The sequence below is a fragment of the Haliotis rufescens genome, unplaced genomic scaffold, assembly GCF_023055435.1.
Source record: "Haliotis rufescens isolate VD_foot unplaced genomic scaffold, xgHalRufe1.0.p SCAF_20, whole genome shotgun sequence".
Taxonomy (NCBI): Eukaryota; Metazoa; Mollusca; class Gastropoda; order Lepetellida; family Haliotidae; genus Haliotis; species Haliotis rufescens.
This window is the reverse complement of record NW_025963891.1, coordinates 3124561-3182681: the sequence shown is the minus strand read 5'-3', so window position 1 is coordinate 3182681 and position 58121 is coordinate 3124561. Positions and strand designations below refer to the sequence as shown.

At 41.9% G+C, this 58121-nt stretch overlaps 1 protein-coding gene across 5 annotated transcripts; it reads right to left on the bottom strand.

Moving 5' to 3' along the window:
* Positions 1–3932: 3932 nt before the first annotated feature.
* LOC124142708 (neuronal acetylcholine receptor subunit alpha-10-like) lies at positions 3933–57887 on the bottom strand. 5 transcript variants are annotated; one of them, XR_007222511.1, is made up of 9 exons: positions 40630–41024; positions 32705–32780; positions 30254–30468; positions 24424–24533; positions 22865–23319; positions 19751–19837; positions 7762–7877; positions 5691–6914; positions 3933–5562 (listed from the first exon to the last, which is right to left on the bottom strand). XR_007222511.1 is itself a non-coding variant. In XM_046511299.2 (8 exons), the coding sequence occupies exons 2-8, from the start codon at positions 32757–32759 to the stop codon at positions 6468–6470; spliced, it is 1485 nt and encodes a 494-aa protein (XP_046367255.1). In that variant the 5' UTR covers positions 32760–32780; positions 57755–57887; the 3' UTR covers positions 3933–6467. The 5 variants fall into 5 exon arrangements, 4 of the variants coding, with proteins under 4 accessions (XP_046367255.1, XP_048256712.1, XP_046367254.1 ...); XM_046511299.2 differs by lacking the exon at positions 40630–41024 and adding an exon at positions 57755–57887 and having other exon boundaries at positions 3933–6914; XM_048400755.1 differs by lacking the exon at positions 40630–41024 and adding an exon at positions 47675–47987 and having other exon boundaries at positions 3933–6914.
* Positions 57888–58121: the final 234 nt, after the last annotated feature.

Genomic DNA, 58121 nt, shown 5'->3' with positions numbered 1-58121 from the left:
GAACACCCTGGCAGTGAATCCTAGCGCTGATCACTGACACACAGCCACGGAACACCCTGGCAGTGAATCGTAGCTCTGATCATTGCCACACTGCCACGGAACACCCTGGCAGTGAATCGTAGCTCTGATCACTGCCACACAGCCACGGAACACCCTGGCAGTGAATCATAGCGCTGATCATTGTAACACAGCCACGGAACACCCTGGCAGTGAATCGTAGCTCTGATCATTGTAACACAGCCACGGAACACCCTGGCAGTGAATCGTAGCTCTGATCACTGCCACACAGCCACGGAACACCCTTACAGTGAATCGTAGCCCTGATCATTGCCACACAGCCACGGAACACCCTGGCAGTGAGTCGTAGCTCTGATCATTGTAACACAGCCACGGAACACCCTGGCAGTGAATCATAGCTCTAATCATTGTAACACAGCCACGGAACACCCTGGCAGTGAATCGTAGCTCTGATCACTGCCACACAGCCACGGAACGCCCTTACAGTGAATCGTAGCCCTTATCATTGCCACACAGCCACGGAACACCCTGGCAGTGAATCGTAGCTCTGATCATTGTAACACAGCCACGGAACACCCTGGCAGTGAATCGTAGCCCTGATCTTTGCCACACAGCCACGGAACACCCTGGCAGTGAATCGTAGCTCTGATCATTGTAACACAGCCACGGAACACCCTGGCAGTGAATCATAGCCCTGATCATTCTAACACAGCCACGGAACACCCTGGCAGTGAATCATAGCCCTGATCATTCTAACACAGCCACGGAACACCCTGGCAGTGAATCATAGCCCTGATCATTGTAACACAGCCACGGAACACCCTGGCACTGAATCGTAGCCCTGATCATTCTAACACAGCCACGGAACACCCTGGCAGTGAATCATAGCCCTGATCATTCTAACACAGCCACGGAACACCCTGGCAGTGAATCATAGCCCTGATCATTCTAACACAGCCACGGAACACCCTGGCAGTGAATCATAGCCCTGATCATTGTAACACAGCCACGGAACACCCTGGCATTGAATCGTAGCCCTGATCATTCTAACACAGCCACGGAACACCCTGGCAGTGAATCATAGCCCCGATCATTCTAACACAGCCACGGAACACCCTGGCAGTGAATGGTAGCGCTGATCATTGTAACACGGCCACGGAACACCCTGGCAGTGAATCATAACCCTGATCTCTGCCACACAGCCACGGAACACCAGGCAGTGAATGGTAGCGCTGATCACTGCCACACAGCCACGGAACACCCTGGCAGTGAATCGTAGCGCTGATCTGTGTCATGCAGCCTGGGAACACCCGTCACTTGCTCTGGAATGGCAAAGTAGATAATGGATCTCTGCGATGACGTGTTCAACATTGATTAAATGTTACATGAAGGCTGCGTCGATTGTGCGAATATAATAGCCTCAGGTTTCAACGGCTGCATACTAATCAAATTATCTGTATCCTCTTGTAGAGTAGTAAACTGCGGAGCGTTCACAGACAAGAACTATGGGTGATGAATACTTGGTTGTGTTTGAGCTTTATGAAGACCGCTTTTTTCTAGCGGTGTGTCACTTATGAGTCAAAGGGAGGTAATTCAAAACTGACAGTGTCGGTTTATAGATTATAACTTTGTTGAGGCATAATAGCTAGATGGACACATGAACGAAGGGATGGATCAGTGGGTGGGTGAATAGGTGAGTGGGTTGGAGGATAGGTAGGTACATATATAGACATCTGTCTCTGAATTAGAGGTTTGAATCTATCAAAAACCTTTGGGCCTTTTGCTTCTTAGGTCACTCAATGTTAAACACCTATATCATTAGTTAAGCTCTCTCGTCGTTATCTCAACAGTCAGTTCCAAAATATCGAAGCAACGGTTAGGATTAGTTATTGTAATTGCGCGGGTAACCATGAACATATTAAAACTGTCTATTTGAAATTTTATAATGAATCGTCTTATCGTGAGCTACTACTATGCAAGTATATGATTCACACACTTACATGTAGATAACGTGATTTGTGATAACCCCTGTCTCTGAACTGAAATCAGAAATGTTCTTACTGACGATAAATATGCAGCGGCAGCATGGACGTATGTAAGTTTCAGTGGCGTGCCTGTGCAAATCCGTTCTAAGAGATCAATATCCTTTGAAGATTCCACGATATTCCCACACAGGCATTGAAGAAACTCAACGTTTTCCGTTTAACTCTTATCTGTCACATGTCTATTCCTGGTTCAGTTTTATATCAGTTCTATTCCGACCATTAACGCTTTCTTATCAGCTGTACTAAAAACATATTTACACATTTTCAATTGTGATTTGACAGCATACATGGCAGGCAGAATGTCATTAACGTAACGTGGATTAGATATTACTAATGATAAATGTTGGGTCTAGATTATATTGATAGATTGCAAACGTAATGATGTTGGTGTATTTTCATTGTCGAATGTACAGCTTTCGGAACTCTTATTTACATAGCATTGCAACAGCGTTGTGTTTGACGTGTAAGAACAAATTCAACATATCTACAACTTAACTGCAATGTCAGTGACCACTGTTACATTGAGGTGAGGTGAGGTGAAATGGGGTTTAACGTCGAGTTCAAGATTATTGCACTCATATAGCGGTGTGTGTGTGTGTGTGTGTGTGTGTGTGTGTGTGTGTGTGTGTGTGTGTGTGTGTGTCTGCTTGTACTATTTCGGACAAATGCTGATGGTGGCTTAACATGAACACCCAATTCAGACACAGTATACTGACTCCGAGCTGACCAGTCCTTGTTTTAGCCCACGAATGCCGACCGCCAGGCAGGGTAACAATAAGTACAATTTTTTAATGCCTTGTGGTTTGACGCGGCCGTCTTTGGATCTTGCCTCCTGGGATGATAATCTTTGACTTTATATAGGTGGAGATCTTCACACTACGATGTTGGCGACGTACTAGTCCACTGTAGACGCTAGTACGTCATGCAGTTTCGCAGGTAGTGTCTCCACACGTGCATACTAGGTGTCCCCGTGAAGAATTGTCTAGAATTGGTCTTCAGCCACCCATGCTTGTCGTAAGTAGTGACAAACAAGATTTGCTGGGCAGGCTCATTGACTTGGTTGAAGCATGTCATCGTATCCCAATTGCGTAGGTCGATGCTCATGATGTCAATCACTGGGCCGCCGTTAAACATCAACCATTATTAGCTGTACACAAGATCATGTACATGTCCAAGAGGTACATACACCATGTTTAAACTGACACTCAAGACGCCTTGCATAAATCAACACCTTCTGCGGACAGAACACGCCAGAGGGACACAGACAGACACGGGTGGGGGGTCTGGAACACCCCATCACTGTTTGTAATATGTGAAGTATAATTGCATCGGGTGATGAGACTCGGTCACTATTGCGTCATCTTGCTTTGGTGGCAAGTCCTTTTCTCATGATTTCGACCACCGGTTTGCAGGTGTATTATTCACAGGAAGCTTGATGGAGCTGTAGTATTGCGAGCGTTAAAGAACATTCACTCACCAACAAAGCAGGTTGACAGAAATAACATACATCGGCTAACAAACCAACATATCAACTCAAGAAACACACCTATGTATATGTTTGTCAGCTCGTGCTCGTGGGTCTCATGAAAGAGTGAACGTCAAAGACTTGCGTCGCCATGATATACAAACGAATACTGTTCAAGCAACGCTTAACCAAACTCACTCACATATGCACCAGCCACAGTTAACGGAACTCTCAGGAACTTAAATATTCTGAAACAGACCATCACGTCAGTATCTCACAGACATGATACAAGACACAGCTGTGCCAAATTTCAAGGTGTTGATTTCACGCCGGCATCGCTGTACTGGTCATTGAAGCTGAGCGGAACATACCCCCTTAGGCGGTATAAAAAACACAAAAGATTATGAATGAAAACTATAGTGTAATATACACATTATCATCTCATAACGAATGCGTATGAAAGGTTAAGTCGTGCTGACCATATCACTTTTTAATATGTTGCTGTTCTCGTTTGACAAAGCTGTCAGAGACAAACGCAAGCAAGCCATGGAAGAGCACTATAATGAGTTCTATAGCTGTATGGTAGTGGAATGCAAACAGTACCCCTATAATATAGTATACTCTGGCAGAAGAACACAAATCAATAGTTTAACAATGTACAAAAAAGAAACTCCCACGTACAAAGGGTTCATACCATATGTGTTAGTCAAAATAATCTTCTAATGGGTAGAAACAGACAACCGTTGAGGGAAACAAATATATAAATGTCAACCAGATTTGTCTTGAAATAAACCAGAGTACACATGTGAGTAAAAAAACGTTTTATGCCGCTTTCATCAATATTTCAGTGATATCACGGCGGGGAGGCAACGAATGGACTTTACTACCGTATGGGAATGAAACCCGGTCTTGGGCTTGATGAGACAACGCTGAACCACTTGGCTATCTCGACCAACCCCTGAGTACACATGTAAGCGTTGAGCCTTTATGCGATACTACTTCCCCACCGACATCACGACAAATCATCTATGCAACAACAAATACCGTCTTCTCGTGATTCTAAGTATGTCCGATACATATATAACGCTGCATGTTTATATCAGTGACAACTGACAAAAGGTCTCAATCTTGAACTATCATAGTGAAGGTCAATGTGAAACTGTGACATCATGTGTAGGTGAAGCTTCTGCAATTGGCATAGCTTTCCTTGATTTGTGGAAAAAAGTGGAAAATACATTTACATGATGGCTTACCAAGTAACCATAAAGAAAACACATAGTTTGTATTTACATATATGTACATACATAGTTCAATGACAATAACATCACAATGTCCGTTCTAGAAAAAAACCATGTAAACACGCTTCAAAAGCTTAAGGGTTCTATTTATACATATTTAAATTAAACAGACTACATTTTGTCCTGAAGTCATACTTCTAAATCTAAATTAGGATTTGACCAGTATCAAAACTACAAATGTCGTTGATTTTTCCCCGCTAAATAAGGGTAACAATGCATCAATCTGTACAAGAAAAACACACACCATGCACCGCTGACGTCATTCTTTCACTTCCAGGCATACAATCAGACAAATCATACCTCGATAACGGGTAACACAACGGCCTTACGTGCCGCATACAATTAAATACTGACAACATATTTGCATAAACCATTCTGTGCAATACGGTCTATTCAAGACAGAGAACTATCCAGAATTAAGTAAACATAAACATGCCAAAAAGTAGTTTCTCCGCTATGCATAGTTAATAATATTATCCCAAGTTGGTCATAGGAGATTTTCCTGCACCAGACCCATGAAATTGGGCGGTTTTACTGTGAAGAGTGCACAGCGTTCTCTGTAAAACGATTTGAACAATTTCTGTGTCTTCATTGATGTAAAACCCGTTCACGCCTGTTCTACACAGCCAAAGCCCACGTCCTGAATGCCACCCACTGCACTATCAATATTCACAATCAACACGCCCCGTCTCGCAAAGCCAAGTTAGCATTCTACGAGTCCCTTACCGCATTCAACCTTTGAATGTCTGCAGCCACTGAACCACCATTCACAGTGTGGATTTCCTTACCACACATTCAACCGTTGAATGTCTGCAGCCACTGAACCACCATTCACAGTGTGGATTTCCGTACCACACATTCAACCGTTGAATGTCTGCAGCCACTGAACCACCTTTCACAATGTGGATTCCCTTACCAAACATTCAACCGTTGAATGTCTGCAGCCACTGAACCACCATTCACAGTGTGGAAGTCCTTACCTCTAAACTATCATTCATGACCTTTTTTGCGTTGTACTGCAAAACAAACATTCACTGAAAGAATGTCCCCTATCACGCAACTTACATTCAGATGTTGGATTCCTGTCGTACAGCCAACATGCTGAATTCTCGCGTCACACAATCACGCCCTGAGGGCCCCATAATACGATCTAACATCCGACTTACTTTGCCCTACCACACAAAACACCAATCTCATTCTGTGTGTCTCTTCCTACCCAACCACGATCCGATTAACATTGCCCAGCCACAAAAAATATCCTTATCAATCCCAGTCTCGTCCCAAACAACCAGCACTCGCGCATAACATGTCCCACTGCACATATCCAATATTCTCACTACGCATTCATACAGATAAGTGCTGATTTGAATTAGACAAGCATATTCTTCAGTTGTTTGTGTCCATCATGGCTCAATACTGTATTCAAACGCCTTGGCTAGTAACAACAAAGATGTGCGTTAACGTAAACACCTGTTCTTTCCTGATAAGCAACAGTTGGAAGGTCTCTCTTTCTAAATGTTTGTGAAGACCGGCTAATATCTGCCCTGTGTTTGTGCAACCATCATATCATCATATGAAGGGTATGAAAGTGACCGCCTGAAGACAATACCACAAGAGCCTCGCATATTTATCATAAGCGTCTTATTCCTGTATATTAAATGCCTCTTTAAGTCTTGTGCTCTGGTAATCAGCACTGTAGACAATAGATGGCAAGATGACAGCCAAGGAGGTTACTATTATAAGGAAGTAAACGACAAAGATAATTCTGTCGAGGATCAAAGCTGAAGCCTTCCATTCTTTCACCATACTTTCGCGGCGATCTTTGTCCGCCAAACGTTGTTTGTGAGCACGAATAAACTCTCGAAGTTCTCCAAGTTTGGCGTCAATAGAAGCAATTGGACCTGTGGCATGGGTGCATTTTAGATGCGTAAGCACTTCAGTTGAAGCCATGGGATCTTGGCTCCACTTGGTGTCCTCCTCTCCAGGGTTACTGGTTGTTGCCGCTGCCTCCTCTCCTCTGTCCTTCTTCTGGAATGGTCGAACAAGGTCTTCCATGTGCAGCACCTTAGCGCATACATCAAACAGAACCTACAACACACAGCGTTCTATAAGTCAGCGCGTTCATCTCCTGTAATACAGCACTTAGGGACAAGAATGCATAATGCCAGACGCCTTCTGCCATTTTGGTGTTAAAGGGATTTGCACGAGCTCATTTCTAAGTAACGGTTTCCATGTTTTTTCAGACGCCATTTTTGCCGCCTCGCTAAAATGACAGGGGGGTTTGGGGGCTTGCCCCCACTCAACAGCTTGAGTAAAATGCTTTCGTAAGTAAATGTTATCATGTTTAATTACCAAAGTAGATACAAAATACAACGTGTTCACTAAAATGTGGCTCCGACGGATCTCACTGATGAGGTCGTCGCACGCCATTATGGAACTTCTATTTTCGAGTGTTTTTTCGATGTTGAAGTCCAATTTCCGACGTTAATGCATCGCTTTGATATTCAATTTCAAGGTTTAATCATATTAAACCATACAAGTGCAAGAGGTGTCATTTTGTCTGCTTAGTTTTAGCTTTATCGCCCTATTTATCAAATAGTGATGCTGTTGCGTGCTGGCGGATAGGTGTTTGGTATAACGCATTTGTACCCTCTTAGGATCACTGTGGTATACTTCACACCTTAAGAATGAAATTGAGGAAAAATGTATAAAATGTCAAGCCACAAGGCTTCATGTTCAGATGACGTAATGAAGCAATCTGTGACGTCACAATGAATGACGACATATCATATAATGCTCAACAACGACTCAATGTGCTGCCATTTCACCACGTGCACATTTATTACACGCGAGGATTCTACCCTTGGTAATATATTTAAGGATCAATTTTACAAAATGTGAATTCACAGCGTGACAGTGATTCAAAGCCACTCACCGCCTTCATGGGAGGAGGAATGTTTGCTCTCTGACCATATGCCGCCCAGTTGACCACCAGCACATTGAGGAATGATGATAGGGTGATGATGATCATGTTGAGGCAGTAGTAAGTACCTGTAACATCAGCAGTTTGTACCAGTTACGCATGTGTTTATGAATACCACAAACAGGAGACGTTGTAAAACGGAATAATAAACTTGAATAAATTGTGCATTACAAGCCAAAGTAGTATAAGCCAAATGTTCATAGCAAAGGGCGAGTATCCCTGGACATTTAGAGTTACCATTTAGAGAGACTATTTGGAATTAAATATATCTTCGTAATTTAGTAATATGAATTCATAGATATGCCGACATCCACGCACGCGACACCTAAAATGTAAGTATGAAACATCAACGCGAGAGAATAATAAGTCGCCATTATATGTCGTGAAGATTGTTTGTGCGCAAAAGCAATATTGAGATGAAAATTATATGAATGGATCACTGTTCAGTGATGACACAAGGTGTTCACAATAATGTTTAGCAAACCCTGCTCTACCGGTAGCATCCCGCCACTTAAACCATTTGCGAAAAAAGTGCTAGAAACGTTTCAAACTGCGTTCAGCTTTCACTGCTCCACTACCACATCTTGTACTCCTCCACAAACACACCCTGTACTCCTCCACTAGCACATCCCGTACTATTACACTACCACATTCTGTACTCATACACTACCACACCCTATCCTCCTCCACAAACACACTTTTTACTCCTACACTACCACATCCTGTACTTTTCCACTACCACACCCTGTCCTCCTTCACAAACACACCCTTTACTCCAACACTTCTCCATCCTGTCCTCCTCCACTACCACATCTTGGACTCCTCCTCAAACACACCCTGTACTCCTCCACTAGCACATCCTGTACTACTACACTACTAAATCCCGTACTCCTCCACAAACACATCCTATCCTCCTCGACAAACTCACCCAACACTCCTGATCTACCACATCCTTTACTACTACACTACTACATCCTGTCCTCCTCCACAAACACACCCTTTACTTCTCCACTACTACACTCTGTCCTCCTCCACAAACACATCCTGTCCTCCTCCACAAACACACCCTTTACTTCTCCACTACTACACTCTGTCCTCCTCCACAAACACATCCTGTCCTCCTCCACTACCACATCCTTTACTACTCCTCAACAGACACATCCTGTCCTCCTCCACTACCACATCCTTTACTACTCCTCAACAGACACATCCTGTTCTCCTACACTACCATATCTTATACTCCTCCACAAACACAACCTGTACTCCTACAATACCACATCCTATCTTCCTCGACAAACTCACCCTATACTCCTACACTACCACACCCTATCCTCCTCCACAAACACATTATTTACTCCTACACTACCACATCCTATCCTTCTCCACAAACTCACCCTATACTCCTGATCTACCATATCCTGTACTCCTCCACTACCACATCTTGGAATCCTCCACTAGCACATCCTGTCCTCCTCCACAAACACACCCTGTCCTCCTCAACTACCACATCCTTTACTACTTCTCAAAAAACACATCTTGTACTCCTACACTACCATATCTTGTACTCCTCCACTACCACATCCTGTCCTCCTCCACAAACACATCCTGTACTCCTCCACAAACACATCATCTACTCCTACACTACCACACCCTTTACTCCTACACTACCACATCCTTTACTCCTACACTACCACACCCTGTCCTCCTCCAAAAACACATCCTGTCCTCTCAACAAACACATCTTGTACTCCTACACTACCACATCCTTTACTCCTCCACAAACACATCCTCTCCTCCTCCATAAACACATCCTGTTAGCCTCCACAAACACACCCTGTACTCCTACACTACTACATCCTGTACTCCTACACTACCGCACCCTATCCTCCTTCACAAACACATTTTGTCCTCCTCAACAAACACATCCTGTACTCCTACACTACCACATCCTGTACTCCTACACTACCACACCCTTTACTCCTTCACTACGACTTCTTGTACTCCTACTCTACCACATCTTGTACTCCTCCACAAACACACCCTGTACACCTACACTACTACATCCTGTCCTCCTCCACAAACACACCCTGTCCTCCTACACTACCACATCCTTTACTACTCCTCAACAAACACACTTTGTACTCCTACACTACCACATCCTCCCCTCCGCAACAAACACATCCTGTACTCCTCCACAAACACACCCTGTACTCCTACACTACTACATCCTGTACTCCTACACTACCGCACCCTGTCCTCCTTCACAAACACATTTTGTCCTCCTCAACAAACACATCCTGTACTCCTACACTACCACATCCTGTACTCCTACACTACCACACCCTTTACTCCTTCACTTCGACTTCTTGTACTCCTACACTACCACATCTTGTACTCCTCCACAAACACACCCTGTCCTCCTACACTACCACATCCTTTACTACTCCTCAACAAACACACTTTGTACTCCTACACTAACGCATCCTGTACTCCGCCACAAACACATCCTGTCCTCTCAACAAACACATCCTATTCTCCTACACTACCACATCCCGTCCTCCTCCACAAACACACCCTGTCCTATTCCACAAACACATCCTGTACTCCTCCACAAACACATCCTGTCTTCCTACACTACAACATTCTGTACTCCTACACTACCACACCCTTTACTCCTACACTACCACATCTTGTACTCCTACACTACCACACCCTGTCCTCCTACACTACTACATCCTGTACTCCCACACTACCACATCCTGTACTCCTACACTACTACATCCTGTCCTCCTCCACAAACACACCCTGTCTTCCTACACTACCACATCCTTTACTACTCCTCAACAAACACACTTTGTACTCCTACACTACCACATCCTCTCCTCCGCCACAAACACATCCTGTACTCCTCCACAAACACACCCTGTACTCCTACACTACTACATCCTGTACTCCTACACTACTACATCCTGTCCTCCTCCACAAACACACCCTGTCCTCCTACATTACCACATCCTTTACTACTCCTCAACAAACACACTTTGTACTCCTACACTACCACATCCTCTCCTCCGCCACAAACACATCCTGTACTCCTCCACAAACACACCCTGTACTCCTACACTACTACATCCTGTACTCCTACACTACCGCACCCTGTCCTCCTTCACAAACACATTCTGTCCTCCTCAACAAACACATCCTGTACTCCTACACTACTACATCCTGTCCTCCTCCACAAACACACCCTGTCCTCCTACATTACCACATCCTTTACTACTCCTCAACAAACACACTTTGTACTCCTACACTACCACATCCTCTCCTCCGCCACAATCACATCCTGTACTCCTCCACAAACACACCCTGTACTCCTACACTACTACATCCTGTACTCCTTCACAAACACATTTTGTCCTCCTCAACAAACACATCCTGTACTCCTACACTACCACATCCTGTACTCCTCCACTACCACACCCTTTACTCCTTCACTACGACTTCTTGTACTCCTACACTACCACATCTTGTACTCCTCCACAAACACACCCTGTCCTCCTACACTACTACATCCTGTCCTCCTCCACAAACACACCCTGTCCTCCTACACTACCACATCCTTTACTACTCCTCAACAAACACACTTTGTACTCCTACACTACCACATCCTCTCCTCCGCCACAAACACATCCTGTACTCCTCCACAAACACACCCTGTACTCCTACACTACTACATCCTGTACTCCTACACTACCGCACCCTGTCCTCCTTCACAAACACATTTTGTCCTCCTCAACAAACACATCCTGTACTCCTACACTACCACATCCTGTACTCCTACACTACCACACCCTTTACTCCTTCACTACGACTTCTTGTACTCCTACACTACCACATCTTGTACTCCTCCACAAACACACCCTGTACTCCTACACTACTACATCCTGTCCTCCTCCACAAACACACCATGTCCTCCTACACTTCCACATCCTTTACTACTCCTCAACAAACACACTTTGTACTCCTACACTACTACATCCTCTCCTCCGCCACAAACACGTCCTGTACTCCTCCACAAACACACCCTGTACTCCTACACTACTACATCCTGTACTCCTACACTACCGCACCCTGTCCTCCTTCACAAACACATTTTGTCCTCCTCAACAAACACATCCTGTACTCCTACACTACCACATCCTGTACTCCTACACTTCCACACCCTTTACTCCTTCACTACGACTTCTTGTACTCCTACACTACTACATCCTGTCCTCCTCCACAAACACACCCTGTCCTCCTACACTACCACATCCTTTACTACTCCTCAACAAACACACTTTGTACTCCTACACTAACACATCCTGTACTCCGCCACAAACACATCCTGTCCTCTCAACAAACACATCCTATTCTCATACACTACCACATCCCGTCCTCCTCCACAAACACATCCTCTACTCCTCCACAAACACATCCTGTCTTCCTACACTACCACATCCTGTACTCCTACACTACCACACCCTTTACTCCTACACTACCACATCCTGTACTCCTACACTACCACATCCTGTCCTCCTCCACAAACACACCCTGTCCTCCTACACTACCACATCCTTTACTACTCCTCAACAAACACACTTTGTACTCCTTCACTACTACATCCTGTACTCCGCCACAAACACATCCTGTCCTCTCAACAAACACATCCTGTACTCCTACACTACCACATCCTTTACTCCTCCACAAACACATCCTCTCCTCCTCCAGAAACACACCCTGTACTCCTACACTACCACATCCTGTACTCCTACACTACCACACCCTGTCCTCCTTCACAAACACATCCTGTCCTCCTCAACAAACACATCCTGTACTCCTACCCTACCACATCCTGTACTCCTACACTACCACACCCTTTACGCCTTCACTACGACTTCCTGTACTCCTACACTACCACATCTTGTACTCCTCCACAAACACACCCTGTACTCCTACACTACTACATCCTGTCCTCCTCTACAAACACACCCTGTCCTCCTACACTACCACATCCTGTACTCCGCCACAAACACATCCTGTCCTCTCAATAAACACATCCTATTCTCCTACACTGCCACATCCCGTCCTCCTCCACACACACACCCTGTCCTCTTCCACAAACACATCCTCTACTCCTCCACAAACACATCTTGTCTTCCTACACTACCACATTCTGTACTCCTACAATACCACACCCTTTACTCCTACACTACCACATCCTGTACTCCTACACTACCACACCCTGTCCTTCCCCACAAACACATCCTGTCCACCTCTACAAACACACCCTGTCCTCTTCCACAAACACATCCTGTACTCCTCAACAAACACATCCTGTCTTCCTACACTACCACATCCTGTACTCCTACACTACCACACCCTTTACTCCTACACTACCACATCCTGCACTCCTACACTACCACACCCTGTCCTCCTCCACAAACACACCCTGTCCTCCTACATTACCACATCCTTTACTACTCCTCAACAAACACACTTTGTACTCCTACACTACCACATCCTCTCCTCCGCCACAAACACATCCTGTACTCCTCCACAAACACACCCTGTACTCCTACACTACTACATCCTGTATTCCTACACTACCGCACCCTGCCCTCCTTCACAAACACATTTTGTCCTCCTCAACAAACACATCCTGTACTCCTCCACAAACACACCCTGTACTCCTACACTACTACATCCTGTACTCCTTCACAAACACATTTTGTCCTCCTCAACAAACACATCCTGTACTCCTACACTACCACATCCTGTACTCCTACACTACCACACCCTTTACTCCTTCACTACGACTTCTTGTACTCCTACACTACCACATCTTGTACTCCTCCACAAACACACCCTGTCCTCCTACACTACTACATCCTGTCCTCCTCCACAAACACACCCTGTCCTCCTACACTACCACATCCTTTACTACTCCTCAACAAACACACTTTGTACTCCTACACTACCACATCCTCTCCTCCGCCACAAACACATCCTGTACTCCTCCACAAACACACCCTGTACTCCTACACTACTACATCCTGTACTCCTACACTACCGCACCCTGTCCTCCTTCACAAACACATTTTGTCCTCCTCAACAAACACATCCTGTACTCCTACACTACCACATCCTGTACTCCTACACTACCACACCCTTTACTCCTTCACTACGACTTCTTGTACTCCTACACTACCACATCTTGTACTCCTCCACAAACACACCCTGTACTCCTACACTACTACATCCTGTCCTCCTCCACAAACACACCATGTCCTCCTACACTACCACATCCTTTACTACTCCTCAACAAACACACTTTGTACTCCTACACTACCACATCCTCTCCTCCGCCACAAACACGTCCTGTACTCCTCCACAAACACACCCTGTACTCCTACACTACTACATCCTGTACTCCTACACTACCGCACCCTGTCCTCCTTCACAAACACATTTTGTCCTCCTCAACAAACACATCCTGTACTCCTACACTACCACATCCTGTACTCCTACACTTCCACACCCTTTACTCCTTCACTACGACTTCTTGTACTCCTACACTACTACATCCTGTCCTCCTCCACAAACACACCCTGTCCTCCTACACTACCACATCCTTTACTACTCCTCAACAAACACACTTTGTACTCCTACACTAACACATCCTGTACTCCGCCACAAACACATCCTGTCCTCTCAACAAACACATCCTATTCTCATACACTACCACATCCCGTCCTCCTCCACAAACACATCCTCTACTCCTCCACAAACACATCCTGTCTTCCTACACTACCACATCCTGTACTCCTACACTACCACACCCTTTACTCCTACACTACCACATCCTGTACTCCTACACTACCACATCCTGTCCTCCTCCACAAACACACCCTGTCCTCCTACACTACCACATCCTTTACTACTCCTCAACAAACACACTTTGTACTCCTTCACTACTACATCCTGTACTCCGCCACAAACACATCCTGTCCTCTCAACAAACACATCCTGTACTCCTACACTACCACATCCTTTACTCCTCCACAAACACATCCTCTCCTCCTCCAGAAACACACCCTGTACTCCTACACTACCACATCCTGTACTCCTACACTACCACACCCTTTACGCCTTCACTACGACTTCCTCTACTCCTACACTACCACATCTTGTACTCCTCCACAAACACACCCTGTACTCCTACACTACTACATCCTGTCCTCCTCTACAAACACACCCTGTCCTCCTACACTACCACATCCTGTACTCCGCCACAAACACATCCTGTCCTCTCAATAAACACATCCTATTCTCCTACACTGCCACATCCCGTCCTCCTCCACAAACACACCCTGTCCTCTTCCACAAACACATCCTCTACTCCTCCACAAACACATCTTGTCTTCCTACACTACCACATTCTGTACTCCTACAATACCACACCCTTTACTCCTACACTACCACATCCTGTACTCCTACACTACCACACCCTGTCCTTCCCCACAAACACATCCTGTCCACCTCTACAAACACACCCTGTCCTCTTCCACAAACACATCCTGTACTCCTCAACAAACACATCCTGTCTTCCTACACTACCACATCCTGTACTCCTACACTACCACACCCTTTACTCCTACACTACCACATCCTGTACTCCTACACTACCACACCCTGTCCTCCTCCACAAACACACCCTGTCCTCCTACATTACCACATCCTTTACTACTCCTCAACAAACACACTTTGTACTCCTACACTACCACATCCTCTCCTCCGCCACAAACACATCCTGTACTCCTCCACAAACACACCCTGTACTCCTACACTACTACATCCTGTATTCCTACACTACCGCACCCTGTCCTCCTTCACAAACACATTTTGTCCTCCTCAACAAACACATCCTGTACTCCTACACTACCACATCCTGTACTCCTACACTACCACACCCTTTACTCCTTCACTACGACTTCTTGTACTCCTACACTACCACATCTTGTACTCCACCACAAACACACCCTGTCCTCCTACACTACTACATCCTGTCCTCCTCCACAAACACACCCTGTCCTCCTACACTACTACATCCTGTCCTCCTCCACAAACACACCCTGTCCTCCTACACTACCACATCCTTTACTACTCCTCAACAAACACACTTTGTACTCCTACACTACCACATCCTCTCCTCCGCCACAAACACATCCTGTACTCCTACACTACTACATCCTGTACTCCTACACTACCGCCCCCTGTACTCCTACACTACTACATCCTGCACTCCTACGCTACCGCACCCTGTACTCCTACACTACCACATCTTGTACTCCTCAATAAACACACCCTGTCCTCCTCAACAAACACATCCTGTACTCCTACCCTACCACATCCTGTACTCCTACACTACCACACCCTTTACGCCTTCACTACGACTTCCTGTACTCCTACACTACCACATCTTGTACTCCTCCACAAACACACCCTGTACTCCTACACTACTACATCCTGTCCTCCTACACTACCACATCCTGTACTTCGCCACAAACACATCCTGTCCTCTCAATAAACACATCCTATTCTCCTACACTGCCACATCCCGTCCTCCTCCACAAACACACCCTGTCCTCTTCCACAAACACATCCTCTACTCCTCCACAAACACATCCTGTCTTCCTACAATACCACACCCTTTACTCCTACACTACCACATCCTGTACTCCTACACTACCACACCCTGTCCTTCCCCACAAACACATCCTGTCCACCTCTACAAACACACCCTGTCCTCTTCCACAAACACATCCTGTACTCCTCAACAAACACATCCTGTCTTCCTACACTACCACATCCAGTACTCCTACACTACCACACCCTTTACTCCTACACTACCACATCCTGTACTCCTACACTACCACACCCTGTCCTCCTCCACAAACACATCCTGTACTCCTCAACAAACACATCCTCTCTTCCTACACTACCACATCCTGTACTCCTACACTACCACACCCTTTACTCCTACACTACCACATCCTGTACTCCTACACTACCACACCCTGTCCTCCTCCACAAAGACACCCTGTCCTCTCAACAAACACATCCTGTACTCCTACACTACCACATCCTATGCTCCTACACTACCACACGCTGTCCTCCTTCACAACCACTTCCTTTACTCCTACACTACCACATCCTGAACACCTCCACTACCACATCATGTCACCTCTGTACTACCACATCCTGTACTCCTACACTACCACACCCTGTCCTCCTCCACAAACTCATCCTGTCCTCCTCAACAAACACATCCTGTACTCATACACAAACACACCCTGTATCTCCTACACAAACACATCCTCTACTCCTACACTACCACACCCTTTACTCCTACACTAACACATCCTGTACTCCTACACTACCACATCCTGTACTCCTACACTACCAATTATTGTACTCCTACACTACCAAATCCTGTACTCCTACACTACCATATCCTGTACTCCTACACTACCAAATCCAGTACTCCTACACTACCAAATCCTGTACTCCTACACTACCAAATCCTGTACTCCTACACTACCAAATTCTGTACTCCTACACTACCAATTATTGTACTCCTACACTACCACATCCTGTGCTCCTACACTACCACATGCTGTCCTCCTCCACAAACACTTCCTTTACTCCTAAAGTACCACATCCTGTACTCCTACACTACCACATCCTGTACTCCTACACAAAACACATCCTTTATTCCTACACTTCTACATCCTGTCCTCCTCAACAAACACACCCTATACTCCTTCACAACCACTTCCTGTACTCCTACACTACCACATCCTCAACACCTCCACTACCACATCATGTCACCTCTGTACTACCACATCCTGTACTCCTACACTACCACACCCTGTCCTCCTCCACAAACTCATCCTGTCCTCCTCAACAAACACATCCTGTACTTATACACAAACACACCCTGTATCACCTACACAAACACATCCTCTACTCCTACACTACCACACCCTTTACTCCTACACCAACACATCCTGTACTCCTCCACAAACTCATCCTGTCCTCCTCAACAAACACATCCTGTACTCATACACAAACACACCCTGTATCTCCTACACAAACACATCCTCTACTCCTACACTACCACACCCTTTACTCCTACACTAACACATCCTGTACTCCTACACTACCACATCCTGTACTCCTACACTACCAATTATTGTACTCCTACACTACCAAATCCTGTACTCCTACACTACCATATCCTGTACTCCTACACTACCAAATCCAGTACTCCTACACTACCAAATCCTGTACTCCTACACTACCAAATCCTGTACTCCTACACTACCAAATTCTGTACTCCTACACTACCAATTATTGTACTCCTACACTACCACATCCTGTGCTCCTACACTACCACATGCTGTCCTCCTCCACAAACACTTCCTTTACTCCTAAAGTACCACATCCTGTACTCCTACACTACCACATCCTGTACTCCTACACAAAACACATCCTTTATTCCTACACTTCTACATCCTGTCCTCCTCAACAAACACACCCTATACTCCTTCACAACCACTTCCTGTACTCCTACACTACCACATCCTGAACACCTCCACTACCACATCATGTCACCTCTGTACTACCACATCCTGTACTCCTACACTACCACACCCTGTCCTCCTCCACAAACTCATCCTGTCCTCCTCAACAAACACATCCTGTACTTATACACAAACACACCCTGTATCTCCTACACAAACACATCCTGTACTCCTACACTACCACACCCTTTACTCCTACACCAACACATCCTGTACTCCTCCACAAACTCATCCTGTCCTCCTCAACAAACACATCCTGTACTCATACACAAACACACCCTGTATCTCCTACACAAACACATCCTCTACTCCTACACTACCACACCCTTTACTCCTACACTAACACATCCTGTACTCCTACACTACCACATCCTGTACTCCTACACTACCAATTATTGTACTCCTACACTACCAAATCCTGTACTCCTACACTGCCAAATCCTGTACTCCTACACTACCAAATCCTGTACTCCTACACTACCAAATCCTGTACTCCTACACTACCAAATTCTGTACTCCTACACTACCAATTATTGTACTCCTACACTACCAAATCCTGTACTCCTACACTACCATATCCTGTACTCCTACACTACCAAATCGTGAACTCCTACACTACCAAATCCTGTACTCCTACACTTATACTCCTCCTGTATTCCACCACGTACCATTTGTCATATCACTAAGACACGTTTCTGTTCTTCCATACTTTTTCTTATACAAGTGCCCTTTCACAATATGACAAAAATCAATAACAAAGTTGAAAGATATTTAAAGCTGATCATCTGAAGCTAATAACGAAGTACAAAATTACCGTGCTCTGTGCGATGATATTTTGTGCGAAACCAGCTAAATATAGATCCGTCTGATTATTGTAATGCTAATTAGGAATCGGCTTCTACACATCAAACTACATCGGGAGTTTGCTAATATCGGTTGAAATACCAATTTCCATCCCAGCGCGGGACACACTCGCTTCGCGCTTAATGTCGACGAGACACTGCTGTGAGGAGCTAACGGAAATATAACTGCTCCTACGCATTTGACAACGATGGTTTCTCTCTCATCTGGTGTCCTGTTTTAGTTGGTGGTGCTTATGGTAAATGTTCATATACAGACATTTGCAATCGCAACATCCTAATGTTATAGTTGTAATCAACGTATAAAATACAGGTAACTGATAATAAATCAAATCTATTCAATTGCATTTCCGGTCATCGCAGACACGTTGGAAATTCGTGTCAATACGTCACCTATCAAGGGCATGCTGGATGTGCCGGGTGGAAGGTTCTTCTCCAAGATTTTCAGCAGAATGAAGAAGGCAATGAAGATAGTTAAACCTGAAAATGAAGCATAACACATAAAGATTAAAACAAATATATACTACGTGACATGCTTAAGAAAAAGTGCCAAGGCACTGTAGCTCACCTGGGAATGTAGTCAACAGTGTAAAGTTGACACCGTCGATATGTAAATCTTTCTGCATATATACGGATGATAAGGACCTTTCAGAGCCAGGTATGCACCTCGGCTGTTATAGTGGTATACAGAAAGTCGGATTCGAACCAATGAAACATTGGGGGGTGTCATTGGTGGGAACATGCTTGTGAAGTTTCGATTTCATTGATGCGGTGATAATGGCAATGGCGAAATCATGAGTATCTTGATTTCCGAACTAGAAATAACGACGCCGAATGATCAAGTTGATTCTGTTTCAGGACTCAACATATTTTCATGATTTCGGAATAGAGAAATTATGTTGTTTCCGTAAGTAGAATCAAGGGGCTATGAAGGGGCGAGTTTTCCATAACCATGCAAAATGACATATAGTAGCGACAGTTTTACTTTCACAAAATGCACATTCAGAATTGCCAGTTAATTTCTAGCTCATGATCAACTGCAAAAACAATAGCGTGACACCATAACGATTAAAAAGAAGGAAATGTTTACGACGCATGACGGGACCACCAAGTCAAAGTGAACTTGACGTTAAGTCAGATTCGCTAAAAATACATCGCCCAAAATACCTCGAACGTACCTGACTGACATTCACAAAAACACAATCTGAAAATTGCTATTGTTGTACAATTGGTATGGATACTCAATACTAAATTGATTAGATCCGGCTTGCATCGTCTCAAGCAAAAGGATTGAAGTGATTGTGTTTCATCTTCCGCTGTGGTTCATTTTTTCATATAGAACAAAACTAATCACTAGTTCTTCCCTCACCAAAGCCCGGATCACACCTCAACTTCTTTTGGATGCAGATGTTATTATCAGGAGTAGACTACTCTATTTAGCTAATCCAATTACCCCCCTTTACCTTCACAATCTGCTCTAAATGAGTCGACCTGGAGACTGCCTCTTTACAAAAAGAGCAGAACCTTAAAGGCATATTCCCATTGCCAAGTCACAAAACTATATTTCAATTGTGCAATATTAATAGTTTCCGTATTTCGCAAACTGGGTCGAACTCAAACTCGGATTGAGCTTTAAAAGTTCATGTTTGCAGCAAACTTGCCCCAGATCGCCGTAAAATGTCAGCATTTGTCAAACACTAGGTCTACACGTCACGAGTTGCCGCTGACTGCGCTTCTTCACGAGGCAAAGGCGTTAACTGACTATAAAAGTCTAGTTTCCCCTCTTGCCGAACTAGGCTTAGATTTTGGCTGAACTAACGAGACTATGCACAGTCCAATCAATATCGCGTAACGAACCAGACATCCGGTTTGTCAGTCGACTGCAGGATTTGCAAAGCATGTGTACCGCCCACTGGGCGTCGACAGATATTTTGCAAATATTTTCATGTTTTTCATCAAGGTGTGAGGTAAGACCCGTTTTATTACAATATAGATCTTGATTATCGATCGGATCGTCTTGAAGGAAATGCAAGTGATATAAGAGGTGGAATGTGATTGGTCAAAAGGAGAGACATAGAAGGGGCATAACTGAGTAATAGCCACTGGTGGTGCTACGATCGAGCCTTCAATTATTTACAGGTGGCCATCATGTATATTTTAATATTGCTAAGCGAGGTGTTAAACAACAAACTATCAAAATATACGCCTACAGATGCCGCAAATTAAGCTTAAATGTCTACTGGCTGCAGAATGAACGTAAACGTCTACAGTTTCTGCAGATTGGCCTTTAACAAGTACAGTTTCTGCAGATTGACCTCAAATGTTTACAGTTTCTTCAGATTGACCTCTAACGTCTACAGTTTCTGCAGATTGAGTGAGTGAGTGAGTGAGTTGGGTTTAACGCCGCTTTTAACAGTATTCCAGTTATATCACGGCATGTCAGCTTAATGTGGGAGGAAAGCCAGAAGTGATGCAGGTCTCAGACGTTTACCTCTTCGGTGAAACCCACGGGTATGGTGCTGACAAACCTAGAAACATAGTCAGGGCGAACCGGGATTCGAACCCACAATCATAGGTTTCTGGCATTCCCAAGGGACTCTGCACAGCGAATCGTGGCGCCTTTGACGACTTTGCCACCCGTGCCCCCTTCTGCAGATTGTTTTGACCTCACACGTCTAAAGTTGCTGCAGATTGGGTGTGCATTGCTCATTCCAAAGTTGCTAAATTTGCCTTTAAATGTCTACAATTACTCCAGATTGGCCTAGAACGTCTACCGTTGCTGCAGCTTGGGTCCACATATGGTGGTCTGCAGTTGCTGAAAATTACGTGTTAATGTCTACAGTTGCTGCAGGTGTAACTTAATGTCGCCGCATGTGTTATCTTAAGTGTTGTGATTTCCAAACATAACGGAGACTGCCCCAGGTTGGTTCTGATTCCGCACATCTGATTCCGCAGAAGAACACGCCTTCACACATCGAGTTGTCACTAAAGTTGCGCATTAACAAAATGAAATGTTGTTCCAAATAACATATAAGCCGAGAAATCACATTTGCATTGTTTGAAATTCCTCATCTATTCAAATATCCTTGGTATATTTGCAAAAAATATATTGGCGTACATGTAGAAAGGAACACTGGAAAATCTACAGAAAGCTTCAGATAGTCAACAGATACTAGGGCGGTGAGGTAGCCTAGAGATAAAAGCGTTCGCTCGTCACGCCAAAGACCCGGTTTTAATTCCCCACGTGTGTACAACGGGTGAAGCTCATTGCTGGAATATTGCAAAGAGCGGCGTAAAACCATACTCACTCACTCACTCAACAGACAAGTTTATTCAGGCGTGGGTAAGCTTGACTTGGAGAACACAGGAGTTGAAGGATTGTAGCTGAATGATGGCCGCTAAATATGAAAACTGGTTATTTAACTGACATTTATGGAATGCAGTTGCTTCATACATACTATATTTCATTCGTATCCCCCATATTGGAGAGAAAATTGGTTTACACACCTAACATCATCTTTGCGGGTGATTCCGGGGGAATCCAGAAGAGGATGAGGGTGATGGAGGTGAGAAGGACACACGGCAGAATCAGGATGTAGTTATACAGGGTGGCTCGTCTCTGGAAGATCAAGGTGAAGGTCAGGTCCACGTAGGGCTCAGGGCAGCAGCTGTAGAACTTGACGTTGCGTTTCGCAGGGACGTCAATGATGGTCCAGGCGTTGCTGGTCACGTACTCTGTAAGATCTATATAGTCTTTATCTTCGTTGAAATGAACTTCAAGCTTGTTACCGTCATAGGTCCAGGATCCGAATTTCAAAATACACGACTGAACATCAAATGGAAAGGTCGTAACGTCGATCTGACAAGAGCTGCGGTACACAGCCTGGGGCATCCACTGAACTCGGCCATCATGGTGGAACACACACAACACCGTCCGCTGTTCTTGCAGGCGGTAGTCAGCGCTAGATGCAAGAACAATGCAGATAGTCAGATATACACATGTGTACATTGATGGATGAGTGGGTGGCAGGATGGATGGATGAGGGGTGGAGTGATGGATGGGAGGGTGGATGGATGGATATTTGGATGATGGATGGGTGGACAGAGGATAAATGGATGACTGGATGGGTGGTAGGTAAGTTGGATGGATGAGGGATGGATGAATGAGGGATGGATGGATGAGGGATGGATTCTTGATGATGAGGATGGATTTCCTGATGATGAGGATGGATTTATCGATGGGGGTGAATTGATGGATATTTGGATGTTGGATTATGGATGGGTGGACGGAGGATAAATGGATGGATGGGTGGTAGGTAGGTTGGGTGGATTGGTGGATGGATGTATGAGTCGGTGATAGGGTGGATGGATTGGTAGACTGAAGATTCATAAGCAATATTAAGCGTTAACCCTGCCTTACTCCCTGCCTGTAAGATATGCGACCTTTACGGTAGAGAATTCTTGCAACAGAAAAATGCCTGTCACACACTGAGAATAAGAAACATCAGCAGTAATTCAGGTGGAATGGCGAAACCTACTAATCCCTCCCCCTCCTGAGCATGTCTGGGGTTCTTGTTAGACTCTAACCAGGACGTCTGCACAGTGTAAGGGTGATTTGCTTCCGTGTAACACAGATACAGCCATTCACTTAAATATAATGTAATAAGTGACAGAGATTCAAGCGTATGCACGTTACCATTTTGCATTTCAAAGTAAGATGAATGCCCTTGTATTGTAACTGCATCATATTATGACATTATCAATAAAAAAAGGTTTACAGTTTTTCAATAAGATATTTTAAATTAACTGGATTACATGAAGTTACATTTGCCTGACACAAACTGACAGTGACAGGAATTAATCCCTTTAGCAATGTTTGGGACTATGTCGTATTAATCACGAGGAGGTGATTGGGGTGAGGGCGATGGGGTTAATCTGTCCAAACAAATATTCATGATGGTACACTAAAAGGTTATCCTGTGATCCAGTTCATCAACTGGAATAAGGGGGTAGATAGATTCCAGGGAGATAACCCCTTACATTTGATGCTGCATGGTGGGACTTACTAGTTGTACAGCTTGATGTCTGGCAACCAGACTTTGTTCCAGGGTATGCGCACCTTGTCGACGCCGCCATATTCGGTCATGTTCCACGTTGCCTGCTCATCTTTCCACCACTGGAACCAAGGACCATCACTGATCTATATGTGGCATTATTACGTCACCGCTCAACATTCGGAGTAAAGGACGGTCACTGGCACTGGTATATATAGTTATAACATGTCATGTCTCAACACCTTGAGTAAAGGGCGGACACTGACATTGGTATATATAGTCATAATATGTCATCTCTCAACATTCGGAGTAAAGGACAGACACTGACAATGATATATATAGTCATAATATGTCATCTCTCAACGCTCTGAAGGACGGTCAGTGACACTGGTATATATAGTTATAATATGTAATGTATTATCACTTTGAGTAAAGGACCGTCACTGACACTGTTATATATAGTTATAATATGTCATCTCACATCACTTTTAGTAAAGGCCGGACGGTCACTGACACTATATATATAGAGTCATAATATGTCATCTCTCATCACTTTGAGTAAAGGCCGGACGGACACTGACACTAGTATATATAGTTATAATATGTCATCTCTCATCACTTTGAGTAAAGGCCGGACGGTCACTGACACTATATATATAGAGTCATAATATGTCATCTCTCATCACTTTGAGTAAAGGCCGGACGGACACTGACACTAGTATATATAGTTATAATATGTCATCTCTCATCACTTTGAGTAAAGGCCGGACGGTCACTGACACTAGTATATATAGTTATAATATGACATCCCTTAACATTCTGAGTAAAGGACAGCCACTGGAATTTGTGTATAGCCCACCACTGATTATGTCAAATTCACTACAGTTGGACACCCGGCTCTTCCTGTTTCAGTCACTTCAAGTCGTAAAGGGAACGGTTGACAGTGAACGTTCGTGTCACTGCTGTCTGCAGTGTAGGTTAACTAAGATCACATTACAGTCTAATATAAGTGTTCCAAAGTCTTAAAGTGAAATATATGGAAGCCTGTGTCAGGTTGTGAAAGAAACGTCATAACTGATGTTGTGGTATGGAAACAAAGTAAACGCATCTTGTCTCATCATGTCAAACTCCAAACATGGACAAGACACATTGTGAATATTGCTATAATTCATCAGTATCACAAAGATTCATCAAGGATATGGTAGAATTGTCAACAAAATGCTTCATCGGAGTTGATTAAAACCTTACATTTAGTACATACCTCATACCACCATAAATACCACGGACCTTATACCACAAAAATACAACGGACATTATACCACCATAAATACAATGGACTATGTACCACATAAACACAACGGACCTTACACCACATAAATACAACGGACCTTATACCACATAAATACAACGGACTTTGTACCACATGAATACAACGGACTTTGTACCACATAAATAAAACGGACTTTGTACCACCATAGATACAACGGACTTTTTACCAGATAAACACAACGGACCTTATGCCACATAAATACAACGGACTTTGTACCACATAAACACAACGGACCTTATACCACATAGATAAAACGGACTTTGTACCACCATAGATACAACGGACTTTGTACCACATAAACACAACGGACATTATACCACAAAAATACCACGGACCTTATACCACCAAAATACAACGGACCTTATCCCATATAAACACAACGGACCTTATACCACAAAAATAACATGGACCTTACACCACATAAATACCATGGACCTTATACCACATAAATACAACGGACTTTATACCACCATAAATACGTGTAAAATGTCGTGGCTCACTATCAGGATTAGACAAATTCCTCACAAGCTCCTTATTGAAACAGGGCGATTTGGGGACAATCATAGGATGCACAGATTATGCAATCGAAGAAGTCTTACTTCATATTTGTATGTCCGACGCAAAACGATCAACGAAGTGAATATATTACTCCGATTATCAATAAAAGCCTAAATGACAACCAATGACATGAGTACATTGCGTTATCTTTCAATGTCATCCAGAATCGAAAATGATAAAAATCGTCTCTCGTGTTCAATGAATTGTATGATATGCGCCTGCCGCCTCTTAATGTTGATTTTAATATTGATTGCCTGGTTTATGGGATTGTTTGTACTCTGTTCCCTTTCTTGCAACAGAGATCTGAATATGAATATCTTAAGGCCCATAAATGCTGCTCTCAGACGAGGATGTTAAACTCCAAAGGGTTTGATGTGTCTCAGTGCGTGTTCCTATTTGAAAGAAGTTAGAAACGCGTCTATGTTTTCAGAATCATGCCCAAGCTTGTAAAGAGCATCCCAAGTATATTTAGAGGTATAACAATCACGTAACGTTTTTATGTTTTGGTATTTTTTCATATGTTAATACATCCGCCAGCCTACCTAAAAACATATAGCCATCACAATATATGTTAAAACAGTGTTATGTTTTGGTAGTTTATGCATGCAAAATGCATCCACCAGTCTGTCCAAAAAAATATAACCATCAAATGCAAAAGTTATAACAGTGTTATGTTTGGTGGTTTATGATCTAAATGACTATGAGTTGACGCGGGAGTGAAGAACCCGCAACAGTGAAGCATGTTGGTCACATCTGCTATCTACATCCAGTCAGTCAGTCGGTACATTAACTTTATGCGTCATATGTTCTCTAGGGAAGGCAAGTATATCACCCCACTTCTTACTTAACACATGTTTATGTATACATGTATGTGGCTCTGTATTAATTTGTTCCGCCATGTGAAGTTTCTTTCAACTTTACTGGTACAAGAAATGAATTGACACGAAAATATTCGATGGTAAGAAAATACAGGAAGCAATATAATTTACAGCTCTAAATAGATTTATCAAAGATTACCAGTGGCGAAGAGTGACGAGGTAATACATTCCATATGCAGATTACGCATAACTTAGAATAAAGGGCAATTACGTGTTCGAAACGTCAACACCAGAGAGTAATCAGTCTCGCTTATCTGCCGAAGCGAATTCCATTGGGCGTAAAAGGCAACATAGTGATGACAAATATTTCCGGGACATGAAGATCAATCACCATGTTGCACATCACTTACATGCTATAACTTATATATCATTATGAACATACTATACCTTGTATATCATTACTTTCACTTGTATATCATACTTTATATTCCGTAAGTTGTATATGATCATGAACATACGGTCACTTTATGATGTCACATTCATCACTACATACCATCAATTTTATGCCACCAATGATATTGCATCTCTTGTATTGCATCACATGTATATCCTCCGTTACTAGCCAATACTAGTTTCTCATCACTTTCGAACAACTCCTCTATGTCACCACTTACATATCATCACTTACATGTATACGCTATCACTGGTATATCATCACTGATACTAGATCAATTGTATGTCACCACTACTATTCCATTATTTGTATGTCACCAGTTATATGGCATCACTTGTATTTCGTTACATGTATCTCATCACTTGAGTGTATATTACCTGATGGTCCTCATTGTATGACTGCCATGGTGGGTATGCCATAACTAGTATATCATTGCCGAGACATACTCTATCGCCTCCAGCATTTGATGTCCACATTTCACAAGGTTTCATCTCTACAAATCTTGCTAAAAAATTGTTTGATCAAGACTACAACATTGAATGCCTTAGTAAAACTTTCAAACCCTTTTTTATGATATACATATGGAGAACATTTCCACTTTTGACGCATCAGTGACAAAAATAGTGTCGGATGCATTTCCCTATTTTGACTTATACCATACGTTCCCGTAGTTTTTTTAGGTCAACAACCGACTTGCCTTTGCATGTGTTTGTAACGGTTTCCATCGTTGGGGAAGGATATGCTCACCATCTAGTATCATCACTATTTGATAACTGATAAATACATATGATAGGAATCGTTAAGCAGACATTTCTTATGATTATGGAAAGTTTTGTCGCTTTTATTCGCATGTTCTCGAATGTATATACGTCATCAGACCGTCTCCGTGGTCTAGTGATAGAACGTCCGCCCGGAGACCGAAGGGTCGGGGTTTCGCCGGATCCCCGGTCATGTCATAAAGAGAGACGATAAAAGATTGTACTTGTTGTTACCCAGCCTGGCGCTCGATATTAAGAGCCTAAAACAAGGAATGGTAGGCTCAGATTCAGTATACTGTGTATCATCCCATAACAAACATTTCATCTTTATCATCATTTGTACATTACCAGGGTCATATTTACACATCGATGGCCAAGCATTCAGCAAAAATCTACTTGTGCATCCCTTTAAAGCTAACTGCATATATTATTATCCTATCCGTTAAGAATAATACATCACAAAAGTATAATGATACCCCAGACACACGGTGATCCATTACGCTATGCTAACATACTGTTTGTTTGATAGATGTACATGTAACTTTTTTTTAAAATCAGGCCGCCGTCGTGTGGCAGGAGTACTGCTGTGTGGCATCAGTCAACAAACACTTACTTTTTTATGCGAATTGTACGAGGGCGGGACATGCTTACCCTTACACTTGGTGTCAACACTGATTTTCAGGGATCCATTCATGTAATGTTTACCGCTATTTTACGTTTTGCGCCAAATGGAACCTGTTCCGGCAGAGAATCCAGACGGGTTATTCTCTGGCACTGAGGTGTTATATTTACACAGGTATATTATAATAGTGTTATTATATTTGTGAAGGGGAGGTGGGATAGCGCAGTCGTTAAACCGTACGCTCGTCACGCCAAAGGCTCGGATTTCCAACACGATTACACACTGTGAAGCTAATTCCTGCAGCAACACTTCAAGATGAATTAATGAATTCATCTGAGATCCTGCTGCAGTTAGTTTCAATGAGTATGTCATCCTACATATAGGGATCTCTGTTACATCCTTGGTATTTAGTGCCAGTGTGTCAACCCTACATACATGTGTATACATGTTACATCCTTGGTCTTAAGTGTCAGTGTCCAGACCCTTGATATATGTCTATGTCTCAACCTGACGAGTAGTTTAGAGCCTTGCTATTTTGCGTCAGTGCCTCAACCCTTCTGGATATTAGATCGGGGACACCTGGAGTTAGTGCAAAACATGTGTAGCAAAACCCTGGAAGGTCGGTTACACAAAACTTCTTTGTTGCAGCAAGTTGCAATGAAACGGAAACGTATGTATGGGCTTTGTTAAATCCCCTCCTACATAGTCACATTAGATTCTTGCTATTTGGTGACGGGTTATTGTATGAACGTGATTACCGTTATATCCTTCATAGTAAGGGTCAGTTCATCAACCCTACATACATGTGCCCCCTCAAGATCATAGACATGTAGAGTCAGTGGCTCGACCTACATACACTCGACCTGTATATATATAGATCCTAGATACTGACTGTCAAGTCAATTGAGTGGCAAACATCCTTAGATCCTTGATATTTGTGTTGCAATACCTCAACCGTGCGTACATATATCCGTTCGAAGTTAGATCCTTGATATACAGTGACAATGCCTCAACCTTTTAAATTTGCGTCTTGTGTTTATGACAGAGCCCCAAAACTAGTAAAATATACATTATAACATCCGCACCCGTTAGACCTTTGCAGTTTGGTTCAAGTGCCTCGACCCTTAAAAGTAGATCAGTATATCAACCCCACACACATATAGATACATCTCCGTTTGATCCTTGATACTTAATGTCTCAATCCTGAACTATATTTATCCCCGTTCTGTTTCAGTATCTGTAGCTCCACTTTAGGACCTTGATATTAAGTGCCCCTGTCTCAATCCGATTTTATGTACTTACGTAAATGTCCCACACATTCAGCGTTAGTATCTGATCCTGCTCGTTCAAGTCCATGATCTGCGTCAATTGTATGCCAAAGGTGACTTTAAGAGTGTCGTTGAAATGCCGAACTGGGCGACTGTATTTTCCGCGCACACGATACTTGTGGAGAATCTGTTTCACAAGCTGGTCTTCGTAGGAGAGCGTGTCCACACCTCGATTACCACTGGACGTAGCTATGGACGCAGAAACAAGAGGAAATTTGTCAACAAAAGAATGGGTTTGAACATCTTTGCTTTGACTCTCTTGAAGTGCTTGCAGAACGTTGCGATATTTCTTAAGTTATAAAATGAAATCTGTCCGTTCATACGTTGTGAGTACATCACATCGTTGACTCAAGAGATAGTAGAGAAACCTTATATTAAGATCCTACTTTGGTCGTATAAACGCACTGTGATGTAAAACATGCTACATGTCAGTGGGAGACTTCAAGAACATTCAATCATTCTGTAAGAAAATTCAATGTGAGTTTTATTGAAATTGGAATTGTGTAAATCCATTTTAAAAACCCCGTAAGCTTGCACACAATTAGTAAATTGAGGAAACGGTTCACGGGACAACATCTATAGTATTAATAGCATCGAGACAAGTATGCTTTACATAGATAACGCTGTTCTCAGTAATGCTAAGAATGATTTGTACAGCTTAATCGAGGCTATACAGACAGTTTAATTTCATAACCGAATGGTACAACATGCACGAGACAATTGCAGCACATGAAACTGTATTTACAATGTAATGTCATGACTGAATAAGTGCGTTAACGAATGTATGTTGTTAGATTGCACTCAGCAATATTCCAGCTGTTTGACGGCGACCTGAAACAGGTTCGGACGAGGAACACCTATGATTAATATCTTGAGCAAAGTCCCAGGCCATCAGGGCATTGCTGCACAACAACAGCAGCGGGACAGACACTGGCCATCAAAACGCATTCAGCCTATGCCTACGACCAGCAATTGGGTGATTCGTGCCTTTGTTAATTTAACAGTAACAGAGTAAATACGTTTATTTCTTCATCACAGAGAGAATGAGTGAGATGGGTTCAACGCCGCTTTAAACAGTATTTCAATTACATCACGTCATGTCAGCTTGCTTTTGGGGGAAACTAAGTGATACATTACACAGAGATGATTCAGTAGGCGCCGAATAAACAGTCGTGACTGTAAGTACATGAATATTGCAGAAAGTCAAGTTGAGGTAATACGTAGACAACTGCCGAGTGACTGTGGCCTTGTCAACATGATGCTATGTCTCACACATGGGTTTCCACACCTCCTCATCCTCTGACACTTGTTTAATGAAACTTGTGGGAGTGACGGATGTTTCCGTTAGAACAGAATATGTTTTCCCTTTTCGCGAACACCTGGTGTCATAACCGATTTCCAGTGATCCATTGATGTTATATTCATTACTTTGGCAGATATTCGCGACACATTATTCTCTGGCTTTGACGTTGTGAATATACTGAGTATAGTGAAGCTCGTGTCGTATGATATGGAGAATCGTGTATTTAACAGCGATTACGGTATATTGGGGAGAATATAGTGTACATTGTTCATTGTGTATAGTTCATTGTGTCTAATAATGTTAAACTTTGTATAGTGATTTATAGAGTAGATTATATATTATATTAGTTGTTACAACACTGTAAGATATTACCTATTATATATTACATGGTTCGGAAATATTACTTTTAGAAAATATGATGAACTGGAAAAAATATATCATTCATTTTTCAGTGTAAAGGAAAACGATTATAACTATACGAACGATAAATTATAAGTGACAACACATGTCGGATATGGTTAATGTACATTTGTACTCAAATTTTCGTCCATAGCTGTTTTAGTAAATGAAGGTCTAATGGCTTACAACACAGAAACTGGTAATGTCACCAACCACGCTTATTCCAAAATGAATGTCGATTTGCTTAATGAGATCGTTAACAATTGCTTATGATAAACGTCAGCCCGTGATATGACAGGCGATAATTTGAAAATAGTTTAATTTAGTGATCGCAATTGAAACGGTAATTGGTTTCAGCAACACATATCTTTCTAGTACGGAAACTGGCTACTGAGAGATGTAACAATACACGGTTTGACTACAGGATGTACATTGTATTTGGAATACTATTTCAGTGGTGCCCTGAGTGTCATGTAGTAGGTAAGTGAGTGAGTGTATTTGGTTTAACGACGCTTTCACTTCTATCACAGCGTGTCAGTCCGACGTTTACGGACACCTGAAGAGATGTGACAGACGTTTACCACATTTATGAAACCCACAGGCATGGGTATGGTGCTGACAAACCTAGAAATAAAATCATTACGAATCAGGTATTAGAACATACGCATCAAATTGTGAGCCTATCTAGTGGCTGATACGAAGTGAAGATTGATAAATACTTACAAATCAATGACATCGCCAAGACAGCAAGGCCGTAAATAGCACGATACACGTCCATGTTGAGTCCTCCGGCTTGTCTCTATAACACAAATAGTAATTGTTGACGAGAAGAAATGAAATATTTTGCTAACCAAGTAAATCTGATTTGTCATTTGAAATAACAGCATTGCATAGTCAAAGTTTCTGTAAGGCTAAATCAGCAATAAAGTGTAGCGTTTGTTGAGTCAACTGTAGGCAAAGAGGTTGTACCTCTTTGTGGCATTTTTGTACGCCATTCAAACATCTCGCATGCCCTGAACACGACTGCATCACAAGGCCTCATTGGAACATCCCACACACATTTAGTTCTAGTCGCAATGCAACATAATACCTCCAATATCCCAACCTCAACAACGGTCACAGCCAAGCACCACTTTGAACAGCACATATTCACCCGACACAGTCACGGAACTACCCCACCCCTACCCCCATACTCACCCTTCCAACATCCAAGAGTCCATACTCCCTAGGCACAGCCAATGACCATCACCCCTTTGGAACATACACTATGCTACATAGTTCTACAACCTTACTCCCACTTATAACACCTTTTTTTCTCACTGGCTGTAATCACAGTCCTGGTATTGAGTTATGTCAACTTCAAATAAATCCTGTAGATAACAATGCAGAAAGCAACCTGTTCCAATAACGAGAAAATAGAACACCTTTGTGCGAAACAAACTCCAACAATACCGCTAACGTTCAAGGGATAGACATATTCATCGAGACAAGATTAGATCACACTAAGGGCCAGTGTAAACTATACAAGCCCAGGGGAATATATACATACTGCCACAATCATAACCAGTAAGAATAAGCAGACCCACACGGTGATTCTATGTAAGACAGAGGCTTTACATTTATACACATTAGAAGCTACAGGTGCATAAACAATGTAACGCACATCTGAAGAGAACACTGTAGGTTAAACACATACTTGTATATACTCAGGGCAGGATAGATAGGGAGGATGAACACATATATACAGAAGACTCTGCTGGAGAGACAAAGGGGATAAAAGCATATACAGAGAAGACACTGCTGGAGAGACAAAGGGGATAAAAGCATATACAGAGAAGACACTGCTGGAGAGACAAAGAAGACAAAAGCATATACAGAGAAGACACTGCTGGAGAGACAAAGGGGGTGAACGCATAGACACTGTAGGAGAGACAAAAAGGATGAACACATACATACAAAAGACACTGTTGGAGAGACAAAGGGGATAAACGCAATGTATACAGAAGACACTGCTGGAGGCTGGAGAGACAAAGGGATGAACGCATATATACAAAAGACACTGTTGGAGAGACAAAGTGGATAAACCCACAAAATCAGAAGACAGTGCTGAGAGATAAAGGGTATAAACGCATATATACAGTACTAATGGAGGAAATAAAGACTATTTATTCATTCATTCATAGGACACTGTATGACAGTCAGGGAGGACAAACACACATACACATAGGACACTGTATGACAGATGGGGAGGATAAACACTTATATACATAGGACACTGTATGACAGACAGGGGGAATAAACATTTACACACATAGGACACTGTATGACAGACAGAGGGGATAAACACTTATGCACATAGGACACTGTATGATAGACAGGGAGGACAAACACGTATGCACATAGGACACTGTATGACAGACAGGGAGGACAATCACTTTTACACATAGGACACTTTATGACAGACAGAGGGGATAGATATTTGCACAAATAGGACACTCTATGACAGACAGGGAGAATTAACACTTATACACATATGACACTGTATGACAGACAGAGGGGATAAACATTTACACACAGGACACTGTATGACAGACAGGGGGGATAAACACTTATACACATAGGACACTGTATCAGATCATGGGCGATACAGAAAAGGTCAGTTTGAAAGACGAAGAACTGCACATTACTCATATATATCAATAGAGGACCATTTGCCCTGAACAAGAGCCGCTTGTATCATCACTGGTAACCATTAACAGCGATTCATAAAAACATAATATAGTCAGCATCGTTATGGACTCTGCTTTTGGGACAGATTTCATAATTGTCGAAATTGTATTGTCGTTTTTAATTGTATATTGTTTTTATTTAATATGATTTGCTCTTTACGTCTTATCGGCATTATTTCAGCCACATAGAGACGAGACCAAGTTATTATATCCTCAATTTATGCAAAGGTATATTTATAAACAAGTTATGAAACATATTTGAGCATACTGTATTTAAACATATTTCAGCATAACAATATCAATAATACAGTTTAAAATACGGGCTATATACCTGAGAAAGAACTGCATATTACATGTTTTTATGTTTTATATAGAAAAATATGTCCTGAGAAAAAAATGCACATTACACGTACATGTATATATGTTTTATATAGAACAATATGCCCTGAGAAGAACTGCATATTACATGTATATATATTGTTGTATAGACCAGTAAGCCTTGATAAACAACTGCATATTACATGTATATATGTTTTATGAATGAACAATATGCCCTGTTAAACAACTGCATATTACATGTATATATGTTTTATATAGAACATTATGCCCTGATAAAAAAAACTGCATATTACATGCATATATGTTTTATATGGAACAATATGCCCTAGAAAGAACCGTATAACATGTATATATGTTTCATAAAACACAATATGCCCTGAGAAAGAACTGCATGTTACATGTATATATGTTTTATATGGAACATTATGTCCTGAGAAAGAACTGCATACTACATGTATATATGTTTTATATAGAACAATATGCCTTGAGAAAGAACTGCATGTTACATGTACTAATGGAGGAACTGCATACTACATGTATATATGTTTTATATAGAACAATATACCCTGTGAAAGAACTGCATATTACATGTACATGTATATATGTTTTATATAGAACAATATGCCCTGAGAAAGAACTGCATATTTAATATGATTTGCTCTCGGAACGAACAGTATATTACGTGTCCAAGTGTTTCACAGAACGGTGTGCCATGTTTCGGGTATAAATACTTTTGGTGAAGAACAATTTGTCCTCAGTATGAACTTCGTATTACCTGTATATATGTTGTGATATAGACTCATGCCTTGAGCAAGAACTGCACATAACAAGAATATATGTTTTATACATTACAATATGCCCTGAGAACTGCATCTTCCATGTATATATGTCCATATATTGTACAGAACAATATGTATGCCCTGAGAGCCTTATATAAAACAATATGCCCTGCGAAAGATCAGCATATTACATGTATAAATGTATTATTTAGAACAATACGACCTTAGAAGGAGCTGAATATTGTATTTACATGTATATATGTTTTATATACAATATACCTTTAGAAAGAACTGCATATTACATGTTTATATGTTTTATACAGAACAATATGCTCTGAGAAAGAACTACATATCACATGTCCATGTATATATGTTTTATATGGAACTATATGTCCTAGGAAAGAACAGCATATGACACGTATATATGTTTTATATAGAACAATAGGCCCTGAGAAAGAGTGAGTGAGTGTAACAATATCAATAATACAGTTTAAAATACGGGCTATATACCTGAGAAAGAACTGCATATTACATGTTTTTATGTTTTATATAGAAAAATATGTCCTGAGAAAAAAATGCACATTACACGTACATGTATATATGTTTTATATAGAACAATATGCCCTGAGAAGAACTGCATATTACATGTATATATATTGTTGTATAGACCAGTAAGCCTTGATAAACAACTGCATATTACATGTATATATGTTTTATGAATGAACAATATGCCCTGTTAAACAACTGCATATTACATGTATATATGTTTTATATAGAACAATATGCCCTGATAAAAAAAACTGCATATTACATGCATATATGTTTTATATGGAACAATATGCCCTAGAAAGAACCGTATAACATGTATATATGTTTCATAAAACACAATATGCCCTGAGAAAGAACTGCATGTTACATGTATATATGTTTTATATGGAACATTATGTCCTGAGAAAGAACTGCATACTACATGTATATATGTTTTATATAGAACAATATGCCCTGAGAAAGAACTGCATATTACATGTACTAATGGAGGAACTGCATACTACATGTATATATGTTTTATATAGAACAATATACCCTGTGAAAGAACTGCATATTACATGTACATGTATATATGTTTTATATAGAACAATATGCCCTGAGAAAGAACTGCATATTACATGTATATATGTTTTATATAGAACAATATGCACTGATAAACAACTGCATATTACATGTCCATATGTTTATAATATAAGGACACTATGACTTGAGAACTGCATCTTCCATGTTTATATGTCTTATACAGAACAATATGTATGCCATGAGAACCACATGCATATTACATGTATATATGCCTTATATAAAACACTATGCCCTGAGAAAGAACTGCATATTACATGTATATGTGTCTTATATAAAACGATAAATGTATTTGGTAAAGAACAATTTCCCCTCAGTATCATCTTCGTATAACCTTTATATATATGGTGTGATATAGACAAATTGCCTTGAGCAAAAACTACATATAACATGTATTTATGTTTATATAAGAACAATATGCCCTCTGTTTTACACAGAGCATTATGACCTGAGAACGAACTGCACACAACGCGCATTTATATGTGCATTGGGATAGAACAATTTGCTCTGGAAAAGTGCTGCACACAACGTGCATTTATTTTGGTATTAGTACCAATCAATGTTGCCTCAGAATAAACGTGCACATTATTTATATGTATTTATTAGTAGGGATCAATTTGCCCTGGAAACGAACTGCACACAACGTGCATTTAAATATGTATTAGCGCAGATCAGAGTACACTTGGATAGAACTACAGAATAAGGTGGTGTGTTACAGATTTTATTTATTTCAGATAGTGCTTATTTATCTTAGCGGAAAGGGAGGATATAAGAGTATCGTAGCCCACGCGCATTGTAAGTTGTTTCTATTTTGCACTCATAATAGACAGTACTTTGCAAACGAAAACCTTGTCATATCCGCATGGTAATTGCATTATATGCAAATGGTAATTGCTTCACATTTAAATGGTAATTGCTCCTCGTGTATATGTTAATTACTTCACATTCAAATTAAAAACCGTTATTAATCTTTTGGCTTAGTAAACACATATTTTATACACACGTTTTCATTCTGATCGTGAGTCTGTGTCAATCATGGTCTATGAAGATACGAGATAGCTGAATTAACTGATTGAAATGTTACAGGTCAGCAGATAAGTTAACTCATACACAGCATTGCAGGGTAACAGATGGATTAACTCATACACAGCATTGCAGGTCAGCAGATGGATTAAACTCATACAGATCATTGTAGGTCAGCAGGTGGATCAACTCATACACAGCATTGCAGGTCGACAGGGGGATTAACTCATACACAGCATTGCAGGTCAGCAGATGGATTAACTCATACAGGGCATTGCAGTTCGACAGATGGATTAACTCATACATAGCATTGTAGGTCAGCAAATGAATTAACTCATACATAGCATTGCAGGTCGACAGGGGGATTAATTCATACAGAGCAGTGTAGGTCAGCAAATGAGTTAACTCATACATACCATTGCAGGTCGATAGGGGGGGTTAACTCATACAGAGCAGTGTAGATCAGCAAATGAGTTAACTCATACATAGCATTGCAGGTCGACAGATGGATTAACTCATACAGATCATTGCAGGTCGACAGGGGGATTAACGCATACAGAGGATTATTGGTAAGCAGATGGATTAAGAGATACAATGTATTACAGATTAGAGATTGATTAACTAACACACTGTGATATAGTTTAAGCAGATGGATTAACTCATACAAAGCATTACAGGTCAGGAAATGGATTAACTAACACAACGTAATATTAGTTAGCAGATGGATAACTGACACAATGCATCACAGGTTAACAGGTGGATTAACTATCACAATGTTTTACAGGTCAGTAAATGGATTAACTAACACAATGTATCACAGGTTAGCAGATGGATAACTAACACAATGTATTATAGCCTAGCAGGTGGATAACTAACACAATGCATTATAGGTTAGCAGATGGATAACTAACACAATGTATTATAGGTTAGCAGATGGATAACTAACACAATGTATTATAGGTTGGCAGATGGATAACTAACACAATGTATCACAGGTAAGCAGGTGGATAACTAACACAATGTATTATAGGTTAGCAGATGGGTAATTAACACAATGGATCACAGATTTGCAGATGGAGTACTAATGCAATCCATTACAGGTTGGAGGAATGAATAAAGGATATAATGTACATACATGTTAGCAGATGTATTACAGAAAACAGTGTTTATTCTAGTTAAAAAGATGGATAGGAAATGTGTACCGAATGTATGTTACCGGTTAGCACAAGCATTAATTGATACATTGTTATTACGAAAAGTACGTGGATTAAATGACAATTTATATAAAGGTTAGCAAATAGGTTAACTGACAATGTATTTTATAAAGGTTAGCAGATTATTTACTTATACAATGTTTATTAAGGTTAGCAGCTGGATTACCTAATACAATATTTATCAAAAGTAGATGGGTTAACTGAAATTGTATACAGAAGTCAGCAGATGGAAAAGCTGATGGAATGATCATTAAAGGTTAGCAGATAGATTAACTCATCCAATATTTGCCAAAGGCTAACAAATGGATCGACGGACAATTTTTAACACGTGTTAGCATAAGGATAAACTGATACATTGTTATTAAGAATAGTATATGGATTAACTGGCAATGACTAAGACAGGTCAGCAGATGAATGAACCAACAAGGTGTAGATTAAATAGCATTGCCTTCTACGACCTATGGAATCTGTTTCGGCAGATAGTCGAGATCATTGTTCTCTGGGGATGACTGTGATACACCGTAGCACGTTGCAAAACGTTGTGACAAAAATAAACAAATACAAAACTGTTACAGATAACGTACGTCTCTCCAGAACTAAAGTGAAGAATTACCCAGATTGGGTGTACCGTGGGATAGTTAGCTGGGGAATTTATAGCGTTCTCTTAGCTAAAATATCATTACGTTAACTGCCTAAAGTGTAAAAAGCTAAAAATCCAAACGACGGTAATATGTTATTTACAGCGAAGGAATGTGCTGGAGTGAAGGCATCCCCCCTAATCAGTATCACCCCCCACATCTCAGTCACCCCCTCATCCGTCTCCAACCCTCCCCCGGGGTTCTGATATGCCGCCCCTACCTTCACGACTTTCTCTATAGAGGACAGGATGCAGCCCGGTTAGAGGATTTCGAACAGTCTGAATATATTATACCTCAAACTTGAGACTATTGACGCGCACGCTGAGGCCTTTTACGTCAACTAGGTTTGATCGATGAGTTTGTGCCGAAACATAGGCGGCAAAATAATACCGTCCTCTTCCAGGCGACTATTTAAACCGGTAGCTATACTCCAATAAATGCCCGTCACGATGTGACTTATTCCTCCGAATAAACTCGTCCTCTCGTTCCATCGAAACATTCTTGTGTAGTCGTAGCAAGCTGAAATCTTTGCGAATACTTTCACCTGTGCGAATACATCAATATAGCTAATGACTTAGCAGCGAGAGTTAAGTTTGGTTTGGCCAATATGGAAATCGATCCGTCGCTTTTTCTGCTGTGCACAAGCGGTCTCGTGAGCCAACTTTAAGTTAGCATTAAATAATTGCCACAAAATGAAATTAGTATGTGGCTGAGGATGTGTAACGCATGCATGACTCGGTATTGTCTACGGTACCTGAAAACAGGGTCAGATACTGGAAGAATCACCTACATACGAACCTAGATATCGATGCGAAGGCAGCGGTCAACTTGAAGAACGTGGTCTTCTCCTGTCTCCACGTGGCTTCAAGGTGTATCCGAGGCTCGTGCTACTGGCTCTCCCGCGATATACCGCTTGGAAACATGTCTCTGAGTGGTGCATATACGTGCCTCCCTGGGTTGGTATTCCAGCTCGCGTTCTCTACCTGTTCATTTCTCGCCCGTTCAACATTACAGTCAGCTGGAAAGCGCTTCGCTTCTATCTTGCCCAGTGGTGCCGCACCAGACAGCAGTTTCACAAGCGAGCTTATCACAAAACTTTTTCCCTATGCACCTGTGCGCGTCATCAACTGCCAGGCACATGGAGCGATGTGGGAGGGAGAACGAACAACCCAGTACACCCAGCCCCGACGTTGGCCACTGCGCAGGCCGCATTCATTGCCCCCACTCTATCACATATTTATACCCAATCAGCCCGTGCAGCTATCTGTTTATTCAATACAGCATGCAAGTGTTACCACAACCTGCTTTTTCCTATATCGCCACCTAAGATATCCCCGTCCACATCGATTTGCAGACTGTAATCTTATATCCAGCTCAAATTACTTCTATGGTACGTGTGGGTATCAGTGAAACTTTAATCATTCAGCTATATTTGGGAGAATAACGCCGCATAATGATTTGTTAAAAAACCGTTCCTTTGTATCATTCTTTATGAAATAATCATTTATGACCAGCTACACGAATATGCCGGTAGTAGATTTTGATTTAATGACTGGTGTGATTTATGAAACCAATGCATTTGGCATGGCTGGTAATAACGTAACTTAATCGTCCTATTTTCTTTAATTAATTGCGGAGGAAACATAGCATCCCCGTAAATGATGAAGCTGGTATTCGTAATCGCATCTTCGGTGCACGACGTGTAAAGATAGCTGAAGGGTAGCAGGTGTGATGGATCCAGAACGGTTCGTTTCAGAGCACTACGACTCAAGATGAACATTGAATTTTTTATAAGACCATAAGTCCTCGCTTGAAAAGTATTGGAGACATATCGACTTAGTGGGTTGTTAAGACAATACACAGGTTGCTTGTCCTGGCTGTGTTGTTTGGCTTTGCATATCCAAAACATATTTCAAGTCATGTGTGGCGTCGACCGTGCGTAGCTTCGACCGTGTGATTTGATCGCCTCTGGTGCAGCTCTGGTTTATCTCTGGTTGAGCTCTTGATCAGCTCATCAGGTGCGTTGACCGGGAATCACATCCAAAGCTGCACTTTGGCATGCTTATTGTAAATGTGTCTGTGGATCAGGTGGTCGTTCCTCACGTGGCTGATCAATCCGCCTTCAGAGAACCGTCCACGTATGAGCGCGGGATGTACTGATCCATCACGAGGATGCAGCGTAGGACACAACACTGGCGAAGTAATTAAACTTGTTCGGTTGTTGTATTACCGTAAATATTTCATATGCAGTACTCCTGATTACCTTGTATGAGTAAGATGACTTTTCGGGTTTCCAGTACTCACTGTAAGGTTTCAGCAATAATTAACCGGGTCTCCGTAAACAGGTTCTCATTGTAGTTTCTTGCGTTTGCTGACACATGCATTCACACACATAACAACATTCAGAGAGACCATATAACACTGTATTTAACATGAAACTATTTGGCGCAAGTGTTGACTTTCTTCCATGGCATTTCGTTCCAAGCAACATTGTTGCAAGCATGCCACCTTCTCCAAGGCATACCATGCTACATTGTATTGGGAAATTCTATACATTTCAGCAATGTTATGACTGGTCGTGTAAAGCATAACCACGTCTTCCCTGGCCACTATTTTTCAAAATATTATCTGAAACTCAGTAGCACAGTGCTTGAAGGGCTCATAGTAAAGGACTGAGGGGCCCGTCATGTGATATTCTTTTGTTTTAATCTTGGGAGGGTTGGTGGGTGGGTCATCGTTCGATATTTTTGGGAGGTGGCGTTTTCCCAAGGCAAGGGAGTTAACTGACTTCAAAAGACCAGTTTTCAACCTTTCCGAACTAGGCTGGGATTTCTGGGTTCGATCCTAGCGCCACCAGTGGCTAATACGAGTTATGTCCCTTCTATATTCTCCCTTCACTGACCAGTCTGATTCTATCTTTCATATAACTTGCATTTGCTTAAACAAAATGGTGGCGCCCAGTCAAGACGTCCTCATCGATAATAGAGATCTTTATTGCAATAAAACGGGTTTTAAATCGCGAAGTGTATCAAATAACTTGAGCACGTTGATTAAAAACATGAAACGATTTAGAAAATATGTGTCGACGCCTAAATGATGGAACACATGCCTGCAATTCCTGCAATCGAACGAATTCGGCACGGAAGTTGCCATGTTGTTTATGAAGTGGATGTCTCTATCGTAACGGGATTTTGATTGGACTATACATAGGCTAGTTAGTCCAGCCAAACTATAACTCTATAATTCCCGCCTAGCTCGGCAAGGGTGAAAACTGAACTTTTAAAGTCAGTTAACTCTCTTGCCCTGGAAGATGGGCAGGTGGGGGCAGGTTTGGTTTATACATAAATATGTAACCTTAAGATGCTGGAGAACAGGAAATACTGGTCCTGAGATCCAACAAATGCATACGTCGTACACTGTACATGTTGGATGTTTTCATAAAAAATATGTCGTGGATCTCTAGATATTGCTACCAATACCAATACCAACACCAATACCAGCAACAACTACACTAACACCACCACCAACAACACAAACGCCACCAACGCTAACATCAACAATAACATCAGCACCACTAACAACAACACCAGAATACTAAATAGTCAGTCCCTATACGTGAATTTCGTATCCGCACACAATTTACTGCTTAGAGCTTTCATTTGAATTCAAAAGTTGATAGAACAGACAAACATGAATCTGTGTAGATCTTGTGCTATTCTCAATGTTGTTATGGTTATACATTGACCCTTCATTTCATTGGGAAAACTAATCATATGGAGAGTTATATACAAACACAATCGTAGACTTGGATCGGGTTAATTAATATAGACATGGTAAGTATACATCGTGTAGGGGAGCCATTGGGATTAATCACTTGGAGGCAATAAGCTGATATTGTAACAACTGACTAATTAAGCTAAGTGTCCTAACAATGTAATTAGTCTGAGTAAGGTAACTACGTTACTCCGTTACATCCCATCTGGTAAGAACCCGTCAGTAGCTAATGATATTTGCCAATAACACAGTTGAGTTTACATTTAGTAGATTGATGTCTTTTATCTCTCTTAATGGCTGGCTTTTTTACATTTTCCTGGCATAATGGAGTTTGTTCTTCATACATCGGTTGATATTGGTGTTGATGATTTTGTTTTCTTGCCAAGTGGGGATGCTTTGCTATGTGTTCAAGAGGATTGATCTCAACCAAATCCAGGCCTGTTAACAGAGCTGCAATTTAAAAGGTCAACTACGTTTAGATAGGAATAAGAACATCCGTGTCGCTTCCATGTTGTCAATCGTCCTTTTCCTGAGACTAAAATACGAAGACATCAAGTCTTCGTATTTCTGACACAGGAAAGAGACTATTGACAAAATGGAAGCGACATGTTCACAACGAGCTACAGTCATCAAACCAGGTGTTCAGGAAATGTGAGTAAACATCTAGAACACGATACCGATAGACATTCAGTCAAGGAAATAGTTCTCTCTCAAAAGTATTTTCTGGATTGGGCCATTTTCAAATGATCACCATTCAGAAGGCTAAGTCACAGACGTAGCCTTGAGCCTTAGATAGAAGGTGATCCCCAAGACTAGTGAGAGATCGGAAATGACATTGCCACACTTTAGGTACCCACGACGTCAGCGCAACGTGTGGAGTACTACATTCGCCATCCACAAACGTCTCATGACGTAAGCATTCCAAGAATATGTCGCTTAGAAGTGCAAGGGCTGATATATCTAGACAGTAAAAACTTTCGCCACAACACAGAAAATCCGTTCCAGAGGTCGAATTAGGGTATTAAACATTAAAGATGAATTACAATTAACCCACGTTCTGTGCGTGCCTTCAGTTGGCAAAGAAGGAAGCTCTCAAGCGGGCGAATCATAGACGCATACAAGTATATAGGCTGATGCTGTGTTACAGAGATCAAACCCAATGGTACCTTCGGGAATTTTATGACTGATATTGATTCTTATTTCCAAAAAATTGGTGAATAATGTACAGAAAGTTGATTCGCCTCGGAAAGTGAGCGTCACGCGTTATTGCACGAACTGCTGCATTACCATATATTTGATTCACTGTCCACGAAGGAGAGCGTTTTACATATCAGCCTTGTCTGATGTTTTAGTATTGTGCAAGTAATGAGATTCCTAACCTGTAATTATGAATTAATAAACATTTGTTTATCAAACTGTTAGGAATCCAGCCGCTGACATGGGAGGAGGTAATGTGCTAGTTTAAATACAATATCCTCCATTTAAAAAAAATCAATGCTTATTAGATCACTAGGGTCCACTTTCACAAACAGATCTTACTGCTAAGTCTGTTCTTAACGTGTGGTAAAGTCGGAACGTTGATCTCATTTCCGGATCTTAGCACTGTACCTTTTGTAAATGAGTGTTTATGTACGCGAGTTATGCCCGTATTCATTACTGCCAATCTTAGTAAATATCGGTTTTAAGTGTGTTTAAATATAAGACTATATGCTTGTTGTCTCTACAACAGATCTTAACACTAAGATTTTTTTCAAAAGTATTCTAAACTACCAGAGTTACTCTTGTAGTATTACCAGCCACATTTGTCCCATGCCTGCTCAAAGTGTTTGTTAATGTTCAAGTAAACTAGTCTTAGCGCTCAGAACGCTTTGTGCAAGTGGGCCCGGATTAGAAGCCACAAGCTTAGGCACGCCATGGCGCAATATCGACCTCTTCGGGCAGCTTGATTAGTTTGGCTAACTTTTATTAATGTAGTTGATATTCCTTGAGGTGAGAAGTGTCAGATGCTTGGTTTGGAAATCACTTTTGCCGCTGGCTAGTCACGCCCAATATGAAATATTTCTGGTAGAAACTGACCGCTGGTCTCATATCAAATATAAGAAAACATCTATCAAATAAATGAAACACCCATACCGTGCACACTGCAATTTGTGTAACCCATCAGACCAGGTGAGACGCTCTTGGAAATTGAATGCGAGCGTCCATCTAATGCCGATTTGTCACTCCGGACAACCTTGGAAAATAATGGTGTGCGTGGGTTGTGTTTATTACCGCCATGAATATTATTTCAGTTTCTGGACGACGTGTCTCCTTGATGTGACGAGAAGGCTGAAATGATGCAGGTCAGAGGCCTTAACTACTCTAGTGATATATATGAGTTGGGTGCTGACAGATCAAGAGTAATAATTAAGGCTAACCGTGGATTCGAACTCCGGATTAACGGATCCTGTCAAATCAGTTCATCTATTTCTGGAATAAACACCCACAGTCGTGACATATGTCGAAGTTAAAAGATGTGCAAAACATTGCACCAACATGGGCGGTGGGGTTGTGGTTAAAGCTTTTGCTCGTCACGCCGAAGACCCGGGTTCGATTCCCCACATGGGTACAATGTATGAAGCTCATTTCTGATGTCCCCCGCCGTGATATTGCTGGAATATTACTGAAAGCGGCGTAAAACACTACTCACTGGTACCAAAATAAGTAGCACACATGATGAAGAATTTTCATAACTTATTACATCTTACCACAGTTACTCAGTGACTGTTTTGAGAACGTTATCACCTATTCACAAGTAACTGTACTATTTGATGTACATCTAGTGAGTGTTTTGATTTGCAGCTTGTGACTATTCCAGCATGTTGTGTTCCGAAAGAGCGCGCCGTAAACATCCGTGACACGAGTAAGGGAGTTAATGTCTCACGTTTCTCTTACTTAAAGCTTGCGTGCAACCCTTGGCAAGACATGCATCGCACACAGCACCTTAACTTTGTTTGTTTTTGTAATTGTCTTAGCAGATATAAGGCCACAATTGCTGTGCATAACAGGATCTTTATATAGACAGCGACCGCCTTCGAGCACGGTACACAGCCCACGCCACGCATGGTTATATTGACGAGGCGCTTTGCGTTAGACGATCTGCAAGAAGCTGGTCAAACTGAAAGAACGCTTAACAAAGACAGGATTGTTATTGTACTTGGTTACTTAATACACAGGGACATTAAGCGTGAGTAGGACATTAATCCAAGCATTGTTGATCGTTATTCCCATAAGGTAAATCCTGTGTACTCTTTACAAATAACTGTGGTCCGACTAAACTGAACGAAATGCGTAAATTGAGAACGCGCTAAAACACGGGACTTATATTTGCACATTTCCCTGATCGAAGTTCTTTTTTGGAATCGCACTGAAGCAGCTTTGTTTGTCTTTTATTAAATTATCAGACATCATTGTATGCAGAAGTATCTTCAAACACCTTCTGAGTTTTGACACTTATCGATGAAAGTAAGCCAGTGATTATGTGACATTGGCTGACATTAGCTCCCAGGAAGGTTCTTTATCTCAAATCATTTAAACTAAAGCTGCCAGCAACGCCAGTTCCCCACGGACAAGCCTTCTTCTAGTAAATGAGAGCTATGCGCCTTTTTAACGATTGTTGTTTCAATTTAGAGTAGTGCCATTGTGTAACAATTGTTCACAGCCTACTGGGCAGATATCACTTGGCGTGTACTCAAGTATTCTTGATGACCCTTTCCACAACACAGTTGTGGTAGGATGTTAGTCTACAGCCTATTAACCACACCATCAATACGTAAGTGTATAGAAAGGATCCCTTAAATATATCAGCTATTCTCTAGAGTATCACCTTGGCTACAAAGACGGATTGATTACTGGTGTCTTTGTAATACGTAGCAACAGATATTGGAATTACGGAAGCACTGCGACTTTACAGCCAGGGAGAAAAGCTTAAACATGATCATATATCCATAAACCCACCAATAACAGTTTCAGTGGATATATACGACTAATTGAACAAACAATAGATGATATGAAGGATTAAGGTACCCACAGTTGGGACGACTGTATGTGCTAAGTCAGCAGTCTTGGATACCAGAAACCGCTGCAGTGGCGTCGATAGGCAGAATGTAGTTGATGGCCGAGCTAATCTGTTTCAAGTGGACCAGTGATAACAGGTCAAACATTGTCTCTTTGCCGATAATTATCAGAGTTCATAGTACCAAATACTAAGACGTGCAGCTGACTTTGCCCGATTTCAAGAACCGTTCCTCATGTGTAATTGTCAGGAGTCAGGTCATGATACCGCGGCCCACGGCTCTGTCCGCTTGAGGTCTCCTCACAACACATTAGGACCATCACAAGTGTTCAGTGTTGGGCTTCTATTATATTTAGTACAAACGTTCCCTCTACAGCTCCCGGTTTCCCGACACTTCCTGACACCCTGGCACGTTGATCGATACTCCACACTCTCGGGGGATGTCTTTGCCGGAGCCACAGTACACTCTCCGCTTCTACGATCTTCCATAATATAAATATAGCATTTTTTTCCTTCAGCTCAAAGCGCATAAAGAACGAACTGAAATGCAATTATCTTCCTAAACAAGAAGTAATGAAATTACAAGTATCACCTTGCCAGTACTGGAGACAATGCAGAGCTTCCAAAAAGGTCTTTCAACTATGCATATCCTACAATCAGAGAACCCATTTCCACCTGTGGTTTTTGGGTATACACAATGTATGCCAGTGACACATATATACAAGATAACCATGACATACATGTGGGGTACACACAGAGTGCACCCAATGGAATGATGGAATATATATGTGGAATATTTGTGGCATAATTTGAAATGTATGTGAATTAAATGTGGCCCAATGGGACATATACATGAAATATATGCTGCACGGTAGGACGTGTATGTGGCGTAATGGGAAAATATATTGGAAATAGGTTGTATAATGGGACACAGTAAAAAAATGCGGCATAATAAAACAAAATATGTAGTATAATGGGACTTATAGGGTTAATATGTTTGTTTGTTTGTTTGTTTGTTTGTTGTGGTTTAACGCAATATCCAGCCATATAATCGAAATAATAATAAAATCATCGAGTCTGCTGCAGGCAATCCATTGATTGACATCATGAGCATGGATCCGCGCAAATGGGATACGATGTCATGCATCAACTAAGTCAGAGAGCCTGACCAATATGACCCGGTAGTATCCCTTTACGACAATCATTCTGCACCGGATCTTCACGGGGTTGAATATATGTAGCATGTTGAACATATATGTTGCACATATGTAGTTGGTATATATATGGTGACTTAATGTAGTATAAATAGGATATCTTACAGGAATTAATGCGGCACACGCGACGTAAATGTAAACTATTGTGACATGAACTGAGTGAGTGAGTTGGGTTTAACGCCGCTTTTAACAGTATTCCAGTTATATCACGGCGTGTCAGCTTAATGTGGGAGGAAAGCCAGAAGTGATGCAGGTCTCAGACGTTTACCACTTCGGTGAAAACCACGAGCACAGGTATGGTGCTGACAAACCTAGAAACATAATCGGGGCGAAGCAGGATTCGAACCCACAATCATAGGTTTCTGGCGTACCCAAGGGACGGAACTCTGCAAATCGCGGCGCCTTAGACGACTGGGCCACCCGTGCCCCCGACATGAACTGAAATAACTGTAGCATGATATGACACATGCGCAGTATACACACATTACAATGAACCATGAATCTGCATGTTACAAACTTGTGACAAGTAGCAAATATATTATGAACATAAAGAGGTTTTCATTGTAATAGCATTACTGTGCTATCTTGAGCAAACAATATCGGCGTTTAATTTATTTCTTAAGTGAACTCTCTACACGTATGGTGAATATGTTGAAAGTTGTAAATACATTTTTTAATATAAATGAAAGAAAGACCAATTGATGTTTATAACAAAGTAAACAGTTTCTTATCTCACATCTATCCATTAGTTTTTATTAATGGAATTTGTTAACAGACTTGTCGGGAAGACAAAGGGCTTTTCTTGAAAATTTTATATAATGTAACGTTTGTCAAAAAAATGATCGGTCGATCCGTAAACCTGGTAATTAAAAACGCCCAAGGGAAAGCCAGATCATCAGTTTTATACCTTGATCTATGCATAGAAAATTAAGATCGTTGAGCTCTCTGCACAAAAGGGATGACTTCAGTTTTCTAATAGTCAATCTTCCTTTCATGTCACGAGCATACCCTATGCCTTAGCCTTTAATGCCCTTTCAGACTAATTTCAGCGTACGTCTCACCGAGCTAGTTAGAACATGTTTGTAAGGGTATGACATTTTGGGCGTACAAAATATCAAATACTTTACGGTAAACACTCTGACAGTCTACAGGCTTGACAGGTACGACGGGCCATAACAACTGGGGGAAATATTTGATCTTGTTGAAAATTGTATCTTTCTAGATGTTTCAATCGTTTCGCAACTTTGTCCAAGAGACCTTTCAAAAGTATCCTTCATCAGATGAACATGGGGACAGATCACCAAGTCTTTCCGGCACCTGTAGTGATTATCAACTCTTCGTGGAAATGCGTGTTCCCTTTATTGGTGCCTTAAGTATGCCGATGACATTTCCAAGCTAGCGCTACTCTGAAGAGTTACGTATCGCAGACAGCCCAAGGATATACCTGTCAATTTAAGTTAGAAACTTTAAGAATGTCGACATCCAGTAATTACTTCCCCGACGGAATTTCAACAGAAGTGACCTCGACCCTTAATTGCCACTACAACGGCTAGGCATGCTCATTTATTTCGCAATCACCTAGTGTCAACGATGATTTGTTTGTTGATGAATTAGTTTCCATTTCTTTGTTTTTATTCTTTACGTGTGTTGGAAATCCGAATATGCGTATCCTAAAACAGTGATGTGTTAATTTAGTGCTGCTACATAGAGTGTGATGTATCGGGATACAAAAGTTTCCTTTTTTACAGTGGAGAACCGGAATTATGGGACTTAAGACGGACTATAATATGTATTGATGTTAGAAGTAACAGCTTTAACGAGAACTTTGCGTGTAACAACAAGCATCAAGGCGGAGGCCAAATGAGGTCGATGTACATAATCCTGTTACACGTACACCACGAGGCTCTATTTGAGATATTAACAGATGACACATGCTATATACATTTCCAGTATAACAGGCAGAGAGAGGTATGGTCTGCTCCTCCTCTGCTAAGCCTCAATCCCTGTCTTGGTTATGCTTCAACAGTCGCAAACGGTCATCTCTCTGTGCTTATAAGCATAAGGTGGTATTTAGGTGGTGCGGCAATGAATCCTCAACCGAGTCCAAAGAATCCAAAGACAAAATAATTCACACTTGCTACATTTCGATTTTGAAACCATATTACAAACATCTCCAAACTTGGTGCATGTGAGTGACTGGCTTTAATGCCAATTAAAACAGTAGTTCTGTAATGTGACGCTTATAAAATTAACTTGTTATGGGATGAAAACTCCAAATGATACAGCTCTTAAACGTGATTCACGTGAAATCCACAAGCATCAGACTCGAGGCAAGGAGCACACACACACACACACACACACAAACACACCACTGCCACCACCATCCCCGAACTAGGAACAGAAACGTATTCATCCATATTTATATCCCTTAACTACCAGATTAGTGATAAATATTATAACTAGACGATGCCGTCTACCCCTATCTAGTTTTTTTGTGGCGGGGGATATTATGGTGTAAATAATCTGTGCAGTATCCATCAAACTGTGTGTTGAGCTAATAAGAAGGTCATCATTCTTCTCGTTTGAGTCTAAATTATTCTCCGGTTTGGGCGTTTCTTCACTGTCTACACGCCAGCAATCAGTTCTGTATGCACCCCTTGAGTTTACGTTATCTTTTTCATCTGTTTTGATGTTCGTTTTGTTTATTTTTAGGAAGAGAAAGAGGATCCTCAACTCTTTTTTCTTCCCCACGCTATAGTTCTAACATGTTCAGCAGGAGCGCAGTGTTTCTTACGACAGGGGTTTAATTTAGGTACTACCATGGCTTTCCTAAACCATTCTGGATGGTTCGCTTACCGGTAGAACTACCGTGTAGTTGCCACGAAACCTTAACTTCCGGTAGATGGTACATGCGCATCCGCTCCTCTGACTTCTGACAGCGTCAGTGTGTGTATCAACTAGTCGGGACTACAACATACTACGAACGTGCCTCTTTCATTTTGTCTTGGCATGTTTTCCACGTAAATGAGCTACACATATGAACGCGTTATTGGCGTTTTGAATGAAATAACTCATGTCGACCATGGTCACGAGAAGAATAAACGCGAACACAAAATAGGCCCAAGTTATAAACATATCAATCACTTGGAAACTTGCTTTTGGCTAACTCACAGATTGTTTATATGGCGGCAGGTACTCCTGTTCCTGGAGTGCTGTAGAATTTACATTCCCACGGGGCTGTCTAAAATGTTTATGGGTAATGTAAACAAAAGTATATATATTTAGTTATATTTGAATGTTTAGTGAGATGATAATTGAAGGTCTTTAAACACCCATTTCCCTTTAGTTAGTTGTTTGTTGAATACTACACTACAGTACATGATCAGTTGTAAGGAACCTTGGGGAAGTTATATACATATGGGAGGTCAGCCGCCACTATACTCTGTTCGTAACCTTACTCATTTACGCTTACGCAACTCATTTCGACTTTGCATTGTACCAACAGGTAATTTCAAGAAGGACTATTTTTTACCTGGTAAGTCGCTTAATGTTCTGTAACAATAATTTGATACTTTCCAAGCAATTATATCAATTTGTTTGCAGGTCAGCCTTGATGTGGTTTTACGGAAATGTGACATAAACGTAAGAAACATTATGTTCTAGGCGCGACGAATCATTGGCACATAATGCTTCAGACAAAATGCTCTACTCAGGTACGGTGTTCCCCAGAGCCTCTCATGCCAACATACTTTGTTGCTGTATGATGAACCACTGACACACTGTGTTCGTGTAGGTTGAACCACTGACACACTATGATCCTGTAGGATGAACCACCCAACAAATGTGTTTCTGTAGGATGAACCACTGACACACTGTGTTCGTGTAGGTTGAACCACTGACACACTGTGTTTCTGTAGGATGAACCACCCAACAAATGTGTTTCTGTAGGATGAACCACTGACACACTGTGTTTCTGTAGGATGAACCACTGACACACTGTGTTTCTGTAGGATGAACCACCCATCAAATGTGTTTCTGTAGGATGAACCACTGACACACTGTGTTTCTGTAGGATGAACCACTGACACACTGTGTTCCTGTAGGATGAACCACTGACACACTGTGTTTCTGTAGGATGAACCACTGACACACTATGTTCCTGTAGGATGAACCACCCAACAAATGTGTTTCTGTAGGATGAACCACTGACACACTATGTTTCTGTAGGATGAACCACTGACACACTGTGTTCCTGTAGGATGAACCACCCAACAAATGTGTTTCTGTAGGATGAACCACTGACACACTGACACATTGTGTTCCTGTAGGGAGAACCACTGACACATTGTGTTCCTGTAGGATGAACCACCCAACAATGTGTTCCTGTAGGATGAGTCACTGATACAATGTTCCTGTAGGATGAACCAAGGACACAATGTGTTCCTGTAGGATGAACCACTGACACAATGTGTTCCTGTAGGATGAACCACTGACACAATGTTTCTGTAGGATGAACCACTGACACACTGTGTTCCTGTATTATGAACCACTGACACAATGTGTTCCTGTAGGATGAACCACTGACACAATGTTTCTGTAGGATGAACCACTGACACACTGTGTTCCTGTATTATGAACCACTGACACAATGTGTTCCTGTAGGATGAACCACTGACACAATGTGTTCCTGTAGGATGAACCACTGACACGATGTGTTCCTGTAGGATGAGTCACTGACACAATGTGTTCCTGTAGGATGAGCCACTGACAGTGTTCCTGTAGGATGAACCACTGACACAATGTGTTCATGTAGGAAGAACCACTGACACACTGTTCCTCACATAAAGGTATAAGGGGTGGCTGAAACGTTCTGATCCTAACCATGATAGACTGCGTTGATGGAGTTGGTTGGTGTTTTTCAACATAATCCCCTCCGTGGTCCACACACTCCTGCTAACGAGTGTCTGGGTCCCACTGGTGTAGAAGGCTTCCTCCTGCTCGTTTTAATAGACTTACGTAGAAGATGCTTGCCAGGCAGTTCTTTCCTCCAGTTTGAGAAGAGGTTGAAATCTGAAGGGTGACAAATCTGGTTAATACGAAGCCACACTCATGCATTCCAGCCATGACAAAAGTTTTTTGCCCACGTGCATTGCCCAAACTTTAGAGAGTTTTCGACGACGTTTATCCTGTGATATTCACATGCAGTTGCTTGGGCAGATTAATATAATATTAGCCATTAATGGTCTAACCTTGTGGAGGTAGTCGACCAGTACGAGTTTTTCAGAATCCCAGAAAACCGACCACATAATGGAACAAACTCTGCCTCTGACATTAGATGTTCTCACTGCTGTGACTGTTGTTAAGACTCTGGCTGATAGGAGTGAAACTAAGCCCCTTCAATGAATACAAATCGCTCAACAAAATCAGGAATTCTTTTCAAAACGGGAATTTTCACGAAGTGTGATGAAACTGGCAACGTATGAAACCTTAGAGCCTAGCGTGCTGAAACCTTTGGCATGCCCAGTTCATTCCTCAGAATGATGCCTACTGTGTCATGTTACGTGTTGTGAGTCGTCGAACATCCATAATCATGTCATGAGTGCCACCACCATTTCCTTGCTGGTGGAAGTTGAAGGTCTTCTTGATCTTAGATCATCTTCGATCGCGAAGCTCTTTCTTCCAATCTTGAATTTTACTGCCCACCTCTTCACTATGGCCAAGGAAGGACCATCGTTCCCTAAAGATGACACTATGTCCACATGCATGGCTCTTTGACATACCCGATGACAGCGCTGCAGCCAATTTTATCCTCAACAGAATATATACCAAGTCAATTTGATACCTGAATACACATGCTCCCTAGTTGTATAGTTGGTTCAAATGCAACATGGAGCATGGTCAGCGTTGTACTAACTGTAATGAACGCAATCTGTTGAGGGTGCACTATACATCCTTCGTAGTAAGGCGTACAACGTTTCATCAACGCAACCCAGGTTATCATGGTTACATAATGTGTTCCTAGAGTTCATGAATCTGTCCTCAGTTTTATTATTAAAACAACTAACTCACGTGGTGTTTTTTAAAGGTGGCTACACTGACCTGTGTCCTTATAGAGGTGCTTGCAAAGTATGGATGGATTTAACGTTGTCAAAGTGTTCTCCACGTCAGACCCTTAGCGATTGGTAGCGTACATTAGACAAAATAAATGTTTAAAAATTATAAATGGTATGTCGAAGTTCTGTCGTACAAAATGAAAGTATTAATGAGTGAGTGAGTATGGTTTTACGCCGCTTTTAGCACGGCGGGGGACACCAGAAATGGGCTTCACACATTGTACCCATGTCGGGAATCGAACCCGGGTCTTCGGAGTGACGGGCAAACGCTTTAACCACTAGGCTACCCGACCGCCCCAAGTACAATCATAAACATGGACAACATCCTATGTATATCATAGTATACATAGCAGTAGCATACGTAAATCATTACTGACACAACTCAATGTTAAAAATCTATATACACCAATGAGTCATATAGCATTTCATTGTCTACCTGTTCTGTTCACTGTTTATCGACATGATATTTTATATTAACAGTAAGCGAAGTTGTTCATATTGTAGCAATTACACGGTGGGAGCCAATAGCAATGGGCTTCATACATGTAGGGAATCGAACCTGGGCCTTTGGCGCGGGGAGCGGATAATTTAAGCAATAAGCTACAACACCACGCCTTTCATTATTAATAAGACATTTCAACATTACTGTTGACGTCCTTCAGACGTGTTGCAGCGGATATTCAAAAAGGCCACAGGGCACCCTTAATTATTGATTTCTTCTACTAATAGGGCTGACGCAGATGATTTATTGTGTAGTCCTTCTTTAATATTGTATTCGCAGATCATTCGAGATTTAAAGCTCAACAGTCAACGAGAATAGTACATGGGACGTAACTCTATCCGGAAGGCGAATGGAAGACACCAGTTCTCACTCCCACTAACTGTCACAAACACAAGCCTTTGATATCCACGTGCAGCGTGTATGTTTTTCCACTACCGCTATGGCATCCTATATGGTTAATTACCCTTGAGATCCATTCAGTCCACTGAGAGAGCCAAAGACCAGGAGTAAATTCAAATGAGAAATATACATCCCTGTGTGAAGGCCTACTGAGGGACATGTCCCCCTAGGCGAAGGTCGGCTTAGAGACATATCTCCATTGAAGAGGTCGATTGAGAGACATACTTCCCTATGGGAAGGTTGACTGAGAGACATACTTCCCTAGGGGAAGGTTGACTGAGAGACATACTTCCCTAGGGGAAGGTTGACTGAGAGACATACTTCCCTAGGGGAAGGTTGACTGAGAGACATACTTCCCTAGGGGAAGGTTGACAGAGAGACATACTTCCCTAGGGGAAGGTTGACAGAGAGACATACTTCCCTAGGTGAAGGTTGACTGAGAGACATACTTCCCTAGGGGAAGGTTGACAGAGAGACATACTTCCCAAGGGGAAGGTTGACAGAGAGACATGCTTCCCTAGGGGATGGTTGACAGAGAGACATACTTCCCTAGGGGAAGGTTGACAGAGAGACATACTTCCCTAGGGGAAGGTTGACAGAGAGACATACTTCCCTAGGTGAAGGTTGACAGAGAGACATATCTCCCTTGGAGGAGGTCGATTGAGAGACATACTTCCCTAGGTGAAGGTTGACAGAGAGACATACTTCCCTAGGGGAAGGTTGACTGAGAGACATTTTTCCCTAGGGGAAGGTTGACAGAGAGACATACTTCCCTAGGTGAAGGTCGACTGTGAGACATACCTCTCTAGGTGGCGGTCGACTTCCCTAGGGGAAGGTTGACAGAAAGACATTCTTCCCTAGGGGAAGGTTGACAGAGAGACATACTTCCCTAGGGGAAGGTTGACTGAGAGACATTCTTCCCTAGGTGAAGGTTGACTGAGAGACATACTTCCCTAGGGGAAGGTTGACTGAGAGACATACTTCCCTAGATGAAGGTTGACAGAAAGACATACTTCCCTAGGTGAAGGTCGACTGAGAGACATACCTCTCTAGGCGAAGGTCGACTTAGAGACATATCTCCCTTGGGGGAGGTCGATTGAGAGAAATACTTCCCTAGGGGAAGGTTGACTGAGAGACATACTTCCCTTTGGGAAGGTTGACAGAGAGACATACTTCCCTAGGTGAAGGTTGACAGAGAGACATACTTCCCTAAGTGAAGGTCGACTGATAGACATACCTCTCTAGGTGGCGGTCGAATGAGAGACATACTTCTTGAAGAAAGGTCGACTGAGAGACATACCTCTCTAGGTGGCGGTCGAATGAGAGACATACTTCTTGAAGAAAGGTCGACTGAGAGACATACCTCTCTAGGTGGCGGTCGAGTGAGAGACATACTTCTTGAAGAAAGGTCGACTGAGAGACATACCTCTCTAGGTGGCGGTCGACTTCCCTAGGTGAAGGTCGACTGAGAGACATACCTCTCTAGGTGGCGGTCGAATGAGAGACATACTTCTTGAAGAAAGGTCGACTGAAAGACATACTTCTTGAAGAAAGATCGAGGCATACCTCCTTGTGTCACAGAGTAAGGTTGAGAGTGGAGCAGTCAGTCCTTGGTGGAGGTCATAGAAGACCCATTTGCTTCATATTTGACGTCAACTAAGATACAGACATCCCTTTGGTAGATGAGTTGAGATACAAGCTAGTCAAGAAGTAAACATGAAAGACATAGAACATAGTTAGGTTATTCAAAACCTTCGTCTTGTAGTACCTACACTGTAAGTGTGATGAACTCAGTGATATATTATCATGTTACCACTGTTGCTTGACACTGCCGTAGAGGAATCGGAACTACCAATGAATATCTTACCTATGACGTTTTCTCCAGCTTCCAACAAACTTCACAAATCTGTCAATAAGTCGTTTGTTAAAACTTCCTTCTCCACCGCTAGTCTTGGACGGGCTTCTTCTAGCGATACACAGTGTGTCTAGTAACTGCCTGACGTCGGCCGGGACTGTCTCGTGTTGAAGAATGTTGCACAGCTAACCGTCTCTTTGTCATCGTCTCTTTCATGACACACTAAGGCAGACAACAGACACCTTGCAAGATACATACACCGCGCTGAGGCTCCAGGGGTCTCGTCAACCTACGACCGTGAATACATTGTTCTGATTCCTAGACACTTAATATAATAAGCACAAGGCAGACTCAGGATACACAATTACTCACGATTTAA

Bases quoted from the DNA above. Each gene is read 5' to 3' on its own strand.
- LOC124142708 (XM_046511299.2), bottom strand. From the start codon at position 32,759: ATGGACGTGTATCGTGCTATTTACGGCCTTGCTGTCTTGGCGATGTCA. The intron at 30,469-32,704 runs GTAAGTATTTAT...CTGCGTCCATAG, and splicing joins CTTGGCGATGTCATTGATTT to CTACGTCCAGTGGTAATCGA. The intron at 6,915-7,761 runs GTGAGTGGCTTT...TGTGTGTTGTAG, and splicing joins TTCCTCCTCCCATGAAGGCG to GTTCTGTTTGATGTATGCGC.